Raw genomic sequence first — 67,640 nt, 5'->3', positions numbered from 1 at the left:
CCATTCCAGGAGCTTACCGATGAGTTGAAGGGTCCAACTAACTCTCTTGGGAAAACTACTGGCATTCCAGATTTCAGACAGGAACCAGGTCAGGAGAGGGACGCTAAGACAATCTCAAGAGTAAACTGGTTTTGTCTCCTATAATATGATTGGCATAAATAAAGTCTAAAACATGGGGCCGGCTTGTGGCTCACTCAGGAGAGTGTGGTGCTGATAACACCAAGTCAAGGGTTAAATAAATAAATAAATAAACCATGCAATACCATAATAGCATGTGATGTTCATGGATATGGGCAGTAAAAATTTAAAAAGCAGCTTGAGAATGATAAACAGCAAACCAGGATAGTGGCGACCTCTGGAGAAGCAGAGGACGGGCAAACAGGTATTCACTTGTTACTGTCACAATTTATTCTTATACTGGGTGGTGGGTACATGAGTGCTCTTATATTATTCTCTATACTTTTTCTGTTTTGCCTGAAATGCAAGTCTACAATCCCTTATCTAAAACCCCTGGGGTCAGGTATATTTCAGAATTTAAAATTGTAACATGGAATGTAATATCCAATGGTATGTAATCCCTCTTCCACAGGCTCTAGAACAGCACTTAACAATTGCACTTTTAAGAGTATGTGTATTTCTGCAGTGAAACATATGAATATACTAAGTGGCTTAAACAGACTCTAAATACCTTCATGTCAGCTTAGGTTAGGTTTTACCACCAAATAAATTTAAGTGCCAAACTTTGGGGGAAAAAAACTTTCAGGGCTGGCCAGTTAGCTCTCTCTCATGGTGTTGATAATACCAAGGTCAAGGGTTTGGATCCCTGCACCAGCCACAAAAAAAAAAAAGAAGGCTTAGAGCTGGAGGAGATAGAGATCCTTGATATTTGAATATTTGAAGTTCAGTGCATTCATTTGGAAGCTCCTTCCCCTTCCTCCCCACCCAGAGGATTCTCTAAACCCAACTCTTGGCCTTCCATCTTAACTCTCCCTACTCCTCCTGGTACCCAGCTTCTAGGAGCTGGTCCTATTTTATTTTTTTTGGTGGCTGGCCAGTATAGGGATCTGAACCCATGACCTTAGTGTTATAAGGCCCATCCAGTCCCATTTTAAACTGCTTTAAACTCAGCACTTGAGAACTAAGAAAAATTTTGCACATTGCTAAGGTCCCAGATGCTAGGGCAGGTTCCTTTGTCCCTGGACTTTTCTCCCACGGTCATGCTTAATCTCTCCCTTTAATATTAAAAGGTGGTTCTATTTCTATCTTGACAGGCTGCTAGCAGTGTAAAGGAGCCCCAGGTATAAAGGGAGGTCTATGCTTAGGCCACAGTCCTGTCTACACTGGCCAGTGCTCTAACAGAGAGCCCAGTGACAGCAACAGCTACAAAAAACCTTCCAACCCTACTGGCTACCACTCACCTACAGGAAAGTAATCCCCCAGATCAAAGCCACAGGAGGCAGCTTCTTTAAACTCTTTTCTCCCTTGATCTAGACTTCTTTTCCTGTCGCCATAAACCTGAACCTCTGCAGTCTACCAAGTCCCTGCCAGATGAGGGCGGAGATACCAGAGTTTTAAACAGATGGTAGAAAGTATCAGCAGGGTTTAGGATTCAAAGGGTGGCAAAGCAGGCGGAGTCTCCATGGTGATGGGCTTAATGGGAGAAAAACATTATTTGTTTTGCCACCCAGGGTGAAAATGCGAAAAAGGAAAAGATCAAACCCTCTTCAGTGGGGCAGAGACAACCAGGAACGCTTGAAATAAAGAGGAAGAGGCTAGAGGAAGGATATGCTGGTGAACTCCCGGTGCATTGGTGGGAAATTTTAAGACAGAGAGAACAAGTACGAGGCTGGCCAGGAGGAGGACCCACAAAAAAGGGACCCAGCAGCAGGGCTGAGATTCTGCTGAACCCCTCGGCTGGGGGGACTTAGCCCCTGCTTCTTGCCTAGAAGCAGCAGAACCTGCTCTCCAGCCCTAAGACTCTCCTGAAATACAAACATTCTGCCTCCAAGCCCCTCCAGTCTCCCCCACCCTCAACTTCTAAGCACACCCTGATCCATCAAGTACCTACCAGGCTCCTCCTTGAGGGGCTCGTGCTGGGTCTCCAGCTCGCTGGCGGGCGAGGCATTCTCTGCCCTCTGTGCAGCCAGAGCGGCCTGAGCAGCTCGCCCCGCCCGGGAACCTCCCCGGCCACTCACTCGCTGCTTCTTCTCAGCTTTGCTGGACATTGTGCAGGCAAAACCTGCAGGTACACAGTAGTTAGGAGTCCACAACCAGATCCCACCACCAACTCAGCCCCCTGACTCATGTAGTTCCTTTTGAATTCGCAAATTGACTGAACCCCTGATATGATCGTCTTTTCTGTGGGTACCCACAGCCTGCTCCATTAACTACAAGGGGCCTGTACTTGATAGGGGCTTTGGAGTCCTTGCTCTTTTCCTGGGATACCCCAGTTTCTTCATGGTGTTGGGTTAAAAATAAAGTCAGTCCCTCAAGGCATTAGGAATAAATGGAAGTTAAAGATGATGGCCCTACGGACACCCCCCTAACAAGGGTGTACGAACCCCTATCTCTACCCTGGAGTATGAGAACATAAGACAATTGGGAAAAGATCTACGAAGTTTAAGTGTGTTTGCTCAAACCCTCAACCAGTCTGCCCCAAAGGGCCATGGGTGAGTGAGAGAAGGCCCAGGAAAAGCAAGACTGTCTCTATATTCCTCACCCTTTGTCACTGTGTCAGGTTATTGAAGCAACCCAAGATGGTTTTCCTATGTACCACCTTTCCTCCCGAGTTAATTGGAAAAATGCTCCTCCTACCCACACTAAAATCTGCAACATCCTTAAACAAAGAAAAATGGTATTTGCCACATGTCTCTTTAGCTTTTTATTCTTGAGGGGCAGAAGCCCTATTTTGTGTGTATGAGAAAGTCTCTTAGCATAACTGACTAACTGTGCAAACTGATCAGGAAAATCAAGATCATTTGACTCGAAATGCCCTGAGAAAAGATAGGATGCAGGGAGGACAAAAGTCACCCAATCATGAACATCGAATTGTGTAATGGGGGAAAAGGAGATGGGGGCATGAGGAAGACCACAGTGCTGCCTCTCAGAAAAGTAGGATGGCAGGAAGCGGGCATCTCTCGCAGGTGTCCAGAATCCCAAGGGCAATGTCTGACTTGCTGGGCATTCCCTTTTCATTCAGCGATAGCCTGACAGCCACCTGTGGCTCTCCTTCCTCATCCCCACAGGCCGCCACGGGCATTGATCGTGGGTTATGAATTTCAAACTAGAAGGATTTGTACTTTGCTCCAAGGAAAAACGTTCTGTTAGGCCAACAAATCAATAAAACCAACTGCGGCTTCCTCCATCGGTCTCCAGGGAAGCATCAAGCGGAGCTTCCCCGCCTCAAAGTGCAGCCTCAGGAGCATTCACCAGGGGGTTCACCCCATGATCCCAGCCGCAGGCCCTTCCCCAGGGGGTTCGCCCCACAGTCCCGGCCGCTGGCCCCAGGAGGAGCCGCTCTACTAGCCTGGGACTCGCTGTTACTCGGAAATACCGCAGGGGCCTCTCCTCAAACTGGTTGCCAGTAGACAAATTTCCCTTCGCGGTCGCTTCCCTACACAACTGTCACTACTGTCCCTTCTCCTCCTCCTCCCCCCACAACTGTCCCTTGCCCCCCCCTCCCTCCACCACTACCCCTTCTCCCCGCTTCTCCCCAACATTCCTTCCCTCTTTCCCTCTGCCCGGACACACACCTCACGACGCCGACCCTGTGCTCCCTAGGTAGACTCTGGCTAAGGGGTTGCCCCGCGTGGCCCTCTCGGGCCGGTGCCGGCACGCGTCGCCATGGCAACCCCGGGCGGGGCGGGGCGAGGGGCCGGTGGCCGAGTTCGTGGAGCCAGCCCCCTCCGCGCAGGCGCCGTGGATCCCTGCTCCGCGGCCCTACCCCGCCCGGGTCTCTTCGGCGAGGACCTGGGGCAAGAGGGCTGGGGGGCTAAGGGAAAGCAACTCGGTGTGGCGGGCTGGAGGGTGCGGGGGCCGGGTGTGAGGACCGAGCTGGAAGGGCTGGGCTGGAAACGATGAGCTGCCGTCCCTCCGGACACAGAAGAGGCACGGGGAACCCAAGCGCCCGACCCCGGCTCCCAGGTCTGTGGGATCCCGCCCGCACCGGCCCGGCAGAGGGCGCCCGGGACCCCGCCTGCGAGGCTCATTCGCGATCTAGAAGGCGCTCCAGGATTTCCAGGCAGCCGTAGATGCAGCTGGGTCCGGAGGAAAAACCGGGGCTGGAGCACCCCTGCCCTCCGGCTCGTTCCCCCTTCTTAGTTCGGACTGGGGTCTAGGATTGCCGGGCGGCGCGGGGCGGGGAAAGGGAGGGAAGACTGGAACTGGAATTTTTGGAATCTGTGGATTGGCTTTGGAAAGCGTTGCTGGTTTGGGGGAGGAACGGGCGGCGGGGACTCCCTGGGGAAGGTGACCGGGCCGGGGAGGGGCTTCGCTCTCCATAGGAACAAAGGCTGCGTCCTGGGGAAGTGAGAGGGGAGGGGTGTGAGAGGAGGGGCAGACCTCGAAGGGTGCTGGGGGGCGCCGTGGGCCGGGGCCGCTAGGAGGCGCCCGGGAGACTGCGCTGTACCTGCAGCCGGGAGAAGCTTTGGGGAGACCCGAGAAACACAGGGAGGAGGGACGTCAGGGGGATGAGAGGCGCTCCCACACCCCCCGCTTCCATCAATAGTGCCTAATTAAGACAAAGCCAGCAGCAAGCCCACTGATTACATTTCCATGAGGAGCTAAATTGATGGCATTTTCTTTGCTGGATGAGGAGAGAAGCTGGCCCTCAGTTACCCCTTTTCTGGTTAGTGTTCACACCTGACAGGTCTCATTATGCCAGTCTAGCACTATCAAGAGTGGCAGTCTCTGGCACTCCTGAGGGGCGGGTGGGTTAATCCACATCCTGACCCAGCCTGGACCTCACCATCCCACCTACCTTATCTTTATTTTCATAACTGACAGCTCCTGCCCTTACCCCCTCCACTCCCCATTATCTTTAAGGTGGGTTTCTGGACCCTGATTTTTGGCCTCCTGCCCAGCCCAGACTCCTGTTGCTGAGAGCAGAGATTGAAGGAGACAGGGGTCCTGCTGCACCCCCAAACCAGCTGCACAGCAAGCAGGGCTAAGATGGGACGCTAGGTGATCCTCTAACCAGATAGGCTATGGGTGGCAGAGAGAGGTGATGTGATTGGTTAGAACCCCCAGGGAAAAGTCCCAAAGGAGGGAAAATTTGAGGGGAGACATGGGGTGGGGAACCTCATGGGCACGACTCCCTCGGGGAAAGGAACTTTGCATAGACCCCATTTCTTTTCTGACCTCCCCAACCGTGGCTGTGCTTAGGGATCCCAGCCCCCCACATTATGCTAAATAAGTAATCAAACATCTCGCTTTGCTAATTACCGCTCAATCCGATTAAACTCTGCTGAAGCTCATCAACAGAGGTGGAGATAGGGGGAAGGGATGAAGGTGGGGCAGCCAAAGCTATGATGGGGGTCTGGTCAGGGGCTCTAGGGGACAGCTGAGAAACAGCCAGGGTAGCAAGACTGAAGACATCCCAAAGGAAAGGGGCAGAAGAGTTGTACCCTCAAGACCCCTATCCTTGCTGCATCCTCCAGCCGCAAGCTTTTCCCTCCTCCCAGAACCTTCTCTACCCTCGGAACCCAGGCATCCGGCCATTCCCACAGCTCCCCCCACACACCCTTGTCCCAGATTTAATAAGTTCTGTTCTCTCACTGTCAATATTTGACTTCTCAGAGCCATCTCCACGGAGAGGGGGTGGGGGGGTCTTCCTTTGCTTCCCCCCTACCTTGGCCCTCTTTTGCCCACCCTCAGTCTCTTTGTGCCCCCAACCTTCTCTGAACTTGCTGACTTAATGAAATGATATTAAAGTCTTAAGCAACTCCAAAAGAATGGTTGTTATGGTGAAGGGAGTGGGCAGGACGCCTGGGTCCCTGAGGGGAGCAAGAGCTGAGGTGGGGGAGAGTGAGCCAGAGGCTGAGGTCTAGAGGCCCCAGTCCCCACTGGGGAGCAGCAGATTTGGGGTGAGGTGGGGACCGGACCTCTGGACCTTGGTGGGAAGCAGGGCATGAGGGCTGGGGGCTAGGAGAAGGTGGGAAGACAGAAGATATTCAAAGGCTTGAGGTCTCGTTCTGCTGCCCAGAGCATCCATCAGGGATGGAGAGGCCAGCCGGGGGGGGGGGGGGACAGGGCCTCTGTGCCAGCAGCCTCCCTGCTGACTGTGCCCTGGGCTGGTCCCGTGAGAACCAGAATAGATTCCTCTACATCCCTGACTCATCGCTCTTCCCCCCTTCTCCCCCAGAAGCCCCCCACAGGTGATTTGTAGCTGATGCCCCCACAATGGTAGGGGCCAGGATAGAGTCATTCCATAACATGAAGAACTGAGAGCTTCCAGGAGAGAAGAGAACAGAGGCCAAAGGATGGGAGGCCAAGCACCACCCCCGCCTTCGCCCACCCATCCCCATCTCACTCCCCTGGGGACACTGGCCCAGCCCCAGTCCCCTTGGGGTGGTGGGAATGCAAGGACATTTGGCTGGGGCTGATTGATGAGGGAGGAGGCAGCCACTGGGCACTGAGGCTGCTGTTTGCTGAGCACACAGATTCCTCCCCACTCACCAGCTGCCGCCCCCTGAGGCTGCTCAATCTCCCCCAACCCCCGCTTCTACCCCAACCCCCACCCCACCCCACCAGCCATTGGGATTGGGGGGAGCCAGATGCCTGAGTTTCTGATGGCAAGTGGGGGAAGAGAGAGAACCAGGAAACCAAATGCTTCAAGTCCCTGTAGGAATCGGGGGTACCTGGTGCCTGATTCCCTCCAAACTCCACCTTCCCTGCAGGACTCCACCTTCCCTGCTATCTTCAAGCATCTGTCTTGCTGCCCCATTGTCATTTCCATTCATTCTGAGTCCTTTTTCCTTCCCCCACCCTAATCTCCAAGCCCATGCCAACAAAACCACCCGGCCCCATTTCTCCCAGCCTGCCTACAGATCTCGAAACTCTCTCCATGGGATGGGGGAGCCCCATGTCTGTGGTTGTTCACATAGTCCCTTAGAAAGTGCCATTTTTCATTCTAACTGAAATTCCAGATGTGATGTCAACCATTCCCCATAAGAAATTCCAGTGCAACCCCTTGCCTCATTCTCCTTTCCTTAAAATCCCCAACGCAAACCACCCCTACCCACCCACCCACCCCTCAGGTCAAATTTGTATCATTTAGCTGCTTCTGTTTGGAAAGATGGCAAAGTCTAAGCTTTAGTCTGAAGCTCAGTCCCCAGGACAGCCTCAATCCTATGCTGTTGGTAGGGTGGGGGGACAGCTTTAGCTTCTGTGGTCCCCAGCCCTCTCAGTTCCTTTACTTCCGCTCTGCCTGCCTGCTCTGGACTCTGTGCCAGCAACTGTGTCACAGCCCCCAAAAAGCTCAGAGCTTCATCCTTGCCCTCCCAGGGCTTAAAATTTAGTTGAGTAATACACAACTCACAGACACATGAGAAACAAAGGGGGAAAAAAATGGAAGACCGAGTTAGATCAACTTCCTAAATGTGGGTTCTGGACCCTAAGTGACTTGCTCCCCTACAGGCTGAGGGTAGGGAAGAACAGGACACATCAGAAACATGTGATTGTGATGTCCTTCTTGCCATTCTTAAACAAGATTTCACCTCTGTGCCTTTGCACTTGCTGTTTCCTCTGGCATGCCCTTTCCCATAGTGCATAGCTTATTCCTCCTTGTTATTCAAGGTCCTGATCAAGTGTCACCTCTTGGGCTGGCCGCGTAGTTCATTGGTTAGAGCGCAGGGTTATAACACCAAGGTCAAAGTTTTGGATATTTGCACCAGCCAGCCACCCAAAAAAAGTGTCATTTCTTTCAGAGGGACCTTCCTAACATCCTACTGTAAAGCATCTCCCCATTACTCTCCATCCTCTTCATCCTGTTACTCTGTTTTGTTTATATCGCTTTTCACTACCTGAAATTGTGTTATGTTGTTCCCCACCAAAATGTGGACTTCATGTTTTATATAAAATACAGTGTAAGGCAAAGTCCCTGCTATATATATGTATATATATATTGTGTGTGTGTGTGTGTGTGTGTGTGTGTGTGTGTATGTATGAGGATACTTCAGAAAGTTTCTTAAGAGTTTCGTATTATCTCCTTTTGTGTGTGTGGCTGGCTGCTGCAGAGATCCGAACCCATGACCTTGGTGTAACAAGGTAGTGCTCTAGCCAACTGAGCCAACCGGCCAGGCCTTGTATTAGCTTTCAATTCTATTTTTCCACGAACTTTTTGAAATGCCCTCATATTATTTACCATATACTTCCAGGGCCTGAAACAGTACGTGGAACAAAGTAGATATTTGATATGATGTTGAGTGAATGCACGAATGCACAACAAATGAATGTCTTCTTGCCCCTGTAGTCATTTTGTTGTAGTTGTTACCCTGGGAGTGTGTTTGTGTATTTGCACCCAGAAAACAAGTAGGACGGCATGTGTTTTTCTGTGTGGAAATCACCAGCATTTTAAAATAGCTCAAATACACACAAGTCACTACCCGTGTGAAAGGCTGTAGGTCTTGTGTTGCTGATGCCAGTGGGGATTGGGGGAATGGGGGCGAGTCTACAGATGCCAGTGCTCCGAAGGGGTGTGTCCCGGGGTGCTGTGCAGTCTGCTCCGCTCCTCTCCCCAGCTGTGCATCTGCCCCCAGGTGTCTTCCTGTCTCTCAGCATGTTGATGTCTTGGCTGCTCTGGTGAGGTGTTTGTCTGTCACAGAGACTATTTATCCCCACTTCTCTTCCCTCTTGTCTCTCCACCTGTGCTTCTAGATGTATGGGGGGGTCTCCCTCCGCTCCCTTACCCCTCACACACACAACCCTACCCCAGTCTTAGACCCCTCCCTTTCTCAGTGGGGCCTGTTGCTGGGCTCTGGGTTGCCATAGTGACGGTTGCCAAGTCCCTGAGGCTGATAGCCAGCGATGGGGCTGTCGGCTTCATCCACGCGGGAGGCTGAGGGGGGCTTCCCATTGTGTAGAGAAGGGGATGTTACCATGACAACCAACCCCCACTAAGGGGCAAGGACCAGCCCTTCCACCCCCCTTGAGCCTCCCCACCTCGGGCAGCTCCAGTGCAGGCTCAGAAGGCAGGAGTAAATTCCAGGCAGCTCAGCACCTGGCTTCCCAATTTCCAACTCCCCTCTTGCAGAGCCTGCACCTCTCAGGACCCAGGAATCTTGCTCAGACAAGGGGGAGGGGCTGGGGTCCCACTGGACAGAGGAAGGGAAGGGGGACCCCTTGACCTCCAGGCAGATGGGAGACAGCGGGGGGGGGGGGGGGGGGAACCTAAAGTCAAGGGAGGGGCGGGGAGGGCAGAGGTTGTGACCCCTGCTGACTCGCTCCAGTGATGCTCCTGACGGCTGCTTTTGTGGTTGGAGAATGGGGCTGAGTCTAGGGGGCTGGGCACCTGGGCTGTTTAGGGGAGAAGAGCCTGGGCTTTGGGTATACAAGGAGCCAGGGGATAGTCATCTCGACGGCTGGGTCTTGAATCCTTCCTAATTTCTTCTGATCAGCCACATCACTCCCCACAAGTCCCCAACAGCAACACTCCCCAAGTCAGAGGTGCCTCGGGTAGTGGTGGGCAGGAACAGACTTTAACACGTGAACATGTTTCTACCACTTTGTCCTTAATTGTGACTTGCTTTGTCTGGCTGCTTTGGTTTAGCAATGGACACTCAGGCTCTCCCCACGGGTAAACGAATATTCACATACATCCCCATTTGAACTGAGTTGGCAACCGCCACTCCTGCCTGGGTTCCCCTCTCCCTCCCCTGGAGGTGGCTGCCTTCCCCTCTCCCTCCCCTGGAGGTGGCTGCCTTCCCCTCTCCCTCCCATGGAGGTGGCTGCCTTCCTCTGCCTTCTCACGTAGTCCATAATCCCCTCCATATGCACTGCCCACCTCACTACTCCAAACCAACCCTATCCCTACCCATTCCCCTCGGCCTTGTGCAATCCAACCCTCTGCTCAAAAGCCATTCTAACCATCAGTTCTCCGTCCCAATTCATGCCCAGTCATTCTCCAGCCTTCTTGTCAACTTTTGAAGTTTTTTATTCTTTTTTTGGTTTTTGTTCAAATTTCCCTTTTACAGTAAAACTATTGAGGTGACGGTGTACCCCGCCACCTCCCCCATGGCAATATCAACTTCCTGTTCCCTGGAAGGAGCGATTAGAAAAATCAGGAAGGAGCTGGGAAACTACAGCACCAGAGAGATGACTTGACCTCTGGTGGACAAAGCAACCATTTTGGCTGGTGATTGAGGTGGCCAACGTGGTGCCTAAGGGCAGCTTTGATTCAATAAAACTGAGCTGGGAGGAAACTGAGGCAACACCCAATTGTGCACTAGAGGGCAGGAAGAGGTATCAGCTGGTCACTATGGAAACAGTGGCCATTGCTAAGTACCACTGTCAGCTAGACCAGTCAGCGGGCCACCATACTGGTCACTAAGACAGGAGCTGTGTTGAGTTTGAAGGGAGTAGGAAATGGAGGATGGGATGACAGGAAGGCCATGTGGGTTACTGGGGGAGAATGCATGGGTTCTTGGGGTAGTCCTGTTGAGTAACAGAGATTATACTGGGATATGGAAAGGAAAGAACAAGACAAATTGGGCCTACCACAGCAGGTGGCAGTCATCTTACTTGTCCTAAAATCAGCACAGAGTACAAGGGAAGGGAGATCCTGGGAAAGTGCCACTGAATACTAGGAAAGTCCTCCTCGGTCCACCTCTGTCCTCTTACAGTCAGTAAGTTCCAGCTTCCTCCTGAAACAGGAAGTTCTCCCTGCGCCCCTTCTCCACAGGGTATGAACCATCCACCTCCCACCCCCCAATCTCCCAGACTAAGCCACTTGGAGTTCCAGCCAGACCACTTCCTGTTTCAGAAGTGCTACTTCCTGTCCTGGATGAAGGCACTTCCAGTTCCTGCTGCACTGCTTCTGCCACTTCCCAGGCCGTTTCTGTCCAGGCCTGGTCATTTCTTGTCTGGAGCAAGTCACTTCTTGTACCAAGTTGGCCCATTCAGCATCAGACCAAGTCCATACATGTCCCAGCTGGTTCATATCTTGCTATTGACCACTGGACAAAATGGGACACTTCTTCTCATGGTAACTGTCATGACCCAACCACCCCAAATGGCTGGAGTAAGTATGTGGAGGCCTGGGGCAGGGCAGAGAAGGAGACCCTGCTGCTCATGCCCTCAGCTGGGGTGAAGTGCCAGAGTTTCCCCCATAAGGCCCCCATTTTTGGTGGACTGAGGGGAGTGGGCAGTAGGAGAGGTCAGAAAGGGGGCAACGAACTAAGGGGAGAAATGCTTTGATACCCCCACCCAGGAGGTGGGAGAGCCACAGGATAAGAAGCCAAGAGGGTAAAAGGAGATGTAGGGAGGAGAATGCTAGGGAAGAGGAACAGACCTAGAGACAGAAGAGAGAGAAGAAGAAGAGATAGAGAGAAGAGAAAAAAAAGTGAGAGGCAGAAAGAAAGAAGAGCCAACCAAAAGACAGACTGTTCCCACCCCTAACTCTGGGTCGGTGAGGGGGACTAGGATACCTGGGTCAAGGTCAGAAAGGAGGATGAGCACATGCCTCCTTCCCAATGGAATAGGACCCAGGGACACAGAGGGGCGCCCATGGCCAAACAGGAGGGCAGGACTGGTGCAGTGGAAGTCTTAAGGAATCCTAAAAGTGGAGAAGAAGGCTACAGCCAGGAGGAGCAAAAGAGCTGGTGGGGCAAAAGGGGGCCAAGGAGATGCTAGAGGTATCCCTCAAACCATGAATTAAACTGGAGGAGCATCCCAAGAAGGGCTGAATTCAGGAAAGCCAGGTAGGAGGAGCCCTCATACCTTGTAGTAGATGTTTGGAGGGCTCTGGGGGGGCCCATCCTGCACGATGTACACAGGATGCCCATAGTCACCACTCACCTTCTCATAGTGGGGACAGAAGGGGGGATCTGCAGCCCCACCGCCCCGCAGAGCTATCCCTAGCTCCCCAGGCTCAGCCTCCCGAGGTCCCATCCCACCTCCACCCCCTAGGCCCAGAGACCCTCCCCTCCCAAAAGAGCCAGGACCAGGGTGGCGACTCTCCGAAGGCTTGGCCCGCCGTCTCCGCCAACACATGGCACCCCCAGCCCCTGCCACGCCCAGCAAGAGCAGCGCCAGCCCCCCCACTGCCCCAGCCACTGCGGGCATGCTGGGAGGGGGCAGGGGGCCTTCAGCACCCCGGGAGGTTGCATTGCTGGTGGGGTCACCTGGCAGGGAAGGGGTGAAGGAGGAAAGAGGGGGAGGGACTGAAGGAGCCACCTAGGCATCTGGACACCCAGCCCTGGGGGTCCCCATGGGCTTCCCCAGCAGTGCTCAGGCCCCTTGGGGGACCCCACCTCCCCTCCCCCCCAGGCCCTACTCAGAATCCAGGTGTCCAGCCCTTCAGCTCTCTGCCACGTAGTCCTCCCCACTTCTCTGACAGCACTGATTGAAGCACTGACTTGGCTAATTAGTTCTAATTGAGTCTTTTCCTCATTTGGCTTCCATTCCCCTCCCGCCCTCCCATCCTCTCTTCTCCTCTTTCCTGTATCACCACCCCCAAAACTGAAGAGGGTGGGAGAGGATGAAGGCAGGGCAGCCAGGGTTTGAGAGCAGAGGAGGCTGGGAAGGCAGGGGGCTGGGCTCCTGGTTCCTACCTGGTATGTTCTCCTTCCCAGGCTCTAGGCTGTGGGCTGCCCCTCGGTCTCTCTCCATGGGCATTTCAGACACAGGTTTTCGGGGGACAGCCCCTCCTCGGGGACCTGGAAATGGAGAAGACACAAAAGAGAGGGGCTGAGACAACTGCCCCCTGACCATGATGGTACTGCCCCAACCCCCTCAGCAACTACGAGGTGTCCCCCCAGCCCCACTCACTTTGTCCCACTCGGAGAAGCACCTTCATGCCTCTGGTTAGGCACACGCCCCCCTGCAAGCTCTCCAGGCCTTCTCGGGTGCCATCCGATGTGGCTGGGAGAGAAAAGCCAGAGGGAGAAGTTGGCACTCCAGAATCTAGCCCATATTCTGTCCCCATGCCCTGGTGTGAACACTACCCGAGGGCATAGGGTCTCCCTCTCAGCTCCAGTAGTCTTCCTCCCTCACCTGCCCTCGACCCTGCCCTCTGCCCAGCAGTACCAATTATGTAGTAATCGTGATGTGAGCGGAACTCGTGGCCCCAGAGGTTAGGGCTGTACTCCTGGAACTTGATGGTGAAGCGGAGATCCAGGTCTGGCCGATCACAAGTGAGAAGGAGGTTTGGGGCAGGGGGTGCTTCACAGCGCCGACCCTGGGCACCCCCTACAAGATACAGCTTGTAGAACTCATAATTAGGAGAGGAGTGGGGGCCAGGAGGCCTGGCCCGGGGGCAGAGCAGGTCTAGCCGGTCCCCGATCTGAGGGTAGAGCACGTAACCACCCTCTGCCTGGAACCTGTGGGGAGGAGGGTGAGTGGACGAGGAGGAGACGTCAGAGGTCTGGCCCCCAGAGCTTTCCTTCCCTCACCCCACAACCCTCCAGGACAGCAATCCTCAGCTCGCGCCTGCCTGCCTGCCTTTGTCTGACTCTGCAAGCTCACATCAGAAGCAGCAGGGAGCTGGGCTCGGAGGTCTCCTGCCCCTTGGTGTGCCCAAATGCACTCTTCAGCCCGCCCTCACCACATGCACACTGCCGTCTCCCGCTCCATCACCGGCACCGTTGCCATGGCAACAGGATGCCAGTTACCAAGGAGCTGGCCTCTCTGGAACCACACAGCCCACCCCTCCCAGGTGATTTCACTATTCCATGGCAGTCCACCATGGGGGTAGAGCCTCCCCGCCTCAAGGCCACCACTGAATTTCAGGGCAAAGGGGACAGTGATGGGGGTGTGGAGGGTGATCCAGACCAGTGTCCCAAGTGAGCCATGTAATGGGACAGGAAGCAAATGTCCAGCTTGGCAATGGCTCTATATGAAGCTAATGGGAACCAGTGTCCGGAGGGCAGCTCTCTGGGTCATTCCACTGCTCAGTCCCCCTACCCTGGCTCTTGGATTTCTTGGGGAAAGTACTCTATTGCTTTGGAACTGAAAGAGTTGACTTTTCTAACCACAACCGACACAACTCCACATCTCCTGGGCCAGTGGGCTCAGGCACCCACTGGCCCAGCACAGCTACAACTTGCCAACCACTGCAGCCCCTCCCTGGGCATTAATAGCTGAGACAAGTTCTCAGAACTGGGTCCCAGGGGACTGCCGCTCAATATCTCCCCAAACTCCCAATGACCCACTCTCTCCCAACATCCAAAAGAGCCCCCAGGACACCCTAACTCCCTTTCTCAACCCTATCATTATAAACCTAACTTACATCTTCAAGCTACACACCTGATACTCAAACTGCAGCCATGAGTTGGCGGGTGGGAGACGGAGTACAGAAAACACATTGAGATTATACTCAAAGAGATAAGGAAGGGCAGGAGAAATGCCAGGACAGGGAAGTGTAAGGGAGGCCGAGAAGTAAAGAGAGAAGAACGATAATCCTAGCTCTCCTTTAATCAGTGTAGTGTATTCAAACACCTCACCTCTAACCCTCATAACAGCTGTAAGGATTGAGGATACAAACTCAGAAAAGTTAAGTGACATGCCCAAGGCCACACAGCTGAAAGCAGCAGAGCTAGGATAAAGGCCAAGGATTTGATGAGCTCCAAAGCCCACCCACTTCCCATGGCCTCACACTGCCTCCCCAGGGAAGTAGGCATTTTTCAAAACACAGAATTATTTTGCTAATGGCGAGTGGTATCAGCATGTAAGCAAGGGACCCAGATGACCTCCCAAAGGTTCTATCCTAGTCTATGTGGCTTGAAGTTTCACCTGACCCCTGCCCTCTTTTCAGAGCAAAGCAAGCATGCCACGGAACAGAGGGTCTGCTGGAGGAGTTTGCAGCAAAGATTGGGGGAGGGAGCAATGGAGTCCTCAGGACTCCAGATGCAACAGGGAAAGAAGGAGGCTTTAGGGGGCTCGAGGCTTCTCCCAGAAAGAAGTCCCCAAGCCAGGAAGGCAGGAATATGTTCTGGCTGGGAAACTGTTCTGCCAAGCGTTCACTGACCCTCTGGCTGTGGGCAAGAGTTGGGAGAGACTGTGAAGAAAGTCAAGGAGCCTTGGGGAAGCTGTCCCCAGAGCCCCCAAACTGAACCCCCTTCCCTGCCATCTCCAGCACTGAGTCCCTTCCGGGGAGGGAGGCACCCCTGCCCTTCCCCTGCGCCTCAGCAGCACCTACTCAGCAGCTCTCCTGAGAGCTGACATTAACCAGGCTCCCTCCAAGCCCAGCCCCCGACGGGTCTCCCACAGATCCAAATAACAACGACACTGTCCTCCTGCTACCCATGAACTTTCTTATCCTTGCCCCTTGGGGTCCCCAAACTCCTGACACATCACTATCACCACCCACATCCAGTTCTGTGTGGGACCCAGGAGTCTGGCTCCCAAGATCACTTCTCTCAAATAACCCAGCACCTCACATCAGGGCATCAGCACCTTCCCTCCAGCCTCCTCCCTGCTCAAAGAACCCAGCCCCCAAGTCCCCAAACCTTCCATACCCCCTGCCAGTGGGGTCTGGGGTCTCCCCAGCCCCATGCCGCTCACCTCTTATTCGCCGAGTTCCAGTAGACAGGCTCCAGGCTGAGCCCAGACACCAGCCCCACAAAACCCAGCAGCAGTAGGGCCCCGACTCGCACGCCCCCTGGCCCAGAACGGGGGACCCCCATGACCCCGCCAAGGCCTGGGGGGCGGGGCACCAACTCCCCCAAAGTCGCTCACCCCCTGGGGTGATTGCCTTGGCGGCCTGGCTATTCAGCCCCGAACACCCCGAAGGCTGATGCCCCTGGCTCCCACGCGGACCCGCTTCCTGACCTGCCCGCGCCCCCGCTACAGGGCGCTCAGCCCCGCAGGAGCCCTTCCAGGGGCCGTCTGCAGGCGCCCTACGCCCCCCCGGCCCACGCGCCAGCACCCCGGGGCTTGTGAGCCGCCCTAAGTAGGGGACTGGGGGAGCCAGGGGCCGGGCGGGGGCGGCATGGGGCGCCGGGCGAGGGAGCGAGGAAGGGGACGCCGAGCTGGAGCCCCAGCCTCGCCGGGATTGAGGGCAGCGGGCTAAGGGAGGAAACCAGTCCCGAGCCCAGGAGGGGGGAGTTAAAGGAGAGGCGGGGAGGGGGAGAGGATGGTGGAGGGAAAAACTGGAGCTGGAGCTCGAGTCGGAGCGGGCGGCAGCATCCGCGGCCCACGCCCCCCACACCTCCCTCACCTCGCGCACCTCCCGCCCGCAGCGGCCGCCGCCCCGCCTCGCTCCCTGGCGCGGCCTCTCACGCCCCCTTTGTCTCTCCGAGTCTCCGTCTGTGGCTGAGTCTCTGCCCGGCTCCCCTCCTGCCCTCCGATCGCCCGAGCGGTTGGAATCTTCCTCGCTCGAATCCAGAGAGGCTCGCGCCCTCTCGCCCCTGAAGCACCCACCCCTTTCGCTCCTGCAGCCGCCTCCTCCTCCACCCCAAAACAACACCGCTGCGCCCTGGAGGTAGGGAGGGATAATAATAACCGCGCAGTCCCGGCACTTACAAAGTGCGGCTGGGTTGATCGCCACGACTACCTGTGGGAAGTGGGAGGGGCAGAGCTAACGATCCCATTAGCGCGATGAAGAAACTGAGGCTCACGGATGCCCCGCGACTTGCTCAAGGTCACACGGGGAGTCTGGGATGAAGCCGGAAACCAAACCAGGGCTGCTGAACTCCCACTCCTGGGGTCTCTTTTGTCACAGCCCCCCGGACCCTTTTCTGTTGAAAGGCAAGAGATGGGGAGGAAATTTGGGCCCTTCTTAAATGGTTGTAGGGAAAAGCGGGGCTGGGAGAGGAAAGCAGTACCTACAACCCACGCCCGCACTCCGCAGGAAGGGCTGTTTCCAATTATCCTGGGGGAAGGGAGGAGCTGCCTTTTTGGGTGTAAGAACCCTGGCTTTCAGCACCTCTGGGCAGGGGCGACATTCCTCTCTTTCCTTGTCAAGCCTCCGCAGGCCTTTCGTCCCTTCTCTTTGATTGTGAGATCCAAAATCACACATCCTGCTGGCTGTATCTCTTCAAAGTCCCCCTTCCCAGTGTTTGGCGAGGTGTGTCTGGGAGGAGGTTGGGAGGAGTCATTGCTTCAGATAACACACTCACCCCCCACTCTCAAAGACAGAGCAAATGGAGAAACAGGACCAGTGACAGCTGCTGAATGAATAAGACCCTCGCCTTGGGTCTTATTCTAAGGGGAACACAGAATGTGACGTCTGTATTTTCCAGCACCTTTACTCTTTCATGTGTGTCCTTGACTCTGGTTATGGGTTGTCTGCCTCCTTCGGGGGAGTCCAGCGGAGGGGAGGCCAGTGCTCCTGCTCCCCTTCCCCCAGAGCTGAGTAATGGTCCCTCTGCTGCTGGATGATGGTAAATAGTGTTGGTTGCGAGTGAGCGGGTGTCTTGTCTATCACTGTCTGCACAGTCTCACACAGTCACACCCAACAGTCTGACAAGGAGCTCCTGCCACTCCTGCTCAGCCCCACTCGCCCTGACCCCTGCTGCCCCCACCTTGGGAGTGAGATTTCAAACAGGTTCCCCCCTTCAGTTTACCAAGATGCCTAGCAACCAACCAGTCAATGGCATGAAACGCCACCCCCACCCACTAGACTTCACACCGAGCTCAGCTACCCCATTGGCTACTTCCTAGTTCCACCTCTCAATCCCTAGTTTTAGGAACAACATGCCAGTCCCCACTGCTGCTGGACAAGGGAGCCCACTAGTCCCCCTCCCCGTCCCCCACCTCCTTATTAGTCTCCCCAAACAGACACGAAAACTAGTATCATAGAAAACCTTTTTATATAAGTTCAGCCCCACCTCCCTCTGTCCCTCTTTGTCCCTTCTCATCCTGGTGATCATCAGTGATACTAGAGTCTGGGCCTCCCCCACACCACCAGAGCTGCAGCCGACATTCAAGGTGGACGTCGCGCATGGAGAGCAGGGGGAGGTCTGGCTCCTGCTCCCTTTCATCCCCGCTCTCTGTGGGCTCCGGGAACACACGCTGACCGGAGGCAGTGGCCAGCAGAGGCAGGCTGGGGTGCAGACTAGAAGGAGAGACCACACAGGGTCTGTCAGCACCCTGCGCAAGGATGCTTGCTCCCTCAGGGATTCACCTCCCTCCCCAACGCGAACCCCACGATCTGTGGAACTGAACTGAGGACCTCACTCCATTGGTGCAGTCCTTCTGTGGCAGAAAACTCAGCACTGGCTCCGGCTTCCCGTCATCTGCAGCCCCGCTGGTGTCCCACACAGAGATGGCCCCACTGGTGCTGCCACTCACTAAGAACTGCCCAGTCCTGAGAGACAGAGGAGAGATTTTCTGGCATAGAGGCATCACCTCTGGGGCAGGATCCCCTCACACCTAGGGGACGGGACCCTACAGCAGGGCTCCAGCCTCCCTGGGGCATCAGGGCCCTAGGCAGGAAGGGGCCATGGCCACTCACGGGTCCAGATCAAAGTAGATGCGCTGATTGGTGGTCACCTCCCGACTCAGGGACCACAGTGGGTGACCAGGCTGCCGGAGATCCCAACACAGAAGCTCAGCATCCTGAAGAAACAGAACAGGTGTCTGGACTCATCCCTCCACCCCGCTCTCCGCCCGACATCCCTGCCTCCTTCAAGGTTTACAGGCACTCCGTTAGTTTGGGTTGATTTTTTCCCATCCCCTCCATTCCACAACGTATTGCAGACTACACCCCCACTCCTGCCCTACTTCCCACCTGCTTTGGGTTCTCAGGATGTGACCCCTACCTTGCGGGCTCCTGAGAAGAAGCGGTTGCCATCAGGGTGAAAGCAGAGGTGCGTGATGCCCCCTTGATGCCCCCCCAACAGGGCGAGAGAGGAGCCATCATCCCAGGCATACAGACCCAGGGAGCGGCCATAGGAGCCACAGGCATAGAGGGGCTGGGCTGGACTGAAGGCTATGCAGGAGATAATGCCACTCTGGCCCTGCTTTTTTGCTAGAGAGAGAAGGAACAAAGTGGGAGACAGGGCAATGGCACCTGGCACCAACCAGGCTAAGCAGAGGTACACCTGTCTCCTGGCCCAGCACCAACATGCTGGGGCCCAACATCTCCCCACCCTGTTTGCCACAAGCAGCACAAAGACCTCTGATGCTCCTCAGATCCTTCTATCCCCACCGAGGACCTATGACCCTAAAGGCTCAAGCCCACTTCTTCCCTCTCAAATCAGTTTTTCCTTGAAGGGATGAAGAGCTGAAGGCCTACAGGAAAATGGAATCTGCTTTATCTCAAGTTTTCTAGACATATGAAGATTTGGGAGACCAAAAGGTATACAACTGACAACATGGGCTCAAGAGTAAATCAGTGCTGTGAGCAGCTGGTAAACCTTGGGAATGTTTCCTCCCAACCCTGAGTCTGTCTTCTCTGCCAGCTGGGCACAACCTGCCTCCTGGGACTGTTCTGAGCATGCAGTGAAACCCCACAGTGGCCCTCTACCTCACACAACTCCTGTGCGGATGGCAGCACCCTCCCCTTTTCTCCTCCCTTGGAGACACAGATGCTCACCAAACGTGGCTCGGACTTCACAGTCACGGCCGGGCCGGGATGTGGAGAAGACCCGCACAGTCCGGTTGAAGCCACAGAACAGCTGGGTGCCATCCGGGGAGAAGCAGAGTGAATGGGCTGCCGTCAGCTCATCCTGGGGGCAGGAAATGGCTGAAAACAAGCCTTGCAGAGCCTCAGCTATCCTCAAGGAAGGAGAGCTGGGCCAGGATGAGCGCTGGGGCTGGGCGTGGAGGTCCATACCAGATGATTGTAGGCGCGAAAGGAAGCCCGGAGCTCTCCAGTGAATGCATCCCAGATATGAATTGGGTTCTCCCGGCTGCTGCTGGCCACGCTGAGAGAGACACTGACACTGAGGCCCCAGTGCTGTCAATGGAAGGGGAGGAAGCCAACTGACCGGCCCTCTCAGCCCCAATCTAAAGGGCACACCAAGCTTTCCTTGAACCAAGACCCCTGGCAGCCCTTGGCTCTCTCAGTAGAGGGCCCCTTTGAAATTGGGGAAGTAAAGGACATCACTTACTAGGAGGTGTCTGGCTGGGTTGAGGACATCAGGGAATACCAGCAGTAATCATAGATAGTATCACCTTCTACCATGCGAAGGACGGGGACCTAGACAGATGTGGGAATGCATGAGTCACTCAGAGGGAAGAGGAGTCAGAGTCTAATCATGCCTCTAGCAGTTTTATGGCAGAGAATGAGACCTTCTGTTGGCACTTAACTAGGTAGGAAAAGAATAGGATCTTTATTATAATGTTCAAGGGTTAACTCAGACTTTACTGTCAGATTTAGAGCATCCAAAGCCATATAGATTCATACTTTTTCTTTCTACACACTTAGAGAAGCAGAAACAAACAACACCCCAACACAGAGACAAAGAATCAACCAACACCAATATTTACTGAGCACCTACTAGGTGCCATCTGATCCTCTTAAGAAATTATTAAACAGTTCCAATATGCAAAGAAGTTTTTTTTAAAAAATGACCTTCTGGGCTGGCTGGTTAGCTCACTTGGTTAGAGTGCAGTGCTGATAACACGAAGGTCAAGGGTTTGGATCCCTAAACCGGCCAGCCAAGAAAAAGAAAAAGAAACAAAGAAAAAAAAAATTTGTAGGGGCCGGCCCGCGGCTCACTTGGGGAAGTGCAGTGCTGATAACACCAAGGCCATGGGTTCGGATCCCTATATAGGGATGGCCCGTGGCTCACTTTGGAGAGCGTGGTGCTGACAACACCAAGTCAGGTGTTAACATCCCCTTACCGGTCATCTTTAAAAAAAAGAAAAGATAAAAAGATTTGTAAAGGTGGGCTGGTTAGCTTAGTCAGTTACAGTGTGGTATTATAATATGAAGGTCAAGTGTTTGGATCTCCACGATGGCCAGCCACCTAAAACAAAACAGCAACAACAGAAAACAACCCCGTGACCCCTCCACTCAGCCTAAGAAAAAAACATCATGTAAAACCCTTCTTCTAGTAGAAATCCTCCCTAAAAGGTAAACACTATCCTGAATTTATCATTCTCATTTACTTCTTTAGGAATATACTCAAAAAGAAAGAAAAAAAAAAAAAAAAAAGCCAGTATCTAGCACCGTCTTGCATGTCTTTAAACTTAATATTATATGTATCCTGCTGTGACTGTGAGACTTAACCATGGTGATGTGTTTTGCTCTAATTCGTGCATTTTTACTGCTTAAGGTACTCCACTCACAAATGTATCCTGACCTATCCTTCTCCTATGGACAGTCATTGGTGTGTTTTTATTTTTGGCTCATATGCTCTAACACTCAGGTATACACACCTAGAAGGGTTTCTCTACAGTTTCTGCTAAAAAGAAAAATTACTGGTCTCTACACTTTTCCACCTTTGTGAGGTACTCGTAATATCAACTTTTTTTCCCAAAGTGCTTATCCCAATTTACTCTCCCAGCAGCAGTATATAAGACTGCCTGTTGCTTCTTATCCTCTTGGTATGGCCAGACTTGTAAATTTTTCTCAATTCAAAGGCTATGAAGTAATATTTCATTATGGCATAAATTTGCATTTCCATCATTACTATAAGTGAGGTTAGACATTTTTCTCTATGCTTATTAGCCACTTAGGTACACCTTTTCAGAACTTTTGCCCATTTTTCTATTAGGCGGTTGTCTTTTCCTCACTGACCTATAGGAAACCTTTAAATAGTCTGTACACCAATCCTTTGTCAGTGATTTGCTGTCCCTCAGAGTGATGTCGCAGCCTGGGCTTCAGTCTCCACCTCCACACTCTGAACCTGTATATCCAACTGCCTGGTGAACAGCTCCACTTGGACATCCCACAGGCATCTGAACTCAATTTGTCCGTAAAAGACCCAGCATCCTCCACCTGCAAACCTGTTGTTCCTCCTGGGCTCCACACCATTTTCAAGCCTGAAATCTGAGCACCAACCTTGACTACTACTACCTCTTCACTCCCCCACCACTCCTGGTCCAAGCCAATCCCAAATCTTGCTGATCCCTCTTCCTAGGTTTCTCTTGCCTCTGTCCTCTCTCCTTCATTCCCAATCCTAAGAGCCCATGACAAGCCACTGTCTTCTTGCCAGCATTTCAGCAACACTCCACATGTTCTCTGGGCCGCCCTAAACCCCCATGCTCCCACCTGCCATCTGTTCTCCAACTTGCAGCCACATCAAGACCCCAGAGATCTTGTTAAACTGGAATTCTGCACGGTGTCACTCTCCTGTTTCAAATGTTTCAAAGACCCCATACAGCCCCCAATATAAAACCCAATCTCCTTACAAAGCCTTCCATTATCACACTTCCACCCCCAACCCACCTCTCAAGGCTCCTATCTACACAGTCCCTTAAATCTCTGTGCCCAGGGTCTGACCTATCAACTCCAGTTGGTGAGAGTGTGGTGCTGATAACACCAAGGTCCCAGGCTCAATCCCTGTATCGGCCAGCCACCAAAAAAATAAATAAGTATAATAAAATCTCTGCATCCTACCATTTTGACTTTCAGGTCCAGAAGGTGCCAACTCATCATAATTTCAACCTGCAGGCTTTCACATGTACTGGTCTCCAAGCCTGGAATATTCTTCTTTCACCTCCCCCAACAACTTCTCCTGGTTGGATCCTAATCATCCTTCATGTCTCTTAGATGCTTCTTCCTCTGGGAATCCTTCCCAAACCCCTTGAGCTGAGCAAGGTGCCCCTGCTCCATGTTCTTAGAGTCCTCGGGGCTTTCACTCTGCGTTGCACCTCTCTGAGAAAGCAGGGAACATGTCTGCCTTGCTCACCACTGCTTCCCCAACTCCTCGTGTACGATCAGCAGTCAATAAATAATGTTTTAATGAGCAAACAGAGATAGGAGACTGTTTCAGTAAAATAAGGCCCAAAATAATAAGACTTTGAATTAAAGAACAGGCAGTGGAACAGAGAGAAGTGGATGGATTAGAATGATTAGGTGGCCTTGATGGGATTTGGTAATTAATTGGATATGGGGGGTTAGGGAAAGGAAGATTAAAGGATGAAACCATGGCTTCTGGCTTGGATACCTGAGGTCACCAAGATGGTGCAAGGACTTGGGGAACACCAGAAGCTATGAGTTACCAACATCCCCAGTGAGTGAGAGAGAATCAGATAGCATAAACCTCAAAGGGAAAGTTTTCACAAAGATGAAAGAGCAATTGTCTGGTTACAGACAGCATTTGGGGATGAGGACACCCCACCACCACTCCCCGCAGTCCCTGCCCCCAACACGAGAGATGCAGGGCACAGAGGATGCAAAGTCTCCACTAGAGAGGGCTAGAGGGGAAGTGACTGCCTCCTGCAAGAGCCACAAGGTAGGGCGAGTATTCAGGGAACAGGCTAGGGAGTTAGGAATGAGTTCCAGAAAGCTCTGTGAAAAGGTAGAGAAGGGAAGAGAAGAACCGGGAAACTATGTTGGGAAGAAGACCCAGTGCACACAGGAATATGGACTACTCAAAAAGTCCTCCCCTAATTTCATCAGCTGTATAAGTTTTGTCTATTTCCAAATGCTAAACTTATAAACATTAAAAATGAAAAGACCTAATAAGTGAGGTTGTGATAAAATTGGCAAATTCACACATTACTAGCAGCAGGGGGCGAAAAGGCACAAAAACCTTTTAAAAACAAATTGACTATCTGTATCACAAGATACAAAAAAAATATTGATACTGTCTGACCTAGGTTATTTCTTACTGATGAAATCTTTCTTAAGAAAAGAATCTTCCTCAAAATACATGAAGATGTTCACTGAACAATAATTTATGATGTAAAAATCCTGGAAACAACCTACATGTCCAAATGGGAAAACAGGTAAGAAAATTATTCTAAGCACTCAATGTAATGTCACACACCACTAAGCTTAATAACTGTGAAGACTGGACCACCATGAAAAACATTTAGGATATAATTGTTAAAAGGAAAAAAGAAGTATACAAAACCATCTACCATAGGATTACAATCACAAAAAGAACTTCAGTACTTGGACAGAGCTTAGAAAGAATGTTGGAAAATTTAAAGGGTTGAATTTTGTAGAGTGATAGGTAATGATGACTTTTTCTCATTTTAACATTTCCATTTCTCTTAAACAAGTTTGTGCAATAAATACTCAACCTCCCACATTTCCAGAGTCTCTTCTAACTATCCCTGCCTGAAACGACCTCTCTGCTTCTTAACTTTTTCCAGATGGCTACTCCACAGCCCCTTGGCCAAGACACTACTGACTTCCAGGAACCAGGGCTTAGTGCCTTATACCTTGCACAGAGAACTCAAATACCTGCAGCCTCTGGTCTTAAAGAGTTTTGCATGTTACATAAGCATTCAGGACCAGCCCCAAAGTGAGCACCCTTCTTTTAGGAAGCCATCACAACCCACCCGACAACCTCCCATTAGCCTCAGGCTAGAGAGAAGTGCCAGTCTTCTGGGTCATCTAGTACCACCAAGACCTATATACTGCTCCACACACATCCCAATCTGCCCCAACCCCACACTCTTCCCAGCCCTCTGAAATTCCTACTCTAGGATCTAAAACCCCCTCACTTCTCATCTTCTCCTCAGAATGCTCCATTCGCCCACCTGGATTTGCCTTGCCCTGGCTGTCCCCTGGGTCCTCTCAAGCTGAGATGACTTTAATGCTCATGCCCATCCCAGTACACGCCTCAAGGACAGGAGGTGGGTGGGTGTCACCTTGCTCCCCACTGTCATTTCCAAGTATTCTGACTTCCCCAAACTCTAACTTCTGTGTAGTTCTTGCCATCAGACTAGCTACACCACTTTCTGTCACCCTCCCTCATTCACTGAGACTTTACCTCCAGCTCATCATCTCACTGCCCAAAGATACTCCTGTTTTCACTCTGAGTGATTTCCACTTCCACAGAGCCTGTGAATTTGCTGTCCTCTCTTCCCAGCACAGTCTTTCGCTAGGTGTCAGCTTGGTTCATTCCCTTACTTCCTTCAGGTATCTGCTCAGATATCACCTTAATAGTGAAGTCTTTCCCAACCATCCTTTTTAAAACTGCAATTCACGGGCCGAACCCGTGGCGCACTCGGGAGGGTGCGGCGCTGGGAGCGCAGCGACGCTCCTGCCGCAGGTTTGGATCCTATATAGGAATGGCCGGTGCACTCACTGGCTGAGTACCGGTCATGAAAAAGACACACACACACAAAAAAAAATTGCAATTCACTCTCCCAATCCTCTTCTCTGCTTTATTTTTCCCCATGACACCTGTCAGATATGTATTTTTTATTCTGTTATTTCTTTATTGCCTATTTCCCACACTAGAATATAAGCTTCACAAGGACAGGGACGCTCATCTGTTTGTGCCTTACTAATACCTAGCACCTAAAACAGGGCCTGGTACACAGAATATGCTCAACAACAATGTGTTAAAAGAATGAATCGTTGAAGGAATGAATAGAGTCATCCAACCCCCCAGCCTCTTTCATGCCTCGACTTCCTCAGCACCCACAGACATTTCCTTCAGTCTGTATCTGCCACTCACTCCCATGCTCAAGCCCTGGACCTTGTCACCACTGCACAGTACACCTCAATTTCAGTCTCTGACCACCATCTCCCACCCATCCAGCTCACTTGCTCTGCTATTTCTATCACCACAATTATTCGGCTTCATCAAAAACATATTTACAGGGCTGGCCAGTTAGCTCAGTTGGTTACAGCACAGTATTATAACACCAAGGTCAAAGGTTCGGATCTTCATACCAGCCAGCTACACACAAAAAAGAAAAATCTAAAAAAACAATTTACAGTCCATTTCCTTACCCACTTTAGAGTCTAATCCACCATGACAAACATCCCCCTGCAGACACTCTCTAGACACTCGTGTTTCTGTCCTGGCAAGCCCCAACCAGACCCTCCTATTCCATGTTTGCACACAACTGACAACAATGCAACTAGTGTTTATTGAACACTTGCTATATGCCAGGCCCTGTTTTAAGCACTTTATATTAATTCATTCTTAATTCTTTTATTTCTCACAACTCTCTGAGATGGGTGCTATTATTATCCTCCTCATTTTACAAACAGAGACACTACAGTCACTTAACTTGCTGGGAAAGATGCAGGACCTCCCTACCTGGTCTCACTTTAAGTGAACAGCAACAAACTTCCAGTGGGTACTGAGCAAAGAACAATAATACTTCTTTCCTCTCCAAAGAATTGTCTATACTTTTTTTCCACACACTTTAATCAGCTTCTGCTTCCATCACTCCTCTGAAGGTGCTCCTGTCAAGGTCCCTAATGCCCCCATTCCCTAAACCCACCTCACTCTCTGCCTCTGCCTTTGTAACTTCTCCTGTATCCCCCTCCATGTGCTGGAGCACTCAGCGCTCTGCTTGCACCTCCTCCATCCACACTCTCTCTTGAGACAGAATCCATTCTCAAGACACGAGATGCCATCTTCATGCTCTCCCACTTCTCAAAGGATATTCCCGGTCCCAATCTCTACCCTTAGCTTTACATTTCACATTTACTGCACTTAAAAACCCTTCACTTCCATCTCAGTACCTGTTTCTTCCTCTGAGTAAACTGTTCCACAATCCACCCAGCTGCAAAAACCTGGACATCGCCTTCGACTGCTTCCTTCCCTGCACCTCTATATCCAATAGATCTCCAAGTCCTACAGCACATACTTCAAATCCACTCACATCTGTCCATCTCTCCTGCCATCACCTTCACCCAACCCATCATCATCTCTTGCCTGGATTGTGATAAACACATCCTAATAAGTCTCCCAGATTTCACTCTTGCCTACCCACAATCCATTCATTCCTGTTTTCAAACTCTCCATGGCTTCCCAAATAAACTCCTAATGCCCTACCCACAAGACCCAACACAACGTGGCTGTTAGTCACTCCTCCGTCCTTACCATACTTTCCCTGCAGTGGCCTCCGTCCAGCCACACTGGCATTCTTTCTCTTCTTGGAACACACAAAGCTCTTTCCTAGCTCTGGGTCCGTGTAATATCCAGCGCCTCTTCCTAGAAGGCTCTTTCCACAGCTGTTCACATGACTGATCTGTTATCATCCTTCAGGTCTCAGCTCAGATGTCTCCTTTTCAGAGAGCTCCTTCCTGACCATTTTATCTAAAGTGGTCTATCTAAAGTATCTCAAGTTATTCTCTCCTCATTCCGTTACTTCCTTAGGACACTTATTACATCTCCTTTTTAAAGAGCACCTCCCTGACCACTTTATCTAAAGTGGCTTGTCTCTAGTTAGTCTCTCCTCCTTCCTCCTTCTGTTTACTTGTAATAATCTCGATTATTTACATGTTTGGTATCTATCTCCCACACAAGAAAGCAAACCAGCTCTTCAACTGTCTTGTTCACCATTTTATCCCAGTACCAAATACACTGACTGACATATTGGCAGTCATCCAATAAATATCTGTAAACAAATAAACTACTGCCATGAGAAATCCACTACTCTTTTACAGAAAACACATATTCCTGACTAACAAAGAGCAAACATCTCTTTAGATGACTTCAGAATTCAGGGCAGAAAATTCTACGTGGAAATTCATGGTGAAGAAAAGTCCTGTTTGTGAACAGGAAACATGTGGACTCCACTTTCTCCATCTATAACAATAAAGACTTCAACGTGCAGTGTCTGACCAAGGGGCAGAGTTAGCCCCTACTCTTACCATCTCTGCATATTCCACCTGCTCCCCCTCATTGTACAGCTCTGGAGGCAGGTTATAAATCCGCAGGATGTTATCGGCACTATTGGTCAAGATACAGGAACCATCAGGAGCCCTAGAAATAGGAAAGAATTAGAAAACTGGGCAGACCCACGCTTTCCAAGTATAGGGCTAGGGCTGAGCCTACCTCTGGGGTACGTAAGCCCCCTGAGTCCTTAAATAAGTTGAAGACACAAAGTCCTAGATGAAATTTATGCCCAGTCCTAAGAGGGATTCTTACTCCTTCTCCCAGATAACTGGGATGCTTTAAGGTGAAAGTCCTGGGGGTCTCCCTGCCCCATGATCCTTACTTACCACTTGCAGCCTTTCAAGAAGTTCTCAGGTTGGGTGCTGAACTCTGACCAGGAACCACTGAGAAATCGAGGTAGCTGGGAGAAGCTGTAGTTCCAAATGCTGGAAGGAAGATGGGAGACAACAAACCTGGGTCGCCCAAGCGAAGGAGAAATGGGCCTGGAGAGTAGGGCTGAGGACTGGTGGCTAAGGTCTATCTCACAGTTCCAATCTCCTCAGACTCCAGAGTCAACTGCCTTGAACACTTACGTGTCTCCTTCATCCTCTGGACCGGGTTCCTCAGACACACCTCTACCTTCCATGATTTCTCCAGACCCCAGCTCTGGCCCGTTCGTTTCTTCTGCAGGAAGGCTGGCATTTTCAGAAAGTTCTTGTTCCTCGATTCGTGGACTCAACGCACTAGAAGTATCAAACTCTGCTTCCAGGGCGGCGGAGAGAGAAGCTGGGTCCACCTCCCCCAGCTCCCGGGACACAGCTGAGCCAGCCGCAGGATCTGGGGACTTCTGGGGCGGATTATCCCCATCGGGTGGCGGTGGCATCAGTTCAGGGTCCGTATCTTTATCCATCAGGGAAGCCTGGGGAGGGAGACTGGCTGCAGCTGGGGCCTGGTCTGAAGGAAGGCAGTCCGGAGCTACCAGCGGCGCCTCCAGCGTCTTCATGCTGCAGAGGAAGCGCGGCAGACATTGGCCTCGGCCGAGCAACCCTCTTTCCGCTGGCTACCCGCTGCTTGGCGCGTGGAGCGCCCGGAACGGCTTCCAAGTTCTCAGAGATCCGGACGCAGAACTGGAGAAACCCACCTGTACCGTTCTTCCTTTTCCGGGAGGGGGCAGAAGACCCCCGGCAGGCAAAGCGAACAGCAGGGCCCCGATATCGAAAGCCCAGCGCCTCTTAGCACCGTGGATCGCTACCTCCCTCTCCACTCCCCCCACCTCCCTCTGCAACTCTCCATTTTCTTTGCCTCCGCCGGCAGGCGAATTACTTGCCCTTACTTGTCATGGCGACTGTCCAGCTTTGTGCCAGGAGCCTCGCGAGTGTTGCCGGGATTGGGATTTTCCCCTCCCATGTGCTCACACTGGCGCTAAAAGTTTTGAGCTCCTCAAAAGTCCAGAGCCACCATCCTGGGCGCAGGTAGCCGCTGGGCTCCGGGGGCACCTGGCGTCCTGCTTGGAGCGCGCTTCCCAGGACGGTGACACGATCCCCTGCGGATCGGGTAAGCTCCTGACTGTGCCCGATGAGTCCTCTCTGAGTCACCGGCTCACGGCTCCGTGTATTTTCAGCCTGGGGGAACCGCGGGGATGGAGGCGGGGCAGTGGGGACTTAGTGAGTTTTGGGGGATTGGGAGGCTGGAAGCTTGGCTGGAGAGATCCACGCAGGCATGCAATGTTGGGAGGCCCGGGTGTAGATGATGGGAATGTTAGGACCAACCGAACTCAAAGCTGAAGACCGGGACAGGGGAGTGGGACTTTGGGGACCCTTGACCCGGCCTAAGGGGTACTCCCTCCCCCCAACACAAACCCAGTGGTGGGTGTGGGGAGTCCCTGAAATAAAATGCATAAAGCATTGGGCTCTCAGACTTTCGGATCTTGAAACTTTGGGAACTCATAGGTCGAAATTTTAGAGCCCACGGCACCCTGGTGAAATCTCGAGTTCCATTCCCAAATGATTACTTGGGGTGATCCGGGAAGAACAAGATGCTGTAAAGTCTCACGACTTCCGGACCTTTGTCCTTCCTGGAGTAATCTTTCCAGCCGGCCCGCGGCTTCGCTAGATGGAGAAAATCCAATTAAAGACTGTCAGCAGTGGAAGTGGGAAGTGCTAAACGAGAGGTTTGCCGGCGAGACCCGGGAGGACCGTCTCTGTCCGAGAGGCCGTGCAGCCCTGTTATTGTTTGGCTCCACATTTACATTTTTGCCTCTTGCAGAAGCATTTCCGGTTTCTTTTTGCCGGAGCCGCTCACAATTCACCCGATGAGAGGGGAGTAGAAAGAGGGGAAAACGTCTTGTAGGCTGGTTCCTATTACTTGCGGAAGGAGACTGTCCCCCCTCCCCCACTTTTTTTTTTTTTTTCTTTTTCTGGATCACTTGGTTATTGCTTTTGCAGAGGAAGAGGGATTTGTTTTGATGCAAACCTTAATCCCTCCCCTTCTTTGAATGGTGTGCTCCACCTCCTGGTCGCCGGCAATCTAGGCGGACGCTACCATTGCGTGGGACGGGGTGAAAAAAAGTATGCAGAAGGCAGACCCCCATTATTTTCTAGGATGGGTGCATTTGAGAATCAAGTCTTTGAAAAGGTGCAGTGATGGGTCGTTTGTTTGTGTCGGAAAAACAGTTTATCTAGTATCCGGCTTTAGGCTCGGCCATTCCAATTCCGGACGCAGACTGAACGTCGTGAAAGCGGAAGGGGCGGGCCTTGGAGAGGGGCGGGCCCCGAGGGCTTCATTGCCCCTTCCAGTCCCCGCCAGTTTTTCCCGGTGCGAGGTGGCGAACGCACCCCAGTCTGTGGTGGATCCGTTTCTCTCGCATGTCCGTCACTTAGGGCGCGGTCGTTTCGTTCTGCAGTTAACTTACCACGCACCTACGTACCGGGCACTGGACGCTGTACTTAGAATTCAGAATTGTTTCCTAAACTGAGGTAGCATTTACACCCAGTGCAACGTGCAGATATTAAGTGCACAGATAGATGACAACGAACCATCGTGCAACGCCTGACAAAATACATTTTCATCGTCCTGGAAACGTTTCCTCACGTCTCTTCCCATTTGTCCCCCGACCCCCACCTTTATTCTGATTTCCATAAGCATAGATTCGTTTTCCTTGTTGGAGAACTTCATGTATAATAAATACAGTATGTGCTCATTTTTGTCAGGCTTCTTTCCTGCGTAATGTCTGTGGAATTCCTCCACGTTATTTCATGTATCAGTATTTTATTCCTTTTAATTTAGTATTTTTAACCGATTGTTTATCCGTTCTCCTTTTGATGGCCTTTTGGGTTGTTTCCCACTTGGGGTTATGAAATAAAGATACTGTGAACATTCTTGTACAATTCTCTTTGTGATCATATGTTTTCATGTTTCTTGGAATAAATAGTGGAATTGCTAGATCAGAAGTAAATAGTAGACACATTTTTAACTTTATGAGAAACTGAGTTTTCCAAAGTGGTTGTATCATTTTACACTCCAACTCCCAAGATAAAGGAGTTATGGTTGTACCATATCCTTTGTTGTCAGTCTTTCTAATGGGATTTATCACTGTGGTTTTAATTTACAGTTCTCTGTTACAACAGTTTTTCACGTGCCATTCGTACTTCGTACATGAAGTGGCTCTTCAAGCCTTTTGCCTGTGTGTGTATGTGTGTTTGTGTGTGTGTGTGTGTGTGTGTGTGTGTGTGTGTGTGTGTGTGTGTGTGTGTGTGTGTGTGTGTGTGTGTGTGTGTGGTGTTTCGTTTATATTGTTCAGTTGTAGGAATACTTTATCTACTCTAGATAGAAGCCCTTTATCAGGTATATGTGTTGTGAATATTTTCTGATCTATAGCTTGCCTGTTTGCCTAACAGTATGTTAGGAGAAGCAGATCTTTTTTTTTCTTTTATGTTCAGTATTTGCTGTGTCTTGTTTAGGACATCTTTTCTTACCACAAAGTCACAAAAGTATTCTCTTATATTTTCTTTTAGAACCTTTACAATATTCGGTTTTACGCTAAGTTTTACGTGCCATTATTAATTAATTTTTAACATTAATTTTTGTTTATGGTGTGAGCTGTAGGGTTCAATGCTCTGGTTTATTTCCTGTATGGATATCCAGTTATTCTAGCTCTACTTGTTGAAATAGCCTTCCTTTCTTCACTGAATTGCTTACAATTTTAATTGTTCTGCAGTTGGAGTTCAGGTCTATCCTCTTAGTGCTATTTTCTATTTGTGTCCTCTCTTCTTTGCTCTCTTCAAACATTTGGGAAGAAACAGTACAAATTTTACACAACTCTTCCAGAAAATAGAGGAGTGGACATTTCCCAACTCATTTTGTGAGGCCTGCATAATCCTGATACCAAAACCAGACAAGGACATTATAAGAAAAGAAAATTTAGACCAGTTTTCCTGATAGCATATATATGCAAAAAATCTAACAAATTTTAGCGAATCAAACCTGGTAGTATATGACAAGGATAAATACATCTTGGCCAAGTGGGACTTATCCCAGGATTACTATGTTGTTTTAACATTGAAAAATCAATCTGTGTAATTCACCACATTAACAGATTGAAGGATAAAAATCCTACAATCATTTCAACAGATGCAGAAAAAGCAGTTGATGACATTCAAAACCGATTCATGATTTCAAACAAATAGACCTAGCAAACGAGGGAAAGGAAACTTCCTTAGTCTGATAAAAGGGCATCCACATTCGAGATACCATTAACAACATACCTAAAATGGTGAAAGACTGAACGCTTTTCCTCTAAGATCAGGAACTAGAAAAGAATTCGACTGTCATCATGTAACATTATACTGGAGGTCCTAACCAGGCAAGAAAAATAAATAGCATAATAATTGAAAAGGAAAAATTGAGTAAAACCCAGAAAAAGATATACACATGTGGCCAAATAATTTTCTACAAAGGTGCTAAAGTTGAATCAGTGGGGGAAGGAAAGGCTTTTCAACAAATGGTGCTGGAACAAATTAGGCAAACTAACGAACCTTGACTCCTTCCTCCCTTGACTCCTTCCTCGCATAATACACAACAGTTAAACTGAGAAGGATAATAGACCTAAACATAAAACTGTAAAACTTTTGGAAGAAGTCACAGGATATTTCTGCCTTGGTAGGAGTGGGTTACATGGCTATATCAAAATTTATCAGATTAATTAAGATTTGTGCATTTCAACATATGTAAATTTTACCTCAAAAAATTTTGTGGCATTGTGGAGAGTGGCCCGGTATGGATGAGACAATAAAGGTAGAGAATGTTGACTATTCATGAGGCTGGGTGATGGGTACACTGGGGTACATTGTTCTGTTTACCTGTTTATATGTTTGAGTTTTTCCATTAAAAGTTTTATTTATTTTCTTTAGATTTTTTTTACTTTAGAAAAATGCACACAAGTACAAGAATAACAGCATTTTCACCAAATAGTTTTAACAGTTAACATTTTATTTGTTTCTATATTTTAATTACACAAGTAATGTATGGATACCGTCTTCTTTTATTTTTCTGTGCGAATAAAGCTAAAGCCCCCTTTGACTATCACCCCTTATCCCATAAACATACTACCCCTGTTCCTGAGACCCCTGCTATTGTAGGTTTTGTGAATTTTTATTCTTCTTGACAGTCTTTCAAGCTTTTACATACATTTATTTATAAACAATAAATAATAGTTCTGTATTTTTAATTTACATAACTGCATACATTGTTTTGCTTTTTTCTACAAATTGTATTTTTCACCAATATGTTTCTGACATATATCTCAGAAACATGTTTTATTTACCATTCCCTAGCAAAAGATTCCAATGTTTCTTGTGGCTCACCATTGGGAACATCACTGCCATGAACTTTTTTTGTGTGCAAGACTCCTGCTATCCACATGCTACCATTTTTCTAGCAAATCTACCTAGAAGTGGTTTTGCTGAGTGGTAAGTTGTGTGTTTGCAGTTCTACCAGACACTGCTTTGTCACTTTCTAGAATAAATTTTGCCCCCCAACCAAATAGGTTTCAGACAAAAAAAAAAAATTTTTTTTTATACCAGACTCTGAAACTTTAGGAGCATAATTATTTATTTAGAGTTTGGCTGTAGCTTCAGACAGCCTAAATTCAAATCCCTGGTTCTGCCCCTTGGGAGCTTTAAGAGCCTAGGTAAGTGACACAATTACTTTAACTCTCAGTTCCCTCTTCTGATGATAATACCAACCTTACTGGCCTTTTACAAGGATTAAATGAGATAAACTACTGAAAACAGTGGGCCTAAAGTAGCCTATAGAGCCTGAAAAAGCAGCTACTGTTATGATGATGCTGGGCCGGCCCCTCCCTGGGGGTCTCAGCTGAGCTTATTGTCTTCCCGCCCAGCCTAGGCTGCCTGCATTTCCCTGTAAACACATTTGTATCACAGCCCCTTGGGGCTGGTACTTGTGGCTAGTGCCTGTTCTGAAAAGGGTTGCTAGTGATGACTGTGCCTACTCTTTAGGGAAACGCTGAGGATTTAGTTGCTACTAAAGACGAGTCATAGAGTCAAGGAGACCAATGTCTAGGGAGCTGTCACCCTCCAGTGAGATTGAGACCTTGGGCCCGCCATCCCAGGATAGCCCCTCCTGGCACATTTACCAAACAGAGTTCCCTGAAAGAAGTGAACTTGTATTAATGAGGTGGGAGCAGTACCACAAAAGCTGCACTAACTCACAGTTACAAAGTTTCTCTAGAATAATAATATAGAGCAAATAAAAATAGAATAATTATATAAATCGCTAACATTTGTTGAGCTCTTACTATGTGCTAGGCACTTTTCTTGGCTCCTTTACATTTCCCATAAGTAAGGTACTGTTTCAGAGCAAAGGATACTAAGGCACGGAGAGGTTAAATAATCTCCCAAAGTTACACAGCTCTTAGGCGGTGACCCAGGGATGCCTGCCTAGCCTGGCTGCCCCTGGAGCCTGTGCTCTGCTGCCCACGGTCTCAGCCCCTCAGCACTTTGCACTAAAAACATAAAAGATAAGTAAAACGCAGGTCTTGTAAGTGAGCAAGCCAAAGGTAATCCCTGTAAGATAGGTCAGGTAATGCAGCAAATTTAAATAACAGTACAGTGTCAAACCCAGAGTGTTTGACTTCTGAGCACCCTCTGCATTCACAGGAGCTCCCTCCCATAAAAGTCTCTTCTTTGTGGCTGGCCAGTTAGCTCAGTTGGTTAGAGTGTAGTGCTGATGACACCAAGGTCCAGCCAGCCACCAAAATAAAATAAAGTCTCTTCTGATCACTGATCTAGGGGACCCTGTTTCTTCCCCACTAATGCAAATATCTGAAGTCACTCCCCCTGTCGCCCCTCCTTCCTTCCTCCATGTACATGCGGCACAGTCTACTCAGTTCCATTCTGCGGTGAGGGGCTGTGATAGCTGACCCTTTGCCAGCCTCTCATTTGGAGGACTTTCATCTAAGATCTGCCCTAACTGGTTACAAAAGAGAGCACTTTGCAGAGGAGTCTGTGGTGGAGTAAACATCTTACTCAAAGATGTTTGAGTGATCATTTTTACTAAAAGCTTATTCACTCACCTCCTGTGTGTGGATGGGCAGGTCACTTAACCTCTGGGAGACTTCCCCTGTCAAATGGCAAGGTGTGGTTATCAGGATAAATAAGATACTCCATGTAAAAGGGTTTTGCAAACTCTAAGTACATGAGAAAGGAAGCCCAATATCAACATAAAGGTGGAGGTAAATGTTAAGGAAGATTTAGAAAAGAGCCTACCATTAAAAGCTTCTGGGTAGGGGAGGTAGGCAGTTAGCTCACTTGGTAGAGAGTGGTGCTGATAACACCCAGGTCAAGGGTGCAGTTGCCACAAACAAACAAAAAGTAAAAGCTGCTTGGTAGGGGGATGTTAGTCAGTGCAAGACAGAAAGAAAAGTGTAATAAGATATTTACAGTGGGCACATTTCTTAGCAAAGCTGATGATAAGTTTGGCATCAAGAAAGATAGCATGGGAACAAAAGAAAGAAAAGGAAGAAAGATAGCATGGTAAACCCATTTGAAAGCTGCTCTGGGAGAAGGTGAGATGCAGATCCTCATGCACGACCCTGGCCCAGACAGGGGCAGCCCCTCTGTCCTTGCTCCCATGGCCACCCATAACAGGCTCATGGCCTGAGTACAATGACACATATTCACCACATTTATTGAAACCAGCTAGGTGCGAGGCCTTGTTAATACTGTGGTGAACAAAACAGATCACTACTCTGCCCTGAGGAACTTTATAGCCTCCTAGAAGAAACAGGAAATAAGCAAGAAAAAGTATCAGATTGAGTTAAGTACTATGAGCGTTAAGATAAGGTGATGTGAATTAAAGAAGGGTGACTTGATGGGCTTTGGCAGGCTGCTGTGACTGAGTCGAGTGGTCTGTGGAAACATCCCTGAGGTGTGACGTTCAGGATGAGGTCGCAGTGGGAAGGATCCTACCAGGCAGTGACGAGGGGCCAGCTGATGAGCAAAGAAGGGCAGTCAGCCTAGCTGCCGAATGAGGGGGTGTGGTTGGTAGAAGATGAAATCAAAGAGGTAGGGAGGGTCGCAGGGGGTTTGTAAGGCAAAGGTGAAGAGGGGTGCCCAGGGAATGGGCTGGTAAGTTGAGACAGTCACTCTTCAAGGAGTGTGCATTGAAGGGGATCAGAGAAGCAGAGCCTTCTATCAGGTGGGGAATGTGGGCTGGGGTCAAGGGGCGTGTCCTTCCTCATATGGAGGGAGTGGGCTGCGGGCTACTGCATCCATATCAAGAAGGGCCAAACCAGGATGCAAATTTAGGAGGGCTTATGGATTTAGTGGTGGGAAGACTGGATGTCCCTCTCTGGTTATCTTCACAAAGAAGTATGTGGCTGGTGAGGGGCGGGTCAGGAGGATCCCACGTTGCAGTGAAAGATGGCAAGAGAGGTGTACAGCAGTTCTGTCCTCGCTCCTTAAGAAGTTATGCTGTGTCCCCTTCCCGGTAGCAGATCCTCAGGCCATGTCTCAGATGGTAGTATGGTGTTGGGGAAGAGGGTCTTCAGGCCCAGGTGACCCGGGGTTGGGTGTGTCTCATGCCAGATCCTCACTTTTCTCCTCACAGCAGCCACACTGCCTTCCTGGACGCTGACATGGAGGAGCTGCAGTCAGATCTCAGCATCGAGCCCCCCCTGAGTCAGGAGACATTTTCAGACTTATGGAGTCTGTGAGTGGGTCTCATGGGAAGGGGAGGTTCACTATCCCCACCCTGCCCTCCCCACCCGTCTCCAGCCCCCTAGCAGAGGCCCGTGGAAAGCAAAAAATCAGTGGTGCTGACTTTCTTCTCTTGTCTTTCAGACTTCCTCAAAACAACCTTCTGGTAAGGACTGGTGGCAGGAAGGGACCAGGGACTTGTGGGCTGGTAGGCTGGGAAGCTGGCCCTCTGACTCTTGTTTTGCCCATCTACAGTCCACCTCGCTGTCCCCACCAGTGGATAATCTGATACTGTCCCCAGAAGAGGTTGCAGACTTGCTCAGTGAAGATCCGGATGGAGCTCTCGGAATGTCGACGGCTCCTGCACCCGTGGCTCCTGCACCAGCTGCCCCCACACCAGCGGCCCCTGCCCCAGCCACCTCCTGGCCCCTGTCATCCTCTGTCCCTTCCCAGAAGGCCTACCTTGGCAGCTATGGTTTCCGCCTGGGCTTCCTAAATTCTGGGACAGCCAAGTCTGTCACTTGCACGGTCAGTGGTTCTGAGGGCTAGCTTCTGTGTGACCTTTCAATACCTGGCCATATCCACTCCCTGGGATATTCTGTTCAGAACTTTGGGATTCCTCTTTGGCTTCTTATCAGTCTCTTTACATTTTACCCAGTTAGTCCATGACCTTTGATTTCTGTCCCAAAGTTGAATTTTCCCCCTTAATCTTGGGCTTTCATCCTTCACATCATTCTCTCAGCATCTCTCATGGGGTCATAGAACTTTTCTTCCCTTTTCTTTACTCGCATTCATTTCTTGGCTGTTGAGAATAACTTCCGAGGTGTAGACGCCAGCCCTGTCCTCTCTGGCTGCCTCCGCTCATGCTGCGGGGCTTCCAGGAGGTCCTGAAGCTGTGTTTGTTCCCTTGATCCCCTTTCACCCTTTCGTTTGTTCACTTATCCCCTGACCTTTGATCCTCTCTCTGTCCTTTTTCTACAGTACTCCCCTATCCTCAACAAGATGTTTTGCCAGCTTGCAAAGACCTGCCCCGTGCAGCTCTGGGTTGACTCCACACCCCCTCTAGGCACCCGTGTCCGTGCCATGGCCATCTACAAGCAGTCACAGCACATGACAGAAGTCGTGAGGCGCTGCCCCCACCACGAGCGCTGCTCTGATAGCGATGGTGAGTGGTTGGGGGCTGCAGATGGGACAGAGCTGGCTGCCCAGGGTCCCCACACTTCTGATTCCTCCCCAATTGCCCTTAGGTCTGGCCCCTCCTCAGCACCTCATCCGGGTGGAAGGAAATGTGCGTGTGGAGTATTTGGATGACAGAAACACTTTTCGACACAGTGTGGTTGTGCCCTATGAGCCACCTGAGGTCTGGTTTGGCAACTGGGGTCTCTGGGAGGAGGGGCTGGAGGGGTTGTCGGTGGGGGCAGTGGGGCTTTTTCTTGCTTCTTATTTGCCCTCCCCACAACCCTGTGAGGTGTGTAGAGCAGATGGGTTATCCCCATTCCACAGTTGGAGACACTGACGCTTATAGAGGCTAAGGCCTCCCCTGGTTGCAGTCTCCCCAGGGCTGGTTGGCCTCACCTTGGGCCTATGTTCTCTTCCAGGTCGGCTCTGACTGTACCACCATCCACTACAACTACATGTGTAACAGCTCCTGCATGGGTGGCATGAACCGGCGGCCCATCCTCACCATTATCACATTGGAAGACTCCAGGTGGGGAGCCACACGCCACCCTTCACGCTGGCCTGCTCCTCCCCAGCTTCTGCCTGTCTTTGTCCCCTAGGCTCCGCCCCTCACCACTTTGTTCCTTACTGCCACCCATCCTTCCCTCTTGCCCCATCTCCATATGTGGAATCTCCTCTACTGCTCACTGCCAGTTTTCTCTGGCTTTGGGACCTCTCTTACCTATGGCTTCTCCTCAGGACACCTGAAGATGGAGCTTAGGCTTCAGATAGGACAAGGGTGGTTGTGAGTAGGTGGGGCCTGGTTTACAGAATAGGGCAGGTAGGGCCTGAAGTCCTTACTGCCTCCTGCTTCTCTCTTCTTATCCTGGGTAGTGGTAACCTCCTGGGACGTAATAGCTTTGAGGTGCGCGTTTGTGCCTGTCCTGGGAGAGACCGGCGCACAGAGGAAGAAAATCTCCGCAAGAAAGGGGAGCCTTGCCCTGAGCTTCCTCCTGGGAGCACTAAGCGAGGTAAGCAGGCAGGACAAGAGGAGGTGAAGGAGGTAGAGAGGGAATAGTTCTGCCCCAAGTTCACTTTTTTCTTATTTTTCCTTGACTCTTTCTCAGCACTGCCCACCAGTACCAGCTCCTCTCCTCAGCCAAAGAAGAAACCACTGGATGGAGACTATTTCACCCTTCAGGTACCAACTCTGGGAGACAGATATACAGTCTCTGCAATCTCAGTCTCTTGCATAAACTAAGTGGGATTGGATAAGGGAAGAAAAGATATAAGTGTAGGGAATATGGCGAGGCCCAGTTTCTGTATCCATTCTTTCCTCTGTTCATGGCCCTGACTTGTAAAGTTATTAACATCAGGTTGAAAGTTTTAGGTCTGGCTAGCACTCAAAATGCTATTTTCTTTTTGGCTGTTTTGCCTGCAGTTAGGGCATTTGCCATCAGGAGGCAGTGGTGCTTCAGAGACAATGACTCCTGGTTGTACCTTACTTCAGAACATCAGCTTGTACCATAACATACATTTTAAAGGGCCACCTTTCAAAAGGAAAATTGTTAGAATGTAAAAATGGTTCTGTGACTTTGCCTGATACTTCTTCCTCCCCACCTCCTCTTTTGCTGCAGATACGTGGGCGTGAACGCTTTGAGATGTTCCGAGAGCTGAATGAGGCCTTGGAACTCAAGGATGCCCAAACTGGGAAGGAGCCTGGGGGGAGCAGGGCTCACTCCAGGTGAGTGACCTGGGCCCACTCCCAGCCCTACTCCCCTGCCTTCCTATGCTGGAAAACCACAGGATTCTATTCTAATCCTGCCTTCATTGTAAAAGGCAGCTGATCTCATCCCGTTGGAATGCTCAAACATTCCTTTAGTCTTCCTCCTTTTGTATTATACAGCCACTTTCCTGCCTCGGGTCCACAAACCTCTCAAACCCAGGGATGAATGTGGGTGTTTCTTTGCCATTCTCAGCAACTCCTAGCTCAAAGCTTAGGGGTCTCAAGGAGAGGCCTAATATTTGTGTATAAATGCTAGGAAGAACTGGGTTTTAGGATCAGATACTCAGCCCTGCCAAGTACTAGCAGGTCCTGTGCACCTTGTTACTCCCCCCTCGCAGGCTCAGTTTTCTCATTTATAAAATGGGTAAGGGAATATTAAGAGATTAATACACACAAATACTTCAATATGCTCAGTAAACATATATGTACAGGTGGTGGTGACCACCTTTACTTAAATTCCCCTTGTTCTAGCCTTTAGGCCCTTCAAAGCCTTGATTAAGGAGAAGAGGGGCCCAGACTCTCTCACTCATGTGATGTCATCTCCCCTCCTTCCCTCTTCTGTCTCCCCTACAGACACCTGAAGTCCAAGAAGGGGCAATCTACTCCCCGCCATAAAAAAATAATGTTCAAGAAAGAGGGGCCCGACTCAGACTGATGTCCTCTGCTTCTTGTCCCCTATTGATGCCCCCACACACACCCTTACCCCTCCTCCCTGGCATTTTGAGATTCTGGTGCTTGAATCCCTGCTTGGTATAGATGTGCCTCAAGAATACACAGGAATTCTTCCGTTTCCCTTGGTGTGGGGCTTTTTTTTTTTTTTTTTTTTTTTTTTTGTCTTTTTCGTGACCAGCACTCAGCCAGTGAGTGCACCGGCCATTGCTATATAGGATCCAAACCCGCGGCGGGAGCGTCGCTGCGCTCCCAGCGCCACACTCTCCCGAGTGCGCCACGGGCTCGGCCCAATGTGGGGCTTTATTAAAGAAGTTGGCCTGCACTGGTGTTTTGTGGGGGAGATAGGAGCTAGGACACACCAACTTAGCTTTTAAGGTTTTTACTGTGAGGAGCGTTTGGGAGAGGTAAGAAAATGTTCTTGCGTGTAAGGGTTAGATTTTACAACCAGCCATACACTGGGTTGGAAGCCCAGTTCTCCACCATACTAACCAGGGAAGCTATCTCAAGTTGTTTAATTTTTCCTAACTTCAAAGTCCACTCTTATGAAATGCTGATAATCGTACCTACCTCACGGAGTTTGTTGTGAGGGTTAATGAAATAATGTATGAAACCACTTTTTATTACATGGTGTCTGGGACTGGGCCCCCTTGTGGTGCTGGTTCCCTGTCCCTGTTGGTGGATGAATTGATACTTTCTGTGATTGGGCAGCAGGTCAAGGGGAGGGGGTTTCCAAGGCTCTGCTGGCTCAGCCAACCTCTTGGTGAACCCTGGCACGTAGAAGGAAATCTCACCCCATCCCACACCCTAGAAGATTCCATCTCTTGTGTAAGATCTGTGTCCACCAAGCCCTGTTTTACTTCCCCCAAATGCTCAGGGTCAATGTTTTGTATACTCTGCCATGCACATCTGCCTTTGTCACCCCCACCCCATCTCCTCCCTTTTTATATCTCATTTTTATATTGGTTTCTTATTTTACAATAAAACTTTGCTACCACCTGTGTGTCTGAGGGGTGGGTGCCAGTGCAGGTTGCCGGGGCCCTGCAGGTGAGGGGTGAGTAGGAGATGAACTTGGGAGGCAGCCACCTGAGTCTCCAAGGAGGGTGGGTTGGGGGCCCAACGCCCGGGTTCCGGGAGAGGAACAAAGGCTGGAGACTGGGTCAGTCTGCGGGCTGCATGACAACAAGGGAGGGGGGCGACTCCATTCATAACTTGGGAACCAACTGTCCCTCCTCCCCCCTGCCAGGGCTGGCACAAGGTTTTCTCCCTCCCTTGCTACTCGGGTTGGGCTGCTGCCCCCTCAGCTGCCGCTCACCAAGGATTATGGGATTTAAATGTCTGATTTAGCAAGCCTGAGCCTCCTGGGTGGCCATCTGCTCCACAGAGAAGGGGTAAGATACCTGGGTTCCCAAGGGGAAAAGGGTGGGTGCTGTGGATGAAGAGAGGCTGGTGGGAGGCCTGCCAGCCAGGGTCCAGGAAGGTGGGGGCAGCTAAGGTGAGGACTAGGATGTGGGGCTGGGGCCTTCCTGGCATCCCCTTATCCTGGGCCTCAGGCCAGGAGGTTGAATGAATCGAAGCTTTAAACTCTGCCAGGAAAACCTTTCAAAGGGCTTCTTGGGGTAGGGAGGAGAGTCGGGGTTGGGGAGCTCAGCACCCACTGCCTGTCCTGTTCCTCGGTGCTGCCAGCTCCCAGGGAGGGGGGTTGGGGGCATCTCCTTCCTGGTGGTGGAGAGAGTAGTGCTAAGGTCCAGAGAGGCTTCTGGGGCCACTCTCCTCAGCCTATCAACCAGGCTTAAAGTGTCAGTGGGAGCCCCTCGCCTTGCCCTAAGGATCCTAGATGACTGGAAGTGGCCAGCCTCCCTGCCCTCAAGACCACCTTCTTTCTCCTTCTTATTTAGGAATGCCATGCTCTCCCCAGGAGAGCAGATCCACCTTCTTTCAGAGACCTTTAACTTAGTCATCTCCCCCTACCCACCCAGCAAACCAGAGCTCTTGAAACTCAGCTCCTCTCCTTGCTCATGTAGACTGGTCATCTTGAAAAACTTATTTTTCTTTTTTTCTGGCTTTATTGGGGTGTAGTTGACCCCCCAAAATTGTATATATTCACGGTATACAATGTGATGATTTGATGTATGCATTCATTGTAAAATGATGACCAAAATCAGATTAACACATTAGTCACCACACACAGTGTGTGTACATGCATGTGGTGAGAACACAAGATCTACTCTCTTTGAAAGTTTCAAGTAAACAGAAAAGTTCCTGCTTTGACCAGCATCCCGTACCCTCTTATCCTCAACATTTCCCTAGATTGTGTTCCTAGCTCTGTTTTTCTGCTAGACTGCTTCAGAAAGCAGATCCATTCTGGCTCCACTAATCTCTTTGTGAGCTGATAGGTCACTGGACTGAGAATGATGAAGCCTGGGTTTTCAGTACAGCTCTGCTATGAGCTGTGTGACCTTCAGTGAGTCCCTAACCTCTCTGCTTCTCCCTGCTGGCTTCTTTTCCTCTAGCTGCATTCAGTCAGTCATCTGTCCATCTAGTCAGTGGTTATTTATTCACTGGTGCCTGACTCTTCTGGGCACTGTTCTAGGCCCAGGGACCTGTGGCAGACATGGTCTGCCCTCGAGTTCAAAGAGCCAAGGCCTTACCCCACTGAGGTCTGGAGTCCAATCTTCCAATTTCTTCATGACTTGAATCCAGACTTGCAATTTACAACCTTAAATCCATATATTCTATTTTTTAATTTAGAAAACTTTTCTCCCTCATTTCAGAAACACAGGTCTCCAAATCTTAAAGTCATACTCTGAGGAAAATGTATAGCCTTAAATGCTTTCATTATTAAAAAGAGAAGAGAAAAGAACCTATATGCATCCTAAAAAGTAAAGTCAGAAACTGAAATGATTGAAAGAAAAAACAAATTTGGTTGAAAGGATAAATCCAAAAGTGGGGGCTAGCTGGCAGATTAGCTCAGTTGGTTAGAGCATGGTGCTGATAACACCATGATCCAGGTTTCAATCCCTGTACTGGCCAGCAAAAGAAGAAAAAAAAGGTAAGGTCTTAAAAAAAGACATTGGACATCAAGGTCAAAGGTTCGGATCCCCATACTGGTCAGCCACCAACATATTAAAAAAAAAAATTGAGATACATGTAAAAAAGAAAAACTCAAGAGCTGGCTGGGGTTAAAAAGATCAAGAACCAAATGGGTAAAAGAGAACAAATATTAAAAAGAAGTAAAATAAAATAAAAACCCAAAAAGAACTAAATGGCCCAATGTTATTTAAACCATTCTGGACCTTAGGGAACAGAGTGAAATCTTTAATTCACTTAAAATTATGCCGACTTGGGGCCGGCCCATGGCTCACTCGGGAGCGTGCGGTGCTGATAACACCAAGGCCACAGGTTCGGATCCCATATAGGGATGGCCGGTTAGCTCACTTGGGAGAGCGTGGTGCTGACAACACCAAGTCAAGGGTTAAGATCCCTTTACTGGTCATCTTTTAAAAAATAAAAAATAAATAAAACTATGCTGACTTGATTTTCTTTTTTTTTTTCTTTTTTTTTTTAAAAGATGACCGGTAAGGGGATCTCAACCCTTGTCTTGGTGTTGTCAGCACTACACTCACCCAGTGAGCTAACCGGCCATCCCTATATGGGATCCGAACCCGTGGCCTTGGTGTTATCAGCACCACACTCTCTCGAGTGAGCCACGGGCCAGTCCTCTTTTTTTTTTTTTTTTTTTTTTTATGCTAACTTTTCTTATATTAAAAACTAATAAAAAGGGATAGCCAGATAGGTCAGTTGATTAGAGCGCAGTGTTGTATCACCGAGGTCAAGGGTTCAGAGCCCTGGGCCGGCTAACTGCCAAAAGAAACTTCTAAACAATTAGAAACCAGATTTATAAAAAGGTGCAAAATCTCAAATATTATCACATAGAATACACTAATGAATCAAAAAAACATTCCCCTATAACCAAATTGAGTTTATTTCAGGAGCACAAACTTGGTTGAATAGCAGAGAATCTATCAACATAATTCATTATATTAATAAATTTAAAAAGAAAAATTGTTATATGATCACTGTCAACAGATGCTGAAAGGAATTTGATTAAATTTCAGGAGCCGTTCCTTAAAAAAAAAACTAATTAAAACAGGAGTAGACTGGTAATGGAATACCAGTAGGTCAATATTGTCCTAAATCATTAAACATTAAGATCATTTCAGTTAAAATCAAGAACTATACAGGGATGTCCACTAACTGTAATTTTAGTGCATTCAAGAGGACCAAAAAAGAAGAAAATAAGGCACTGGCAAAAAATATCCCTTTACCTTTTTTTTTTTTAATATGAAATGCCTCACAAATTTTCACAGAGGCCATGTTAATTTTCTCTGTATTGTTCCAGTTTTGGCATAGGTGCTGCCAAAGCAAGCAACCCTTTGCCTTTTTGATCACGGGATTACATACCTAAAAACTCAAGAGACTAACAGAGATTTTATGGAATTAAGAGAATTTAGTAAGGTAGACATAGTACGTAGAAAATATTAATTTTTTTCCTCTTTTTCTCACCACTATACAACCGAGGAAGAAAATATTAATTTTATCTTCTAGCAAAAGCACTGAAAAAACAAAAGAGGAAAACATACCGTTCAAAATAACAAGAAGGGCTGGCCAGTTAAGTTAGCTCAGTTGGTTAGAGTACGGTGTTGATACACCAAGGTCAAGGGTTTGGGTCCGTGTACCAGCCAATCACCAAAAAAAAAAAAAAGACAAGCAATAAGCTATTTAGGAACAAGTTTAATAAGAATGAAGAGTGGCACAAAACCTATATGAAGAAAAATATACATATATATATGTTTTTGGTCGCTTGCTAGTACAGGGATCCAAACCCGTGACCTTGGTGTTGTAAGGCTGTGGTCTAACCAACGGAGCAAACCAGCAAGCCCTGAAGAAAAGTATATAAAACCTCATCTATGGACATGAGCCAAGATCAAAAAAAAGGAAAGGAGATAATGTTTTCATATGGGAAAACTTAATACCCTAAAACAAAATCAATTATATTGAAATAAATAAATATACAGTGCAATTCCAATTAGAATCCCAAGAAATTTTGGTGTTTTTGTTTTGTTTTTGTAAATTAAAGTTATAAATTTATAGAGAATAATATATGCCCAAGTATAGCCAATAGTTGCCTTGAAGAAGAATGAGGAGGGATCCTATTTGCCTTGCCAGATCTCAGATAACACGCTATGAAGCTATTAGAATCAGATCAGTATGGCTTGGTGGATGGAGTGGCAGACAAGCTATGGGTAGCAAGTGATGAATTCAGAACTAGATCTCAACGGACAGGAAAATTACTATATGCCAAAATTGGCATTTCAATTCAATGGGAATAAGTTAAGGCTTTTAAAATAATAAATGAAGCTGGCACAACTGGAAAAATAAAATGAGACCCCTAATTTATACCACACACAAAACAGACACAAAAATAAACCAGATGAATTAAAATGAATGTAAAAATTAAAATGAGGGCTGCCTGTTAACTCACTTGGTTAGAGCGCAGTGCTGATAACGCCTAGGTCAACGGTTCGGTTTCTCTTACCAGCCAGCCACCCAAAAATAAAAAGATCCAGGAAATGCGAGTATATACTAGTAACTGGAGACCAAGAAACTACAAAAGAACAACTAAGCTATATTTGACTACATGAAAACAAAAAACTCTTTTGTTGTTGTTGGCGGCTGGCTGATACAGGGATCCAAACACTTGACCTTAATGTTATAATATCATGCTTTAATCCGCTGAGCTAACTGGCCAGCAGGAAAACAAAAAACTTTTTAAGCGCAAAAGGTACCACAAAGTCAAGTGGTAAATAATGGATTGGGGGATATTTTGCAATGCAGAAACTTTATATCAAAAATTTCAAGGAGCTCTAATAAACAAAGGGATAATAATAAAGTAGTAGAAAAACAAGAATATTATGCAGCTATTAAAAAAAATGAATTTGAGCTCTACCAGGTGAAGTACCAACACATGAAATTTATTGAGTGGAAAAAGTGAGATACACAAAAGTGTATAATATGATCCAATTTTGGTATAACAATGACCAAAACCCAGTGATCCTTATGTATATGATGGTGTGTGTTTTATATGCATTCATGATAAAATTTTGTATATATATATTAATATGTAATAAAGCCATCTTTCAAGGCAGGTACTAAGATCAACTCATTGTAAGACAAAACAGAAGAAAGCATTAAAAAAAAAGCCCCAGCAAGAAAATTAACTATAAACCTATCCCCTCCCCCATATGTCACAATAAACATTGTCTATCCATCCATCCTTTTTTTCTATGTTTATGTGCGTGTGCATGTATGTTTGTAGTTTTACACAAAATGAGGATCATACTGTTCATATTGTTTTGAGATCCATGCTTCTTCTAGTCACCTTTTCTCTGTCTCTAAGCATTTACTGATGCTCTTCTCTCCCCAAACCACCCCATCCTTTAAGCTCCACCATAAATGCTGCCTCTAAGAAACCTTCCCTTTGAAGCCCTGACAGAGAGTGGTTGACCACTCTGAATTCTGTCATCACCAGCTTTCCCCCTTCCTCAAAGCACGTTTAGGTCTACCTTGTTTGAGAGTTTCTCGTGTGCTCCTCACCTCTCCTGTTAAACTGGGGAGCTCCTTGGGGGCAGGAACTCTGCCTCTTTCATAAGTGTGTCTTCATGGTGCCTAGAACGCACATAGTAGGCACTTTATAAGTATCGCTGTACAAAGGGATGCAGGCTTCCTGCCTCTCTTGTATTGAGTGATCTCAAGACAGTGTGAGTTAAATTAGTCGAGGTGAAGGCAGTAGATGCTTGGAAACTAGATGGAAGAAGTCAAAGCTGGGGAGCAGCCCCCAAGCCCAAATTTACCTTCCAGCCCCTTCCAGGACTCTTCCAAATGTTCAAAAAGGAACAACCCACACACAGGGCTCTGTGTATGATATATATTTATATATATAATTGCTCTCATTTTATTGTACTTTATCCTCTTTTTACAGTAGATCTGACACAGGCATTAAATAACTGCAGAGAGAAACCACTGGGGAGAGCGGGTGCAGGAAAACACGGGGACCCGAAGGGAAGAGACACAGATCCAGCAAGAGGAAAAAGGGAAGAGTCCCATTTGTGGGTGGGGTGTGGAGGCTGCAGCATTAAGTAGGGAAGGGAGGTTAGACAGGATGAAGTGGAGGGACACCAGAGGAGGAAGAGTTCAAATGTCCCTGTAACTAAAGAATATTCAGAGCAGGAGGCTCCTCATTTAACATTCTATGGGCATTATGGGGTTTTTTTAAAAGGGAAAGGGTCTGAAGGAGATGGAGCCAAGAAATTCAAAGTCTACGTTGAGGAGAGTATGTGAAACTTTCAGGCTGGCATGCGGAAGAAAGGGAAGGAGTTAGTGATTCGTTGATAACCTGCTAAGAGAAGCCAGAGGGGATGGTGGGGGCAGATCTGGGCTCTGGGAAGGAGGTGGAATAGTCCCATAGCCAGCTGACGTTTCCAAGGTGGCCACTGGGGACAGAGCCAAAATGGCAGCCCCTCCCCCAGAGCTCCCTGGGAAGTGGAACTTGAAGGATATTCTGGGAAGATGAATAGGGGGAAGGGAGCCACCAGTACTAACAAAGTGGATATTCAGCCTAGGTCAACCCCATCCCTCTGAGTAGTAGCTATTTGGGTGACAGGATGGACCAGGAAGAAATTGGAGTCAGGTACCATTAGAGAATTTTCAGGAAGAATCAACATGGACTTTTCTTCCAGTCTCTCATTTCCCAGCTCATGGAGTCATCACAGGGTGAGAAGCAGGATGTGCCAGGAAAGAGGGAAAAGGCCACAAAACCACCTTGTCCTCAGTCGCAAATGGTTGCCTTTCAGAGGAGGGAATAGGGATGGAGAGGAGGAGGGGATAAATCCTGCCAGAGGAGCCAGATAAGTCCAAAGCCGCCAAGAAAGCGACTGTGTATATGAGGGAGAAAGTGTGAGAGACAGAGAAAGGTACAGCGCGGAAGCCGAGGAGGAAAGGAGTCCCACACTCACCCCTGGGAAGTGAAGAGTGGAACGAGGGGTGCGTGTGTGTGTGCACGCACGCGTGCACAGTGTGTGTGTAGGCGGGGGATTGGTGGGCATTTTTTATAGCTCAGAGGACAGGAGGGCAGGAGAGATGGGTAGTCATGAAGACATCCCACTCACTGCCAAACCAGAACTAGAAAGGCTCTTAACTTCTCTGTGGCCACCTGGGTAGCCCATCTCCCCGTCTCTGAGCTAGGACTGGGAGGAGATGGTGGGAAGGCGTGTAGCCAAGGAACCACAGTGGAAATCAGGCTGGGTGGAGAAGTCAAGGAAAAGGGCATGAGGTTCAGACAAGTCATAAGTCTGTAGTAAAAAATACCTTTGGGGTGGGTGAGGGAGAGATCAGGCAGGGTCAGGGACATTCCAGAAGCATCCACAGGAAAGGTGGGGGCGGGAGGAAGGGGCCTCAGGTTTTGTTGATGCGGAGTTTGAAGGCCACGCGGCCAGCGAACTTGTCTCGCTCATCATCTGTGGCGATGTTGGCAGCGTTGATGCGGCATTCCACGTTCACCTCCACGTTGGGGGTCACATTCAGGAACTTCACGGCCACCAGGGGCTGCGTGTAGTTCACCTGGGCCAGAGGAGGAGAGTGAGGGTCTACGCCTAGGGCAACTCAGCTTCTGTCCCAAGAACCCCGGACCCCTAGAGGAGGCAGCACCCCAGCCTCCCGTGGGACTTACGTGGAACTTTTTGCCGTAGTAGGGGAAGTACATGAGGTCAATGTTGCCATTGGCCGGGAACATGACAAAGTTGCCCAGATTCTCGGCATCCTCATCTCTCTGTAGGGGTGCAGGAAGGTGCGGGGAGAGCATGTTAGGGATGGCTGGCACCCGGAAGCTCACCAGACTTTCCTTTGTTCTTCTTTCACCCCAAATTGTTCCTGTCTCCAATCTGTTTCCCTTGAGCTGTGAATGTGTGTGTGTGGAGAGGAGCGGGTGACCTGTCTCTCTCAGGCTGGGAACTCCTGAAGGGTGCTAGTGACACGGAAGCCTCCTACTCCACTTCTACCCCAGGTTCTTACCACATCCTCAGGAATCAGTTTCTGGAGCAGAGCCAAGAGAGAACAGATAAATGAGTAAGGGCTCAGTAGGAGGCAAGGAGGGAGGGTGCATGAAGAGGGGTAGCAAGTTTCTAGAAGGGACAGAGTGGGAAGAGCGGGGTTCCAAGGACAACATAGTGGTAGCAGATGGTGCTAACAGAACAGCAGCTATCTCAAGTACCTAAAAGGAACTGAGGAGCAATATGAGAAGGAGAGCAGAAGACATGGACAATCAGGGAATGAAGGAGAAGGTGGAGGGATTAGGGGGAGAAACCAGAGGCCAAGGTGAAGGAGGGGGTGTGTCTGTCCACATGAGAGCAGGCTTCTGCATCCTAGAGAGAAGCAAAAGGGAGGGGTGGGAGCCCACTCTTACCCCCTCGTCCCTATAGTAATGGGGCCTCTGGAAGCAAAGAAGATAGGGAGAGATGGGTGAATTACATGGAAATCATGAAGGATAAACACGTGCGCAGGTGGATAACGCCCAACAAACTCACCTTCCCAGCACAGGTAACATTCATGCTCTGGTTTGCTCCTGCATAGAAGTTGATGACCTGGAGTTAGGAGAGTGGCGGGGTGAGAGTTGGAGGAAAAAGTTGTCAAAGACACAGACATCCAGCCTTCCAGGTGGGGGGCTTAGCCTCCAGTGGCCCCAACTCTCTTGTTCTATCGGCTACTCAAACATCCAAAAATCTCTCTAATGCCCATTAGCCCTGGTGAAAGGATGCAATTGTGAGCAGATGCTGTCCCCAGCTCCCTCCTCCATTCTCCCTGGGGACCAAGGTCATGGGTACCCGGTTCATCTTGATGAAGACACAGGGCTGCCCGGTGCTGTAACCATAGTGGGTGGGGTCCCCGATGCCGGAGCAGTCACCCAGCTGGGTCCGGTTGAATTGGCAGGCACGTTTCGGGTAGTTGAGAACTCCATTATCTGGCTGTTCGTAATAGCGCCCAGGACGGCAGACATCATTCTTTTGGGACTGGATGGAGTCATTGTAAGCTAAGGAAATGGGAGGGAGAGGATCACAGGCCTGAAGTTCCACTTCCAGGGTCCCCAGACAGCCACATAGCCAGCCCCACACTCACGCTCCAAGAACTTGTTGAGCTTCTGAACATGCTGGTCCCAGCTTTCAGTGTCACTGACGTTGACAATGACATCAAGGTTCTCAGTCTTGGGGCGAATCATCAAACCTACAGCCGACGAGGGTGGGAGTGGGAGCATATATAAGATGATGGACCACACAGAAAGGAAAGATGATGGACATATCGAACACCAGGGTGAGGGATGGGGTGAAGATCTGAGACTGTCTTCAAGGGAGGGCGATTTCCTGTGAATATCTGCCACCTCTCCAGATTGCACAGCTCCCAGCTGCAGGAAATGGGAAGGAAGGCAGACTTCAAGAAGAACTTCCCAGCACATGGTGATTGGATCATCAGAAACAAACTCCTGGAAAGAACTGTGCGTTTGTTTTGGAGGCTTGGGGTCACAACAGCGGTTAGAGTGGCTGGTAGGAGGAGCTCATCACTCACCCGGTGTGGCCAGTCGGTCCTGGTACTTGGGAGTATGGTCAGAGACAGTCTGCAACATCACCCACATGGTGAGGGTGAACATGGCTGTGAGGAAGCCATAAAAGACGAGGTAGAAGAGGAGGATAAAGGCTAGAGAGGAGGAAACAAGGTCAGCGGTTCAAAGTCTCCCGCCATGATCTTACCCATCCGCACACACCCCTCTACCCACTCAGAAGTTCTGCACTGGGGTGGGTCACAGAGCCACCAGACATCTTAGAGCCTTCCCCTGGGAGCAAAATGAGACAAGCTGGAAATAGGCAGTGTGTCTGGCTTCCAGCCATGACTCCCAACCCCCTCCCGGGCTTAGGGCACAGTGAGGCCTGACCTTGTGGAGGCCACAAGAGACCAAAACTCTCATTGCTGGGACAAGCCCATGTATATAGGCTGTCATTTCACCTCCAATTACATTTCCAACTTCTCAACCATGCATGGTCCTGAGAAGACACAGCATCTGTTACTGCTGTATTGGTACTCTAGCTTAAAGCTGGTCTAGCACAATGACTTTTTAAGGTGATAGTGGCCACTATGCACAACAAACTCTCATCCCACCCCGCAGAACCTGGGCTCTCAGACTTGAGTAACAAAATCTCTCCTGGGGCCCCAGGGAAGCCAAACCTTTTCTTTTTTTCTTTTCTTTTTTTTTTTTTGGCAGCTGGCTGGTATGGGGATCTGAACCCCCGACCTTGATGTTACAAGGCTGTGTTTTTTGTTTTTTGTTTTTTCTAAAAGATGACTAGTAAGGGGATCTTAACCCTTGACTTGGTGTTGTCAGTACCTCGCTCTCCCAAGTGAGCCACCGGCCAGGTCCTGCAAGGCTGTGTTCTAACCAACCAAGCTAAATGGCCAGCCCTGAACTCAAACCTTGAACCCTGAATGCAGCTCCTGAAATGAAGGCCCTAACATTCTGGCCTAGCTGCAAAATCCCTGAGACAGCTGTTGGAACCTTCGACAGTCACTGCACCCACGGCTCCCACACAGCTCCCTGGGCAGAGGCAGGGAGTAAAGGCAGTCTCCTGCAGCCTTCCCTTGACACTCTCCACTTCCCTCAGCCCGGGGTAAGGGCCTGCTGTTCCCGCCACACCGACTCCGAGTCCTTGTGTCTCAGAAGACACTTCCTCCACACGTCCTCAGACTCTCCCAAGCATGCCTGCAGCCTTCCCATCCCAGGGGCTGGACTTTGAGTTCCCTGAGGACAAGGACTGTATTGGATCCAACTCATGGGCCCCTAGGGGGATGGGCTGAGGGGGACAGCGTCCAATCCGTGTGGGTAAATTGTAAATTGTGTCACACAGTGTCATTCCCCGTTCTTGACTTCCCAACTCGCAATCCTTTTTGGAAAAGTTCCACCCCTCACCTGCACCTGTGCCCATCATCAGACCCCCCGACCACGTACAGCTCCCTCCACACCCCTGCGTCCTGCCATGATAAGGGTGGGAAAGGTCCCAGGCCAGCCGACTCCCACAGAGATAACCAGCCGGATAATGTACGCATCTCACCACAGAGACCGAGGAATGGTCCCTCTGCCGCTGCCACCTGAGCAGAACACCCGGCTTCCAGAGCCCCACAGACTCACCCCTCCCCAGCAGCCCCCCACCTACGAAGCAGCCCCAGAAAGCTCCCCACAGCCGGCGGTGGGCTACAGACAGGCACCTTCCGCTGTGAAGCACCCCCTTCACACACACCCTCCAAGACCCGCCCCCTCATGAATCTTCCCAGGGTCCAGGGGGTGGGCACGAGCTAAAAATAGACGGGGCTGGCGAGCTAGTGAGAGCCGGAGGGAGGGAAGGGGCGCTCTTCGGAGGTGGGGGACGGCCGTGCGGGGTGGACAGGCCCCGAGAGGGAGCTTGAGCGCCGCGGCGCGGACACGCTCGCAGAGCCCGCGACCCCCCGCCCGAGGGGGCTCCGCGAGGGGCGGGAAGGCGGCAGTGACCTACTTTCTCCGCCTCCGCAGCGGCCAGCCGGGGAGATTAGACCGGTGATTCGGCCCCCTCCCAGCCCAGAACCCGGCAGGGGGGCCGGACACCGGGGACCCGGGAGGAGAGCTGGGGCCGAGCCGGCTGGACCCTGCGCCCCCGAGGCGTCGCCCGGTGACCCACCCCAGCCCCTCGCGCGCGGGCCCCGCGTACCCCAGCTGGTCCCGGTGCGGCCCATGAACTGGTGCGTCCTCGGGTTCCACACGAACTCCTTCCACTCCTCAACCACCTGCCCACAGCTCTTCTTCTCTTTCTGGATGACCATCTTGGCGGCGCGGGGCGAGTCCCGGCGCGGGGCTAGGGGCTGCGGAGAAGCAGGGGCGCCGCGCGCTGAACGCGCGGGGAGTAAAGGCGGCGGGGTCGAGGGGGACCCCCCTCAGATATGCAGCTGCTGCAAATTCAGGGGTGCACGGCCACGCGCTGTGGGGTACCGGCAGCGCGGCGGAGTATGTACCGATCCTAGGCCCCCCGACTGCGATGAAAAGGGGGACTGTCAGAGCAGGGGAGGATAACAAGGGAAAGGAGTGCAAATGCAGCTTCAACCCCCAAACCTCCTAGAAGCAAAACGAAAAGGGGTACAAAAACGGGAGGCCACAAAACCGAGCGAAATGCAGAAAAAAGCGGGGTGCAGAGAGGCAGGGAGAGGTGGGGGAGGGGCCGCCCCGAAATCCGAGATGCAAAGAGGCTGTGAAAAGGGTCTGGTGACCGTTCAGGGCTCCTCCGCCCAGCGGAGACCGCCGCACCACTAGTGGTTCCGCCGCGGGGGTGGGGCGGGGACGCGCAGTCGGGGAACAGCCAGGGACGGAGGCCCCCCGAGCGGAGGCTCCGCTTCTCAGCAGTGCGGGGCCCGCGGTCGCCGCGCGCCGTCTTTATACTCTGCGGCTGTGAGGGTGCCCGCCCTCACCCCATCCCCAGGAGCCCCGCCCCCTCGCCGCGGGCTGGGCGGCCTCATGCATATGCAAATGTGGAGAGGGATTGGGCCCGCCCCCCGCCGTCTCTTTGGGACCACGCGGCCCCTCCCCTACCCCCACTCCAGCTACTGGACTGGAGACTGGTGGAAAGGAGATAGAGAGCGTGTCTGGGCGGAGTAGAAGGAAGATAACCCCAGAGCGACTCAGAGACGAAGAGGGGAGCAGATAACGTGCTCAAAGGTGGGGCCCCAAGGAGGGAGTTAGAAAGGGACTAAGACACAGATGGAGCGAAACTGTCGGGGAGACAGACCGAGCTGAATGTGAGAGGAACAGAGAAAGAGCCAGAGACCAAGAGCGAGCAGAGACCAGCCGGGATGCTGGCCCCCCCCCCCCCGGGGTGGAAGCTAGAATAGGCCGCACAGAGATGGATAAAGGCCACAAAAGGAGAGAAAATCCCGTAATGGGAGCTGGTACCAGCCCCCCCTCTTAACACACCTCCTTCTTCAGTCGCACAGCCCCCGGCCCGCACCACCTGGTTCTCGACCCTCACAGGAGCTTCCGCTTCTTCCCACCACGTCTCCCTGAGGCCCTCCCGACACCACATTCCCAGCTCCCAGCATTGCCCTGAGACCCCAGCCCTGCAGCCAGGTCTGCTTCTCTTCCCGCACCCTCACCCCCATGTTCCCGTCTTATTTGCCTATGTGGGTCAGCAAACATTTAATTGAGCACCTACTACAGGTTGGGTGCAGCTCTGGCCCTGGGAGACCAAGCTAGGTTAGAATGAAGGCACAGCTGTCACAGGGCTCAAGAGGCCTGCAGTCTAGCAGGGGAGTAGAAGGGCCTCTAATACCACAGGTTAAGAACCATTATCTCTACTTCTTTAAACCTTTCTTCAAAACTTGTCACTTTTCCTTGGAGAGGTGGCCCAAGTCCTCAACATCTCACATCTGGACTATCACCCTTGTCCTTAAACTCACTCCCTCCAGTCCAGGACCAGCTTCATGACGTGGGACCTGCTGTTGCACAAGGCCTGTGCTCAGAATTGCTTGGTTTAATGCTCTGCTGTCTCCATCTTAAGATTCTTAATAGTTTTATCTTTAAAAAAAAAAAAAAAAAAAAAAGACCAGTTAGGGGATCTTAACCCTTGACTTGGTGTTGTCAGCACCACGCTCACCCAGTGAGCCAACCGGCCATCCCTATATGGGATCCGAACATGTGGCCTTGGTGTTATCAGCACCACACTCTCCCAAGAGAGCCACAGGCCGGCCCCCTTAATAGTTTTATCTTTGAACTTGTGCTTTGTGAAGGCCAATGGGACATGCACATGCCTGTGAGCAGAGGAAATATGTGTAATATGCCATCTTATTCTTGAGATGCTCCATGAGCACAGAATTCTAGTGAATCTACAATGCAAGAGGGTTCAGCCAGACTCAAATCAAGTGCAAGGTGAACATGTTATGTCTACAGCTGAATAAGTGGGGGTGCTGACAGCAGTGGTGCCACACTTTCTTTTAGAAGCAGAACTTGCATCAAACACAGAGAGAAAGCAATGGCATTCTAGGAGATGTGGATGATCAAGGCTTCCTATCATATCCTTTCTTAGTCGTGTTACTTCTCTGTATTGGCTGGCCACTTACACTGGCAACAATGACATAGAAGGAAAGGGAAAACTGGGGCAACTCATAGTTCCTTTTCCTTTCAGTCCTTTTTTACTTCTCAGGAAGCTGAAGGTAGGACAATATTCATTTTTAGAACTTAAACAGGGCTGGCTGGTTACCTCAGCTGGTTAGAGCCTTATAACCCCAAGGTCGTGGGTTTGGATCCTGGTACCTGCCAGCTGCAAAAAAAAAAAAGAGAGAGAGAGAGAGAGAAATAAACTTAAGCAATTAGCAAAGGAAAAATACCATGAGAAGTTAAGAGAAGAACCGTGGAAGAACGGCCACTCCCAGGACAGCCTGTGCTTACTTCTGACTTCATACCTTTGTCCATTTTATTGTCCTGAAAGACTGCCCAGCCTTCAGAGGCCAGTTCCAACTCCCATTCATTCACTCAATGCATATCTAATCTAATAAGCATCTGCTTAGAGCCAAGCACTATTCTGGTCCATGTGTTCCTGGGCCTTCCATTCCACTTGACAATAAAAATAAGGGAACAAATAAAACAATATTAATATTATGCAGAAAAAAAATAAAATGGGGTGATGCAACAGAGAGTTCCTGGATGGTCAGGGATGGCCTTACTGAAGAGGTGACTTTTAATGTGAGACATAAATGACCAAAAGGAGCTATAGAGAGAAGTGGGGGAAGAGCTTTCCAGGAAGAAGGAAGTGCAGGTGCAAAGGCTGGGCTTTAATGAGGGAAGGCAAGATCTATACAGCATGAGATCCAAGAGGGAGGAAGGGGCCCAACCTTACAGGTCCTTGTAGGCCAAAAGAAGTAGTTTGGATTTTCTTTTTTTTGTGTGGCTGGCCAGTACAGGAATCCATGACCTTGATGTTACCAGCACCACGCTCTCCCAATGAGCTTATCAGCCAACCCAGTAGTTTGGATTTTTTTTCTTTTAGTAATAGTTTGGATTTTAATGTAACCATCATGAAAACCATTGCAGGGTTTTCAGCAGGAGAGTGACACGATTAAATTTAATGAAAATCACCATGGCTGCTGTGTGGAGAGTGGGCCATGGCAATCAAGTTAGGAGGGCTTTGCAGCCAGCAGTCAAACTGGTAGAAAGTTTGCAGATGGGGACAAGGGTTCAGATCCCCATACCGGCCAGCTGCCAATAAAAAAAAAAAGGAAACACAAATACAGATATTCCTCCACTGACCAGATCAAGCCCAAACTCCTCAGCAGGACACACGAGGCTTTTCACCACCATGTGGTTCAAGGGACCTCCCATCTGCTTTCATTCCATCTGAGCAGGCCCATGGTTCGGCCAGTCACATGCCCACATGCCCTTCCTCATCTCTTATACCCAGCAGGCTTAGTGGAAAAAAATGCACAATGTTAATAATAAGAACAACATATCTCATACATTGAGCACTTCCTATATGCCAAGCACTGTTCCAGGCATTTTACCTACATGATTTAATCAAATCTTCGCAGCAACCTTATGAATAGTGTAACTTCTCCATTCTGTAAATGAGGAAACTGAGAGCTAAAGAATGTTAGTCATTTGTTTTTTGTTTGTTTGGGGGGGGGTTGCGGCTGGCTGGTATGGGGATAGCATTTGTTCACGTTCACACATCTAAGAACTTACCTCTTTGATGATCCTTGGTAGAACCAGCAACCAAAAACCCTGGCATTTCAGAGAAGTCTTTATTAAAGTGTTTTACATGTCTGCCTCTCTCCCAAGACCCCAGTTCTCCAGGGCCAGTACCAAGTCTTATTCATCTCGAGAGTCCCTGTGGACTACCCTAACACTGTGCTTGGCATACTGTCAGCAGCCAATAAATGTTAATTGAAAGACAGAGAAGTGGGGGGTAGGGAAAGAGAGAGGCCGTGGATAGTGTGGAGTGAGTGGATAGACAGGCCTGGAGGCTTCAGGGTGTGCTGCCAAGCTCTGCAGAGTTTTTTGGGGTGGGGGGAGGCCAGGGATATTGGACAACCATGATAGGAGCCTTTGGTGGTGGCCTGGCAAAGTCTGCATCAATGCAAAGTCAGTGTTAATGAAAGAGTGTGGACAGCTCTGGATGGTAATCAGGAATCTTGGAATCTAGGGCAGGCTGGAGAAAGAGAGGTTGGGGGTGCAGTGTCCTGGAGAGGGTGAAGTGGAGGGAGGGGAGAAAAGCAGGCCCCTGGGACATTCCAGGGACACAAGGTCAGGAAGTTGCTGCTCAAAACAACCTCCTTGGTGGGTGCCCAGGTGTATCCAGATTCTTTAACCTCCTTCCCCACTGGCTCACACCGAGGCCTCCACAGGATGGCTTTTTTTCATTATTCAGGTCACTGCTCAAATGATGCTGCCTTGGAGAGGCCTTCTCTGACCACCAGCTAATGTTGCCCCTCCCTTCCCACCCTCCATTGTATTACAGGGTTTTATTCTATTTATAGCTCTAACCACTATTTGAAATGATCCTGCTTATTTGTTTTCTTGTTTTTGTTTTTTTTTTTTCAAAGATCTCAATTGACTTTATTGTGATTCTAGAATCAGACAACACATCATTCCATAAAATAGGATAAGTGTTCCCCCGTTTTCTTCTTTGTGGACTGTCAGCCAGCCCCCTCCCTGACCCCTCCCCCCATACTGTCAGCTCCATAAGAGCAGGGATTGTGTCTGTCCTTTTCACCCACGCATCCTCAGTGTCTAGAAGAGTGCCTGGTCCTTAGCAGTAAATATTAGTCGAATGGACATACCTAGGTGGCCTAGGCTGACCCTGAACATCACCCAGGGAACAGAGCTGAATCAAACTTCCTTATCACTTTGAGGACTCTCCACCGCTGGCTGGGTGGAGGTAAGTTATAGACCCCAGGAGGATCTATAGGGTCAAGAGTGAAAGGGATACATGGTGGGGCCTGGGATTTGTGTCTTCCGTTCCAGAGACTCTACTGAAGCCTCCTTACCCTGGGGTCATTTAAATCCTGGCTGATGCCTGCAGAAGGGGACAGCAGGCCCAGTGTGTGACTCACCCTGTTGCCTGGGTTACTGGTAGGAAGATCTTCATAAGAAAGCAGGAGCCTGGGACACTGGGATTCCCATGGGGTCTGGAGATGGGGTAACAGTCCTTGAGAGGGATGAGGATTGAGAGGTGGGGATAGAGGGCTCCCTAGCAGGCTGGGACACAAGGACTTCTAAGAGGGCTGAAGATAGAGCTGGGGGCTAGCGGCTGGGGGCTTGGGCATGAGGGTTCCCCAGGGATCTGAGACAGGAAGGTAGCTCAGGAAGGGGCTGGGGTACCAGGATTCTCTAGAGGGCTGGGGGCTGAGGGCTGGGTCACCATATTCTTTGAAGGCAGAGAGATTCCTGAATCTGTCTGTTCTTCCCAGCTGGGACCAGCACCAGCTAGTTCTTGTTTAATGGAGTAGAGACAAATTTGTCTGGGAAGCAGCAAGTGGACCAAGACTAGGAGAGATAAAGGCGGCTTTCTCCTTCGCCCCTCCCTTTCTCTTTCTCCCTGCCTCCACCCCTTTTCCCTGCCCCCATCTTTCCATGACCCTCTCACGCCCCCTGCTGCTGCAGCACTGGCCAGTCCAAGGACCAGAATGACTGAACAATAAAATTCCTTCTATTCCCTTCCTCTCCTGATCTCTTGGGACCAGCCTCAGAGGCAGGAAGCTGGAGTCTCTAAGGGAGTAGATGCTGGGGAAGGAGGTAGGCTCTGGGCTTCCAGAAAGTGACCCGTATCTGTGTGTGTGTGTGTGTGTGTGTGTGTGTGTGTGTGTGTGTGTGTGTGTGTGTGTGTGTGTGTGTGTGTGTGTGTGTGCGCGCGCACGCGCGCGCTAAGAAGTCACCACTTCCTCAGGGAAGTCCTTCTTGACACCTGGACTAGGTTAAGGCATTCTAGTCTCCAGGCTTTCACAATTCTGACTGCTCTTATGGCACTTGTCAGAGTTTCCAGTTATCCACCTATTTATTAGCCTTTGATGGAAGCCTTCTTCCCCCACGGGACTGTGAGCACCAACGGGATACAAACTGGAGTTCTTTTTGTTTATCAGTACAACTCTATGCTTGGCACAGTGCTTGTCCATTGCATGTACGTAGTGAATATTTGCTGAATAAACGAATGAGTGACATCCAACGGAGGTTCTCATGTGGGGATTGATTGGGAGGTATCAGTGCCTTTGCCTGGGCTCTGGGGACAGCTGTGAGTCCATATGTCCTGGCTCCTGCTCAGAGCCTGGTCCATGTCCAGCTTCTGGCCTTGCACCCAAAGCCCATCCAAGCAAAAGGAAGCAGAAGGGTCCTCTCCTAGAGGGAGGTGACATAGAGGTGGCATTAGAGCATTAGGAGGGCTTGAATCCAGAGCTCCTCCTAATTCTTCTAGTTCTCCAATCTGAGTTTTCTTTTTCTTTCTTTCTTTCTTTCTTTTTTTTTTTTTCGGCTTGCCAGTAAGGGAACCTGAACCTTTAACCTTGGTGTTATAACACCACACTCTAACCAACTGAGTTAACTGACAGCTCCTGAGTTTTCAAAAGCACTCCCTCCCACTGCCCCCTTTTCCTCTCTCTTCTTGTGGCTTTTTCTTCTTCCCTTTCAGAGGTTTCCTTTTCCTCCAAATGTGTCCCCTCTCTTTAGCTGTTTCCAGTGGTGTGCTCAGGAACTTGAACGTTGTTCTCTCTTACCTGGTAAAGCCCCCAGGAAGAGATGCCCCTCAGACTGGGCCCAGAGGCTGCTGATGAGGGGGCCAAGGCCCAAGGGAGGCAAAGCGAGGACCTCTGTCTTAGGCCCCTGGCTCAAGACCACCCTGGACATACCCAGCTTCAGCTGAAGAGGGAGTCCCATGACCAGGGGCAGATCTAGCCCTGGCCCTGACCCAGCAGACAGCACCACCTTCTGCAGAGTGCGTGGGACAGGGACAAGAGGAAGGGAGGAAAGAATGAGTTACACCTACTCCTTGTGGCCCCACCCTTGGTGCCGGAATTCTGCCTCTCAGCCATACCTCCACCTATTGGCCGTTCTCACCACTTATATCTTGTCCCAATTTTCATGGCTCTATGAAACCATGTCCACCTCAAGAAAATATGCAATCTAAGTAAAAGCCGTTTGCTTGCTGTGGGCAGCTTCAAGATAAGTTCCTGGCCCACTACCCCCACCTGAGTGCCACTCTCAAGCCTTACTAGTATTGACGTTTTGGAGCACCTTTTCCCCCCACTGCTCCCAAGCTTCACTGAACACAGGCAGTGCCCCACCCTCCCCTTTACTTGATCTTGGAGGTGGAGGCTGAGCCAAGAAGGGTTCTCTGGTGTCCCCAGGGCAAGGAGGTGGCCTGAGCCTGCTGCCAGCTTGAGTCCCAGGTCCAGAGAGAAGGCCCAGGGCTCTGTATAAGGCTGGGGAATGTCTGGGGGGGACAGAGGATCTCTTGAGGCCTCAAGGCTAGAGCTTCATGGAGGGGCTAGTGGTAGAGGAAGACAGAAGGGGCTAGTGGTAGAGGAAGACAGAAGAAGGCAGAGCTGGCCATGCAGGGAAAGACAGACTCCAAGGAAGTCTACCTTGGAGGCTGAATTCTGTGTGAGTCCCTGAAGGGAAGAATAACCCAGGTTGCAACTCTAGACCACAGCTTCTGAGGCTAGTGAGGGTAGAGGCTGAGATCTGGGCCTGTGGATCCAACCAGCTACCCCGCCGCAGGCAGCCATCCATCCAGGGCAGGGACAAGCTAGAGGAGGTGGGGAAAAGGGAGGATGTGGGGGTGTCAAAATCAGGGCATCTGAGCCCCAGTCCCAACTTCTCCACCCTCAGTTTTTTCCCCTCTGAGACACAAGCATTTGGCCTCCCCCATGCAGTTCTCCTCCCACCCCCTCTCTCCTTAAAAGACTGCACTTAGTCATGCTGGAAAAAGGCCTTAAAAAAAAAAAACCCTCACTGGCCCCACACACACACACACACACACACACACACACACACACACACACACACACACACACACACACACACACACACACACACACACACACACACAGCCTGCACTTAGATTCCCATGGCCACCCACCTGCCATGCTTTTACCAAGCCTCAGGCCATGGTTCCCGCCCCTGTGATGTGCTTACTGGCAACCGAAGGCTGGAGGGGGGGAAGAGCAATCCCCCCACCGCAATCCTCATGATGGTCTGGGGTTTGATGTTCAGGGACCCAGAGACCTGTCTCAGGTGTAGCACCATCTCCCCATCCACCTCCAGGAGCACTGAGTCCCCATGGTTCCTTATTTTCACCTGCAGGAAGGAGGCGAGAAGCAGAATCAGGTGCCCCTGGGGCCTGCTTTCACCACTTTCCTTTGAGGCAGCCTAACATGGTGGAAAGAACATGCACTTGAAGACTCAGCTAGCATCCCTGGCTCACTCAGGCCCTGTCACTTATATACTGACTGAGACTCAGAATTCCCATCAGAAAAAACATTGACAATTAAATGAGATGACAATGGTAAAGTTCTTCCTCAGACCAGCTCAAGACACCCCTCCCTTCAGGATGACAGCTAGCTTACCTGGTGCCATCTCCCATCATCCAGCCGAGGTCCAGCACCCACTGTAAGCTGGGCCCAGTGACTGTGCATTTGGATCTCAGGCCTGCCATCCCGAAGGCCCAGCATGAACCAGTCATCCTTAGGGTTGGTATCCCCATAAAAAATGACTCCCTCTTGATCCCACGTTTGAACCTCAAAGGAGGAGGAGGTTCTGGAAGAACACAGGAGGAAAGATTGTGCATGGGGTGTGCCCTTGGAGGGTCAATGTGGAGTTGGGGGAGGTGGAGTTCAGGGAGGGAGGACAGAGAAACGGGAAGGAGGAGAGAGGGTAGGATCAGGGACCAGGTCAACTCCATACTTTGCGACCCTGGAGAGGTTAAAGGTCAAAACAGTGACAGGCTCTTGTCCTGGGCCATTGCTGAGATGCATAGCAGGAGGATCCTGGGCCCTCTATCAGAAAGAGAAAATTTTAAAAAGCTGTAACAAGGACATGTCAGAGACAGAGAAAGAGGCACTGCTACAGGGCAGAGTGGAGAAAAGGGAAGAGGGCAGAGCTAAGGTGTAGCTCATTTAAACACACAGGGGCTGAAAGCCCTGTCCTGCCCTGCACCTGGGTGGGGAGAATATGTCTCAGGGCCAGTCCCTGGCGGGTATGAGGTGGTAGCGGTAGCAGCAGCAGCAGCGGCGGCAGCAGCGGAAGCGGCAGCAGCAGCCAACACGAGGTAGGCAGTGGCCCTCTGCTCTCCATAGTCAGCTGCATCCACACTGTGGCTCAGACAACCCCGGGTGGAATGAGTGGGGGCAGGCAGCCTTGTGCATGGGTGGTGGAAGGTTAAAGGTTGCCCTGGGGGAAGAAGGGGGGCAGGAGACAGGGCACTGACCCTGAGGCCCCTCTGTGGACAAATGGGGTGAGAGACAGAGTCCCTCCACTGCCAAGAAAGCTTATGAGCTGGTAGAGGACACCCCATTTCCCCTCTCCTCCTCTAGAGCCTGACCTGAGTCTTCCAAGACTTCTGCCCACCTGGGGAGGCTTCCTCGACAGGCCTGAGGTCTAGAAATAGTCCTAGCCTGCTCCCCAAGTAGCACCCTCTATCAAGGCTAGAGATGAGACATACAATCCCAAATACCCAGTTGGGTGGCCTTGGGCAAGTCACTCCACCTTTGTAATTCAGTGTCCTTGTCGGTAAAAGGAAGAAAATAATACTTACTTTATGGGGTTGCTGTGAATGAGGGTTAATGGAGATAACGCAGGCACAATGTCTGGTATTGGGTCCGAACTCCTCCCCCGATGTTTTCCCAGGCCTCTGAGGCTAGTCTCACAAGAAGGTATTGTCTCTGTGTGATTTAGTGGATACTAAGAAGGGACGCGCCACTTACTCCCAATTATCTTCCCTTATCGTTTATTACAGGGCCTAACAGTCTACCAGTAGAAATTCATCACCCTCTCCCTGACCTATTTTAAAAGCAAATGCCCCTGAGAGAAGTAACACTTTGAGCCACTCAAGCACTGTAGGAAACAGCTTTCAGAGCTGGGGGTCTTGGGATTCACCCAAGTTCTGGATAGGCTTGAATGGGTGGGTTAGAATGAAGTCTAAAGCAGATAATCACTGCAGACTTCAATTAAAGAAGCACCGGTGACTTTTGAGTCGTGGGGATCTCCGATAGAGGCTGGGACACCCAGGTAACAACAACGAGGAATCCTGCACACGCCAGCCTTGACCCCTGTCCAGCGGCCCAGTCACAAGACCGGGCTGTCGGGGGCGGAGCTTGGGGGAGGCGGAGATACGCCTGCTCTGCAAGCTGATTGGCTGGGGGTGTGCGCCCGCAGGGGCAGCATTTAGGGGCTACCCCGGGGGTGAGGACCTCCAAGCCGCACTGGTCTCTCGGCCGGGCCAGCTCCGGAACCCGGGCTCCACTCTCTAGCCCTCGGAGTCCCCGCCGCCACGCTTTCCCTGGTTTTCCGGGATCCGAGCTTGTAGGCCCTTCCGGGATCCGCCCACTGGCCCTTTGCCGGGCGCAGACGGTGGGAATCGGAATGGCTTCCGTGCGGATCCGGGAGGCCAAGGAGGGAGACTGTGGAGACATCCTGAGGCTGATTCGGGTGAAGGCTGCGGGCCGGAAGCCAGGGTGCCAGCGGGGGGTCAGAGCGGCGCGTCCTGAGCGGGGGAGTAGGAGCTGGGGGCGGGGGGAGGGGCGCGCCTCGGGCCCCTGCTGGCGGAGGAGGGGCAGCGAGGCCCCTCTGCCCTAACCTTGCCTCTGTCCCCACGACGTAGGAACTAGCTGAGTACGAGAAACTCTCGGATCAGGTGAAGATCAGTGAAGAAGGTAGGGGCTCGGCACCTGGGTCCTGATGGAGGTCGAGGAGGAAGAGAGGGATGGGTTCCCCAGGCAGCAGCTCCAGGCTGGGCATACACCCAGGTCCTCATTATCTTCTCTTTGTCACAACTCCAATCTCTGCAGCCCTGAGAGCAGATGGCTTTGGAGAGAATCCTTTCTATCAGTGTTTGGTAGCAGAGATTCTTCCAGTCCCCGGGGAGCTACAGGGTAAGAGCACCTGGCCCTCAGAGTTCTGTCTCTCGCTTCAGCCCCAGAGGTCTCTCCCCATGCTCCCAGAGGCCTTACCCCATTTTCTCTCTCTTCTCAGGGCCCTGTGTGGTAGGCTACGGGCTATACTACTTCTCCTACAGCACATGGAAGGGACGCACCATTTATCTGGAAGACCTCTATGTGATGCCGGAATATCGCGGTACTGGGCAGGGGCTGAGGGTGAGGTGGGGGCAAAGCAACCCACAGACCCCACCACCATCCCGTGCTCCCTAATCCCGTGTGGCCTTTTCTGATCCCCTTCACCTTAAACAATCGCTCTTTTTGCCTCTTCTCCCCGCCACAGGTCAGGGGATTGGTTCCAAAATAATCAAAAACGTGGCTGAGGTGAGGAGAGGGGTGGGAGCTACAAGCTAGGCCCTGAAGAAGCACGAGTATATGGGGGACACCTGGGTTGAATGAGGGAGTGAAAATGAGTGATATCTTCTCCCACAGGTGGCCTTGGATAAGGGCTGCTCCCACTTCCGCCTGGCCGTCCTGGACTGGAACAAGAGGGCCATGGACTTGTACAAGGCCCTAGGAGCCCAAGATCTGACTGAAGCAGAGGGCTGGCACTTCTTCTGCTTTGAAGAAGAGGCAATGAGGGAGTTGGCAGGAAGGTGATGCCATCCCTTGTGGATCTCTCTCTACTTGAGCTTCTTCTCCACCAGCTCAAGCCCTCCTCAGAGACTGTCTCCTCAGACACTGACACAGAGGCCTCCCTCGAGGAAGGAGGGTTGGGGGTGCATATTCCCAAAGTACAGAAAGAGCAGAATTCAGGGTAAGGCTTTTCCTCCTTGTCATGGGTGAAAAATAAATGAAAACTATTATGTCCTGATATGGTGCTGAGTAGAGGAGTTGATGAGGTGATAAGCCTTAGCCACTTCGAGATCCTTCTTGAGTGTTCTGGTCAGTGGATGTTGTTCCCAGGGGTAAGGGTGTGCCCAAGGTTACTTTCACTCTCGGTAGGGCAGAGTCTTGGTTGTGGCCTGTGGAATATAGAGAAAAAAGAGCAAGGGGTGAGCTTGACACATCAAGCTTGTCAGTCACATTTAGGACTCAGACAAAGGTCTCAAATGTCTAGAGTGGGCTGTGCCAGATCCAAGACTAAGGCAGGCCCACAACTTACCGGACAGAGCAGGCTGCCACCTAGCATTGACATTTCAAGGTGCAATGTGAAGGACCAATTGCCCCAACTTCAAAAAATCAGCTTAGCCAGCTGGTGCTTTTTTTTTTTTTTGTAAGTCATGAAGTCTTTATTTTCAGTCTGGTATGCCTTACAAAAGAGTAAACTTCAGCAAAAATAAAACAAACCTTTAGGACCATGGGGCCAAGGAGGGAAACAGGCTCATTTCCCACTTTCATAATATTTTATCATATAAGTAATGCAGGTTTGGGCCGGCCCGTGGCTCACTCGGGAGAGTGCGGTGCTGATAACACCAAGGCCCCGGGTTTGGATCCCATATAGGGATGGCCGGTTCGCTCACTGGCTGAGCGTGGTGCTGACAACACCAAGTCAAGGGTTAAGATCCCCTTACCGGTCATCTTTAAAAAATAAATAAATAAATAAATAATGCAGGTTTGTTGTAGAAAAATTAGCATGTACATATTAAATAAAATAGACGTATTTCCTATTATTTTCTATGATCTTAGTCTTTTTAAAAGTATTAAGACTTGTTTTATGGCCAAAAATTTTTTTAAATTTAAAAATAAAATAAAATCCTTGAAATTTTAAAATGATGAAATTAGAAGAAAATCTATGCACTGAGTTGATATAGTCATTTGGAAAAAAGTCTCATTCTTTGTAAAATAAAATATGAAAATGAATAAAAGCATCAGAAAAGTCAAAACAAAACAAAACAAGAAATAGAATCCATAGCCTTTCTTACATGGGCACTACTAACCCTTTGGTGTTGACCCTTCAGATTTTTTTTCTGGCAGCTGGCCAGTAGGGGGATCTGAACCCTTGACCTTAGTGTTAAAAGGCCACACTCTAACCAGCTGGCCTAACCAACCAGCCCTGAGTCTTTGGATTTTTAAAAATATATATATGTATGTTTATGTGTGTGTATGTTTATAATTAGTTGAATAGAGGTTTATGGGATAATACTCTTTTGTAACCTGTTTTTTCATTTAAACATATAGGAGAAACATCTTCCCATGCTGTTAAATGTACATGTGTCATCACTTTTGATGGTGGCATATTGTTCCTTTTGTGTATGAAACATTTGTTAAGTGGTCATATTGGCAGGAAGAAAATTCAGACACTGAAAGGGGACAGGAAGGTAACGTAAGTGTGTAAGTTGTAGGAAACAGGATCTATGGAAATTTAAAAGATTGAAGATCCTTCTTAAAATTCAAATTAAAAAAAAATATATGATTTAGCCAGATAGAACATGTCAAAGGCCCAAATTCTTCCAGTGGGCTCCCAATTTCTGGCCCTTGAAACTAGTTTCCTGCAGATGGGCCTTTAGGACAATCTTGATTAAGAGATTATGAAGCTGGTCAGCCCCTTTCCCAAATGGGAGCCAGAAGAATCTAGTCTCATGCCCTTGGCTCATGTCAGTCTGGCAGTGATTACTGTCTTTTATTTATTTATTTAACTTTTTAAAAAAAAATTGAAACATAATTGATTGTACATATCTGTGGAGAGCAGTGGTGAATATCAATACCTGT

At 50.1% G+C, this 67,640-nt stretch overlaps 7 protein-coding genes and 1 pseudogene across 10 annotated transcripts in view; 2 read left to right on the top strand and 6 right to left on the bottom strand.

The window, feature by feature from the left end:
- The window catches only part of DNAH2 (dynein axonemal heavy chain 2), a 97,131-nt gene extending 94,906 nt beyond the window's left edge, over positions 1-2,225 (bottom strand). The window contains exon 1 of the mRNA XM_063110770.1: positions 2,069-2,225. Coding sequence (XP_062966840.1) covers positions 2,069-2,225 — 157 coding nt within the window. The remainder of the gene's footprint in view (positions 1-2,068) is intronic.
- Positions 2,226-11,873: 9,648 nt separating this feature from the next.
- Positions 11,874-15,839, bottom strand: EFNB3 (ephrin B3). The gene is made up of 5 exons (XM_063112644.1): positions 15,718-15,839; positions 13,243-13,535; positions 12,985-13,077; positions 12,768-12,872; positions 11,874-12,338 (listed from the first exon to the last, which is right to left on the bottom strand). The coding sequence occupies exons 1-5, from the start codon at positions 15,837-15,839 to the stop codon at positions 11,929-11,931; spliced, it is 1,023 nt and encodes a 340-aa protein (XP_062968714.1). The 3' UTR covers positions 11,874-11,928.
- A 2,120-nt stretch (positions 15,840-17,959) lies between these two features.
- On the bottom strand, positions 17,960-30,080 carry WRAP53 (WD repeat containing antisense to TP53). Of its 4 annotated transcripts, none has more exons than XM_063111243.1 (12): positions 29,860-30,080; positions 29,182-29,470; positions 28,442-28,852; positions 28,196-28,294; positions 27,845-27,956; positions 20,211-20,299; positions 19,934-20,024; positions 19,694-19,826; positions 18,918-19,126; positions 18,611-18,714; positions 18,329-18,463; positions 17,960-18,211 (listed from the first exon to the last, which is right to left on the bottom strand). In XM_063111243.1, exons 2-12 carry the CDS (start codon positions 29,253-29,255, stop codon positions 17,965-17,967), a joined length of 1,704 nt encoding a protein of 567 aa, XP_062967313.1. In that variant the 5' UTR covers positions 29,256-29,470; positions 29,860-30,080; the 3' UTR covers positions 17,960-17,964. The 4 variants fall into 4 exon arrangements, with proteins under 4 accessions (XP_062967313.1, XP_062967314.1, XP_062967315.1 ...); XM_063111244.1 differs by having other exon boundaries at positions 29,912-30,080; XM_063111245.1 differs by lacking the exons at positions 29,182-29,470; positions 29,860-30,080 and adding an exon at positions 28,990-29,161.
- Positions 29,277-40,797, top strand: TP53 (tumor protein p53). Its single transcript, XM_063111248.1, has 11 exons — positions 29,277-29,402; positions 36,975-37,076; positions 37,208-37,229; positions 37,319-37,591; positions 38,045-38,228; positions 38,311-38,423; positions 38,662-38,771; positions 39,116-39,252; positions 39,349-39,422; positions 39,859-39,965; positions 40,581-40,797. Exons 2-11 carry the CDS (start codon positions 37,003-37,005, stop codon positions 40,660-40,662), a joined length of 1,176 nt encoding a protein of 391 aa, XP_062967318.1. The 5' UTR covers positions 29,277-29,402; positions 36,975-37,002; the 3' UTR covers positions 40,663-40,797.
- Positions 40,798-45,014: 4,217 nt separating this feature from the next.
- Positions 45,015-45,104, bottom strand: LOC134389815 (U6 spliceosomal RNA; annotated as a pseudogene).
- Positions 45,105-47,748: 2,644 nt separating this feature from the next.
- ATP1B2 (ATPase Na+/K+ transporting subunit beta 2) lies at positions 47,749-54,112 on the bottom strand. The gene is made up of 7 exons (XM_063112124.1): positions 53,516-54,112; positions 51,351-51,479; positions 50,907-51,011; positions 50,615-50,820; positions 50,318-50,374; positions 49,465-49,563; positions 47,749-49,355 (listed from the first exon to the last, which is right to left on the bottom strand). Exons 1-7 carry the CDS (start codon positions 53,625-53,627, stop codon positions 49,191-49,193), a joined length of 873 nt encoding a protein of 290 aa, XP_062968194.1. The 5' UTR covers positions 53,628-54,112; the 3' UTR covers positions 47,749-49,190.
- Positions 54,113-60,016: 5,904 nt separating this feature from the next.
- On the bottom strand, positions 60,017-63,129 carry SHBG (sex hormone binding globulin). Its single transcript, XM_063109837.1, is given in 9 exon segments — positions 60,017-60,177; positions 60,552-60,762; positions 61,131-61,267; positions 61,419-61,566; positions 61,568-61,582; positions 61,972-62,133; positions 62,403-62,592; positions 62,740-62,831; positions 62,992-63,129. Coding segments are annotated over 9 exon segments (1,254 nt in total).
- Positions 63,130-64,227: 1,098 nt separating this feature from the next.
- On the top strand, positions 64,228-65,804 carry SAT2 (spermidine/spermine N1-acetyltransferase family member 2). The gene is made up of 6 exons (XM_063112141.1): positions 64,228-64,482; positions 64,655-64,706; positions 64,842-64,925; positions 65,026-65,127; positions 65,272-65,312; positions 65,421-65,804. The coding sequence occupies exons 1-6, from the start codon at positions 64,417-64,419 to the stop codon at positions 65,586-65,588; spliced, it is 513 nt and encodes a 170-aa protein (XP_062968211.1). The 5' UTR covers positions 64,228-64,416; the 3' UTR covers positions 65,589-65,804.
- The last annotated feature ends 1,836 nt before the right edge of the window (positions 65,805-67,640 follow it).

The sequence above is a fragment of the Cynocephalus volans genome, chromosome 10 (assembly GCF_027409185.1).
Source record: "Cynocephalus volans isolate mCynVol1 chromosome 10, mCynVol1.pri, whole genome shotgun sequence".
In the NCBI taxonomy this organism is placed as follows: domain Eukaryota; kingdom Metazoa; phylum Chordata; class Mammalia; order Dermoptera; family Cynocephalidae; genus Cynocephalus; species Cynocephalus volans.
Note: the sequence above shows the minus strand (reverse complement) of the source record. Positions and strands in the feature narration are given on the sequence as shown.

Excerpts from the sequence above, each read along its gene's own strand:
- EFNB3 (XM_063112644.1), bottom strand. The coding sequence starts at position 15,839 with ATGGGGGTCCCCCGTTCTGGGCCAGGGGGCGTGCGAGTCGGGGCCCTA. Across the intron at positions 12,873-12,984 it reads GCTTCTCCGAGTGGGACAAA|GTCCCCGAGGAGGGGCTGTC; the intron begins GTGAGTGGGGCT and ends CTCCATTTCCAG. Across the intron at positions 12,339-12,767 it reads TGGGAAGGAGAACATACCAG|GTGACCCCACCAGCAATGCA; the intron begins GTAGGAACCAGG and ends CTTCCCTGCCAG.
- WRAP53 (XM_063111243.1), bottom strand. The coding sequence starts at position 29,255 with ATGGGAGGGGAAAATCCCAATCCCGGCAACACTCGCGAGGCTCCTGGC. Across the intron at positions 28,853-29,181 it reads CTGGACAGTCGCCATGACAA|CATGAAGACGCTGGAGGCGC; the intron begins GTAAGGGCAAGT and ends CTTCCTCTGCAG. Across the intron at positions 19,827-19,933 it reads TTCGCGCCTACAATCATCTG|GATGAGCTGACGGCAGCCCA; the intron begins GTATGGACCTCC and ends TCCTGCCCCCAG.
- TP53 (XM_063111248.1), top strand. The coding sequence starts at position 37,003 with ATGGAGGAGCTGCAGTCAGATCTCAGCATCGAGCCCCCCCTGAGTCAG. Across the intron at positions 38,229-38,310 it reads GCGCTGCTCTGATAGCGATG|GTCTGGCCCCTCCTCAGCAC; the intron begins GTGAGTGGTTGG and ends AATTGCCCTTAG. Across the intron at positions 39,966-40,580 it reads GGGAGCAGGGCTCACTCCAG|ACACCTGAAGTCCAAGAAGG; the intron begins GTGAGTGACCTG and ends TCTCCCCTACAG.
- ATP1B2 (XM_063112124.1), bottom strand. The coding sequence starts at position 53,627 with ATGGTCATCCAGAAAGAGAAGAAGAGCTGTGGGCAGGTGGTTGAGGAG. Across the intron at positions 50,821-50,906 it reads GCTCAACAAGTTCTTGGAGC|CTTACAATGACTCCATCCAG; the intron begins GTGAGTGTGGGG and ends CCATTTCCTTAG. Across the intron at positions 49,564-50,317 it reads ATGTTACCTGTGCTGGGAAG|AGAGATGAGGATGCCGAGAA; the intron begins GTGAGTTTGTTG and ends GCACCCCTACAG.
- SAT2 (XM_063112141.1), top strand. The coding sequence starts at position 64,417 with ATGGCTTCCGTGCGGATCCGGGAGGCCAAGGAGGGAGACTGTGGAGAC. Across the intron at positions 64,707-64,841 it reads GGTGAAGATCAGTGAAGAAG|CCCTGAGAGCAGATGGCTTT; the intron begins GTAGGGGCTCGG and ends CAATCTCTGCAG. Across the intron at positions 64,926-65,025 it reads AGTCCCCGGGGAGCTACAGG|GGCCCTGTGTGGTAGGCTAC; the intron begins GTAAGAGCACCT and ends CTCTCTTCTCAG.